This window comes from Ambystoma mexicanum, chromosome 1q, assembly GCF_040938575.1.
Source record: "Ambystoma mexicanum isolate Mex_15411 chromosome 1q, UKY_AmexF1_1, whole genome shotgun sequence".
Lineage (NCBI taxonomy): Eukaryota > Metazoa > Chordata > Amphibia > Caudata > Ambystomatidae > Ambystoma > Ambystoma mexicanum.
This window is the reverse complement of record NC_090922.1, coordinates 762,727,776-762,799,864: the sequence shown is the minus strand read 5'-3', so window position 1 is coordinate 762,799,864 and position 72,089 is coordinate 762,727,776.

The window sequence follows — 72,089 nt, the reverse complement described above, 5'->3', positions numbered from 1 at the left end:
ACTTTGCCAAGTTCCTGAGTCAGTTTTGATTATTGATGTTTGAGTAATATTCTGCATCTCCATCTGTCTCTAAGTATTGCTACCTCGTCTTAAAGGGCTGGGTCGGATGCTGCAGTTCACCTGTGTGGTGCATCCGGTCGCGTTCAGTGTCTCTCAGTGAAGTCTGCCTCTACCACACTGAGAGTCAATAATGTTTGTAGGTAATGTTTGTTTAAAATATAAGATGATAATGATTTGTACAACCAAGCATTTTGCAGATCACTTTACTAAGCATTGTCTGTGCAATTATCGTATCATTACAAAGAATATGTATTTTGTCACCGATCTTATACTGAAAATTGTTTGGTGAACATGTTATTATATATTTTATTAGAGAACCTTTGGGAGCATAGGATGACATGAATAAGTGAATCTCTTTTCAAAACCTGGTTGATATACTTTCCTCTTTTACAAAATACTAATTTGATGTTTTGGCTAATGTAGACAACCGCTGAAGAAGGGAGTACCCCTTGAAAAGCGCTGGGTTCTTGACTATGGAAACACTGAAATGAAAAGAAGATGAATTTTACAAAAATGTGGACCATGAGTCATCTATGAATATGTGCTTACAAATAATTGTGTAATTGAATTGAGAGAACAGTTTTGGATACATTTGAGCTATAGGAATAACATTTATTTTTGAAACATTTCCTGTCTTTACAAGCCAAAGGTGTGCAGGGGACAGGAGTCTCATTTTCTCTGGAGACCATTCTGTTTGTTGAGTACTAGCCTGAACCGTTTTGATTTTTAATACAAAATGTTGGAAGTCATTCTATCTCAGAAAGTGAGATCTGCTAATCAGACCTCACTTTTCTAATGCTCCATGCTGAAACATATAGTGCAAACATGTATCCCAGATGTGACTGTCCACTGACACCATCAGCAGCTACATTGTAATTTGTCGACATGGCAGTTACAGAGTAACACGTGCATTCTTGCAAACAGTCTTCTAAAGCCCACAGCTCCAACAGCTAGAGGCTGCCTTTAATAGTTGGCAATCTGAACCAAATTGTTTTTAAATGTGTAGCCCAAGGCCTGGACGCAGATTAATGAAGATATATATAACCCAATATCTCATTGATATGGTTGTCTAAGTGAATACATAATTATACTGGCCTAAACCCCTTTGTTGTCATTTGATTGCCAGCATAGTTTCGAGTTATTCATTTAGTCGTCAGGGACGTTTATGTATCAGCTGCCTGGGACTGGGCGTCACCAAAACAAACTAATTGTGTTCAGCCCCAGAATCTCCCATTTGTCCTATCTGGGAAGGCTTGCTATGTTCTCAGGAGGACAGGATATACCCCTACAGGGTTATCTGGGAACCAGTCCAAACAAGAGCCCTGTCAGGACAATGGAGAGATCACAACAGGGTGGAAATTGCTAAATTCCCTTTGATGAGGTGCAGACACGGGGAGAGAGAGAAGTTAGAGTACACCAGGATAGTAGTTGCAGCAAAGAGATGGGCCCCACAATCTTGGTATGTCTTACGTCACTCACATTTTGTGTGCTCCCTCCACAATTTTTGCAGCCAAAGCACTCTGGGTTTGACATCATCAGGTAAAGAGTCTTGCCACAGCAGCACAGATTGGACCCTTAAAGAGGGCTTGAAATGGACCGATCAGCTGTGGAAAACTGAGTATATAAGAGTGTGAGTTCTCCCGCCCCTTGAATCATCTTTGGATGGCAAAGAAGAAGAAGGTTTCACCCGACCCATATTGGGTTACAGTCTGCCCAAGATCCTCTGCATAGAAGTGAATATAAAGAATCTAAGGAAAAAGAAAGACCCTCCCCTCACATAACCCAGAGGACCATTTGGTCTGTACTGTTGTTAGGACAAGGTCTATTGTTGTTTGAACACTGGTAACCTGCCTCCTGCTCACAGGAGATGGCATCCCCAGAAAGCCTTCTTTGGTTAATTATTATTAATGTGTCAGAGTCACTAACTTGACTTTTCACATAGTAGAAAATACATAAAAAAATCGTTCAAATTTGTACATAATAAACATATCACAATCACAGCAAATACATTTAAATCACCCAATCCAAATAGTCCTCAGGGGTATTCGTTATAGAGTTCAAGCAGTTTCAACACATTATACATTCAATTGATAGAATGTTTTTGTGCCCTGAGGACAGACGGTGCCAAACATCTGTCGTCTGTCGCCACCTCTGTTCACTTACAAATAGGCTAAATGAAGATATCTTTAATTATCTTGTCCCTTGGCACTCAATCATAATATGGAACAGAGACTGAGGAGTTTCAATTTTGCACACAGGACACAGGTCCTTTAGCGGCCTTACCCTACTCCTACTGGACAGAATTTCTCCAGTTGGCAATAGGTTTAACCAGAACCTTAGTAGTACACTTCTTCCTCTACTATCTGAAAACCTAGTCAAATTATTAGGCAGGACCCACATAGGTTTATCCAGAATAGAGAGGCCACCATGAAGTCTTAAAAGATGCATTGCGTCAATCGTTCTTATCCAATCCCTCTCATTTAATATCCTCTTAGTACTAATTTGGTGTCCCAATAGATCCTCCTCTGCTCTTGATATAGTCTCAAAAATAGTGGTTACATTTTTGGTCAGACTCTTCACAAAGGCGTTTGACTGTCTTATTTCTTCTTGATACATATCCATGTACAAAGAATGTTTCTGAGGAATCTTGATTAGCCTATATAGTTGCAACAGTCTCCACGCCATCGTTGCCCTGAGTGAGTTTAAACCTAACTCATAGTGGAGAGAGACTATTGGTAGGGACAAAGGCAGACCCAAAACCTTCTTCCCGAGCCTTTCCTCCAAATGTTCCAAATCTAGATTCCATGCCTGTGATTTAATGTCTATACCATGGCCCTCATTAGGACCCCGGCGGTAAGTGAAAAACGATGCCGGTAAATGATTACCGGCATCGTTTACCGCTAGGTCCAATCATGACCCGTGAAAGTGCTATTAGCGGCATCATAGTTAAGGGTGCTGCTAACAGCACCAAGCTCGCGCGCACGTGACCTTACACGCCGTAAGTTCCGGCATCACGCAAAGGTAGGCAAATCACGAACGAAGCGGACATGCTCTTAACGCCATTGCGAAAGCCGTAAAGTACCTTACCGCCATGGTGCTAATTCCGCCATCGCGAACCAACCGTAAACCCGTATTCACTCATCACCCGCAACAATTGCTGGATTCCTTGAGGAGCAGTCCTCAGTTTAAGCCACCCAACTGATCATATGCGTGTCCAATTTATGACTCGCAAATGCGTGTTTGCTTAGTGCACCATTTAAGTCAGCCAGGTATATATTAAAGAGGCAGGGTGCAAGTATGTATCCCTGCCTCACTCCCTTCTCTGTACGTATTGGTCTTGTCAAATGTCCCAATGCATCCAATCTAACTTGGATGGTGGTATTTTGATGCAAATGTATCTACATTGCCATTAATCCCAGGGGGATGTCCCAGGCTCTCAGTTTTACACACATCCAATTTCTGTTCACGGTATGAAAGACTTTGCTCTTTCAAAACCAAAAACATACCTCTCCTTAAACCAAGATGAGCTTTATCCAAGATGCCGTTACTCTCAGCCCAACTTTCCAGTTCCAGCAAAACTGCACCAGCAAAGATCTTGCTTTCCACATCAAGAAGGGCAATTGGGCGGTAGTTGCTAGGATCCGCTCGGTCACCCTTCGCTTGAATGGGTATTATTACAGCAGATTTCCAGCTCTCCAGGCATTGCCTCATCCCAATTAGGTTCTTAAAGAGAAGATATAGAGTTGTAGTCCAGGCCTCCAACTCAGCCTTTAGACTAGAGTTGGACAGCCTGTTTGGTCTGGCTGCCCTCGAGCTGGATGATTTTTTTATTAGCTTTCTCACGACAACCAAGGAAACAGACTGGGACCATGGAATGTCTAGAGATACAACGACTACAACTCAAGTAGTTTCACAAAATAATAATACATCTTTCAAGTTGTGCGTCCAGAGGACATGCGTACCTGAGATTCCTGAAGACTTGCGCACCGGAGTCGGCAGGTCGTTTGAGTTGCAAACTGGAAGACGAATAGGCAACGCAAAGAACCAGCCCCAGTTCGGTCCTCATAACACAGGAATAGAAAGGGGACCAGTTCCTGACGCCACGGATGCACTCTTCACTGTTTTTTACGTAACACCAGAACAGTGCAAGCACTGCCAGGGAAGGTCTGTAGGTGTTGAGCTGAAGACTTGAGTGCGTAGTACTCCAAGACTGCTGGAGCGACTGATAGAGATGAGTGGAGTAGCTGCAATGCTGCTGGATAGTTGAGCAGAAGGAAGAGTTCCAAGTAGCAGCCAGGGTCTCACCTTCCAGGGCACTGGTACCCAAGAAGGGGAAAAGGCAGGTAGGCAACCAAGGAGGAGATGACTCAGGAAGGAAGGAGAAAACAGACAACGCGGGCAAAAAGGGAAATAACTAACCCAACCAGGACCGGACCAGGAACCAGAACCAAGGGTAGACAGTGGAACCAAGGACCAGGGACTCAGGGCCAAGGAACAATAGCACAGATGCAAAGAGGAACAAAGAACAAGTCAAGGCAAGGAACGAAGCGGAAAGGCAGGACCGAACCGCGCTGAGACGCAGCAAATAATCAGACCAGGAAGGTTATATCGGGACTCGGCATGGAAGTGAGGCTTGGCCCGCAATCTGGATCGGCGCATGCGTGAAATCGGAGCCGTCGCGAGAACGAGGCTTGAAACACAAGCTCGCTCCACCAACGCACCCGTGTTCCAAACACATGCGCACCAGTTTGCCCAATGTGAGATTGCACCCAAGCCACACCATCTCCCCAACCCGAAATGCTGGTTCTGGGTTTCATTTCCTGTCTGCCTGTGCCTTCATGCTCTCACATGCCTTTGAAAAGGTACCAGTTGCCCGAACATGTATTTTCTGGATTTCGTTGATCATCAGGTCAGCTGAGGGAACAGTGCTAGATTGGACAGGATGAAATGGCAATAGCTTGGGTGCAGTCCCCAGGAACAGAGGAAAGGGCTCAATCCGGTGGCGGTGTTTACAGAATTATTGTAAGCCACTTCAATGAGTCGCCCAGTTGGCATGTGATGCGTTGGTGAAGCAGCGTAGATACTGCTTCAACGTCTGGTTGGTTCTCTTTGTTTGTCCATTGGATTGTGGATGATAACCAGAACTGAGAGCCCGATGTATACCCAGATGACGACAAAGTTGTTTTCAAAAGGAAGAGATGAACTGAGAACCACGGTCAGAGATGATCTTTTCTGGAAGTCCATGCAGACGATAGATGTTATGTAGAAATGCTTGTGCCATACAACCAGCGGAGGGAATCTTAGCAAAGGGAATGAAATGAGCCAACTTGGAGAAACAATCAATGACTACCGTGATGCAGGTATAACCCTCAGAGGGTGGAAGTTCCACTATAAAATCTGTGGGAATGGTGTGCCATGGATAAGGTGATATCTTGATTTGGGCACAGACAGGACAGCATTCCACGTATTGTCTGGTCTGTTTAGCCCCTCCTGGCCACCAAAATTGTCTGGCAACCATTTCTTGAGTTGAACGTATGCCACGATGCCCCCCAATCTTAGAGTCATGGAGTCCATGCAAAACTGCAATCCGAAGAGCCCCGGTGGGTATGTACAGTCTGTTACGAAAGAAGAGCAATCCCTTGTTTTCTCTGATCTGGGGATGTTTCAACAACTCTACCAAGGTATCCTGTAGAATAGAATTCAAGTATTGAGAGAGTGTCAGCAGGAAATGTTTTGGAGCAATCAGTGGTTTGTTCTGACAGTCCTGCTTGATGTTGTTCTCCAAGGAGCGAGACAACGCATCCGCCTTCAGATTACGAGCGTTCGGTATGTAAGTGATCGAGAAGTCATAGTGAGAAAAGAAAAATGCCCAACGAGCCTGGCGAGAGGTACTACATTGAAGGGATCGTAAGTACTGTAGATTTTGATGGTCAGTGCGGACTTCCACAGGAAACCGGCCTCTCAGAAGGTGGTGACGCCATTCTTCAAATGCAACCTTAATTGCAGGAGCTCCTTTTCGATTACCGCATGATTCCGCTCACTAGACGTTAGTTTCCGGGAGTGATATGCTACAGGGAATTCTGTATTAGACTGAGGATCTTTTTGTAACAGGCCCGATCCAACAGCAAAATCCGATGCATCGGCCTCTACAATGAAAGGCCTATTCTCGTCGGGGTGATGTAAAATCGGAGAAGTACTGAAGGCTTCCATGAGTCGTTCAAAAACAGTTGTTGCCTCGTCATTTCACACAAAAGGTGTCTTACTGCTGGTCAGATTGGTTAGAGGAGCAGTGAAGTGCGAGAAGCAGGGTATAAAACGCCTGTAGAAGTTAGCGAATCCTAGGAATCGCTGAAGGGACTTCACATCATTAGGCTGTCTCCACTCCTGGATTGCGCGCAACTTGATAGGATCCATGTGTATGCTGGAACTGTTGATCACATATCCAAGGAATTCAATACTGTTCTGATGGAAAAGACATTTCTCGGCCTTAGTAAACAAATGGTTCTGGTGTAAACGACTGAGGACCTCTTTAACATGGAATATGTGTTCCTTCTTGTCCTTGTTGAATACCAGTATATCATCAAGATATACCCATACTGATACCCTAAGTAAATCTGCAAAGATGTCATCCATAAAATGCTGGAAAACGGCTCGTGTATTACATAGTCCGAAAGGCATGACTCGATATTCAAAATGCCCAAATGGCATCTTGAATGCCGTTTTCCATTCGTCCCCAGATTTAATTCGTACCAGATGATATGCTCCTTGTAAATCCAATTTAGAGAATACACAGGTGAAATGCAGAGATTCCATGATGTCACGTATCAAAGGCAGCGGATATCTGTATTTCCATGTGATATCATTCAACTGCCGATAGTCAACACAAGGACACAGAGTGCCCTCCTTTTTCTTGACAAAAAACAATGGGAATCCCGCTGGAGACTTGGAGGGGATGATATACCATTCGTGGAGACATTCGTCTAGGTATACCTGTAATTCTTCCTTTTCCTGTGGAGATAAGGAATACACCTTGCCCTGTGGAATCACTGTGTCAGGTAGCAGTTCAATAGCACAATCAAAAGCCCTATGGGGTGGCAAGGGTATGTCCCCAGGTTCAGGATAGACAGAATAGTAGTCTGCATATTCAGACGGTACATTAGACATAGAACATACACAGGAATTTCCGTTTTCCTCCATCTGAGTTGCTGTCGTAGATACATCAGTGGTTAATCTGGAAGGACAACACTCCTGAATGCAACGATCCGAAACAAATGTCAGTGTACGGGTTACCCAGTTAGTGTTGGGGTTGTGGCACAACAACCAGGGCAAACCCAACACAATAGGATAAGAAGGTGACTTAATGATATCCAGAGAAATCATCTCTTGGTGTTCCTCGATCTGCAACTGTAGAGCTCCAGTGTGTTGTCGAATAGGACCATATACCAAGGGAGTGCCATTGACGACCTCAACCAGTGTAGCATGGTTCTTGTCGAGCAGAGGTATACCATTCTTCTTGGCAAATTCGGCATCAATGTAATTGCCTGAAGCGCCACAATCCAGAAGACCCAATACAACAACTGACTTGTCTTGCCAATTAACTACAATCCTTAATACCAAGAGAACTACTGGTTGCATGGGCCACAAGGCCACATCAGGATCTGGAAGAGCTGGAAGAGACGAAGGGCCTGTCATTGTCTTACCCATACATGACAGGCCTATTAGTTTTCTGAATTCCTGAGCGGTCGCAAAGGACAAGTACCGAGATAATGTCCAGATGCACCACAATATAAACACAAATGCAGATTTCTTCTGCGTTTATTTTCCATCTTGGACAAAGGACCTCTCAGCGCTCCCAATTGCATAGGTTCTGGACCCGTCTATGGGGTACTTGAAGCTCCAGCTGGTACTGGAAAGGACCTAGGTTGTGCTGTGTCCATCCGGCGTCTTTCACCCCTTCGTTCAGCCAAACGATGATCGATCTGAAGGACCTGTTCCTGAAGGGACTGTAGGGTGCCTGGTTCAGGTATATGAAGCAGTTCATCCTTGTACTCCTCTCTCAAGCCACGCCAGAAAAGAGTCTTTTGAGTCACTTAAGGCCATTGGGAATCAGTCGCCAATTGACAGAACCGACTGATATATGCGATTATATCGCTTGATCCTTGTTTGAGGTCCATCAATTGATTCTGTGACGAGGCGGCCAAGTTGGGTGACTGAAATACTTTGAAGAACGCCTTCTCGAAGGCCACAAAGTCGCTAAGGATCAGACTATTAGCCAACACCAAAGGAGCTGCCCATGCTAGAGCATTCCCAGTAAGATTCCCCAATATATATCCTATCTTTGCTTTCTCCTGACTGAAATGGGATGGCCTAAACAAAAAATGGATCCTACAATGATTACCAAATTCAGCCACTCTTCTAGGATCCCCATCGAACTTCATAGGTGTCATCTGTCCCATGGATGTATCGGTTTGAGAGGTGGTGCTAGTTCCTTGTACCACCATCTGACGTAATGTTTCATTTTTTTTGCGTAAAGCAGACATCTCAGACCGTAATGCTCTGATCTCTTTTCCAAGATCCTGGGATTCCTCCATCTCTGTATCTGAACTGGAGGTAAGGCATCTCAATCTGTCAAGTTGTGCGTCCCGAGGACGCTCTGTACCTGAGATTCCAGAAGACTTGCGCACCGAAGTCGCCAGGTCATTAGAGTTGCAAACTGGAAGACGAATAGGCGATGCAAAGAACCAGCCCCAGTTCCGTCCTGATAACACAGGAATGGAAAGGGGACCAGTTCCTGACACCACGGATGGACTCTTCCCTGTTTTTTACGTGACGCCAGAATAGTGCAAGCACTGGCAGGGAAGGTCTTTAGGTGTTGAGCTGAAGACTTGAGTGCGTAGTACTCCAAAACTGCTGGAGAGACCAAGGACCAGGGACTCAGGACCAAGGAATACCAGCACAGAAGCGAAGAGGAACAAAGAACAAGTCAAGGCAAGGAACGAAGTGGAAAGGCAGGACCGAACCGCGTTGAGACGCAGCAAATAATCAGACCAGGAAGCTTATATCGGGACTCGGCATGGAAGTGAGGCTTGGCCTGCAATCCGGATCGGTCCATGCATGAAAGCGGAGCCGCCGCGAGAGCGAGGCTTTAAACAGAAGCTTGCTCCCCGACCCACCCGTGCACATTTGCATCAGTTTGCCCAATGCGAGATTGCACCCCATGAAATGGGAAACCCGAAAGGCACCTGTCCTCCCAATCCGAAACCGGGGATACAGCCGCCAGGCTCGCCCCTGCCCCAGAGGACCCCCCTGTCTTAGAACCCGGGTAGGTGTCCTAACAAAATCTAAAATATGAGCGCAATAGATCTTCCAGCACAAAATTACTTTGAAAAACAAATGGCAACACCATTTACTAGAGACCAAAAGTTATGGGTATTCTTTGTAACACGATTTACTAGCATTACCTCTCTTGGACGTTGGAATTTTAAGAACCTGTTAGCCATATAACAATTTTGGCACACTGCAAGCAATCTTTTCTTCTCCCTTAAAAATATTGCATTGTCGATGTTACTCTTCTTCAAATCTCTAAGATTTTTCTCAGTTCTTTTTTGCGTATCCAAGTGTCTTTATCAATTTGGTGTTTATGATTAGACACAGATTTAATTCCTCCCATTTGGGGTTGATCCAGATCCCACAAAAAGCGCCTAAACTGCTCTGGTAAACAGGCTAGTCTTAATTGCTTAGTTGATTTGGAACGTAAGGACTCTTTCAGATTTTTGTTCAGTGCTCTCCCATTTCTACTAAACTTAACCAGTCATTTTCCCCCTTGATTCACCATGAGATCTATCTGTTGACCCATGGATACCGAATATACTCAATCCAGCATCCTGGTGATCAACATATTATGATCGTTTTTCTGTGTAGATCTTACGCACTACCCAGTACAGCAATCAAATAAATCTCTGTACACGATTATGTAATCAATGAGTGATTTATGCTGGTTCCTTATCCAGGTGTAGCCGGGGACAGATCTCCCTTTACATTCCCATTTCATACACCCAACTCCCATTCATCAAAGAACTTACACCACTTCTTAGCATTCGGCCAATTCCATTCTGAGTGTGTTGAGATTCCAGACAGTGTGACTGTAGATTTCCCGCTATTAAGATGCTTGTGGCTTCTCCCAGACCCACAACATTTGGCAAAATTTCAGCATTTGACTCCAAAAACCAGTCCAGGTTGGGGCAGAAGTGGTTATAGTGAAGATTCAGTACAACCAAGAGCTTTGATAGATTGTTAAGATTATAACCCAGTTTGGTTGCTAGGATACCATAGTGTGAGTTTGTTACTTTCACCATTTTCATTATCTTAGAATTTCGCTAAGCAGTAATGAGTCCTCCAGACGGCCGACCACCATTACTGGTAATCACCAGTTGGTCTATTATGGTAAAACCATCAAGCTTAAATTCAATAAGCAACCATGTTTCTTGCAACAAGATTACATCAAAAAAGCCAAAGATGTGATCACTGGTGCTCTTGTTAATAAAACATCTATAACCCCTCATATTCCAACTCAGGATGTTAAGTTCACAATTCATTAAAGCAACGCATTGTTTTCATCAAGGTTTTGGAACACTTGGGTTAAAATCCCCAGCAATAGAGACCATACTTTACTCTTACAGTTCCCCACTTCACCATTCACATCAGACTGCGATGGCACAGTCTCATCTGGCTAAGATCCAACCCTCCATTTACCACATTTTTCCTCTCTTTCGGTTTGCTGGTAGAGATCTCAAAACCCTTTTTTCCCAAAATACTCCTCCTGCAGACAACAAAGCATTTACCCCTAAATAGGACTGAAAACCAATATCCACTATATCGGTTGCGTTATCGTACAGAAAATGTATATAATCTATATCATGAGTGGAAAATAGATATAGCCCAGGAATGTCTTTGAATGTCCTCAAGATGGATTGTCTATTTAAGATAGTTTTCTCTCCTGAGTTTGCCAGATACTCTAAACAAACATGTGGACGTAAAAAAAAGGAGTTTGAAAATTCCTCATTACTTGTTGAGACTATTTGTTTGTTCTCCACTTCCACTCTGGGATTGACATCATCAGGTAAAGAGTCTTGCCACAGCAGCACAGATTGGACCCTTAACGAGGGCTTGAAATTGACCAATCTGATATGGAAAACTGAGTATATGAGTGTGAGTTCTCCCACCCCTTAAATCATCTTTTAATGCCAAAGAAGAAGAAGATTTCACCTAGAACCTTATTGGGGTCCAGTCTGCCCATGATCCTCTGCATAGAAGTGAAGATAAAGAATCTAAAGAAAAAGATGCTCTAACCAAACATGCGGACGTACAAAAAAGGAATTAGAAAATTCCTCGTTACTTGTCGAGACCATTTGTTTGTTCTCCATTTCCATTTCACTTTCATTTGTCAAGCTCTTTGCAGAAGGACCTTGTTGTAAGATCGTTGGCTTAGAGGCATGTACATTTGGTGTCAGACTTGCCTGGACTTGTGTGTGTACCGCGGTAGATACTTGATCTAGAGATGGCTGAACTTCCACACCCATGGTCATTTTAGGATTATTTCTCCTTCCCCATTAGGAAAATGGTCCATGATCCTGGGGTAACTTAGATGTTTTTGTTGGTACATTTTTCAGTGGAACCAGCTGTAATTCCATGTGCCTCCAATCTACCAGGGGTTGCACATTTGAACTGGACTTCATCTTTTGCTGTCCACTATTATCATGTTTCCCTTTTGCTATCACTGCATTAGGCCGCCCATTCACCCTTCTAACTAAGTAAGCATTATTCAAATCGACACGGTTCTCACACGCTGAAGTTTGAATAGAGGTGACGCACTGAAAAAACCTAGCACAGTCTGTTTTCTCTGATCTATTCCTGGGAGCACTGTGGTCACTTATTAATTGTCTTTCATCATCTGTTTCTTTTGATATGATATGATGTGGCATTTATAGCGCGCCTATACACAATTGTTTCGAGGTGCGATGAGACAAGGGAGAGGGAGAAGAGGGGAGACAGAAAATGATCTTACTAAACCAGGTGTCATTCAGATCGTGCATGTGCATGGGAAGGGGGAAAGGGAAAAGGTTTTGGGGGAAGGGCGAGGGGAAAGTGCAATACATGGGATAGTAGAATAATAAGATAATCGAACAGCCAGATGGTGGTAAGTGTAAGGTAAGAGCAGGCATAAGTGCTGGTAGGGGGACTGTAGAGATACAGAACACCAGTCCACAGGTGCGGGGATTAGCACAGAGACAGTGCAGGTGTGCAATTGGCGGGCCTGGGCCCGAGATCAGAAAGGGTGGCCAGGTAACCTGTACAGTTTCAACCAGGAATTCAGCAGGGGAGAGGGGGAGAGAAAGCAGAAGCAAAGAGGAAGGTTTTGAGGTGCTTCCGGAAACAGAGATGGTTCTCCATCCGGGGCTTTGTTCTCATAAAGTCTCACATCTTCATATACATCCAGAAATCTCAAATACTTTCTCGACCATTTCAACTTTTTCCCCTGTTTATTATTATTTTTATTTTAATTTTTTCCCCACATTTTGTGTCAAGTTACCAGCCAGATTTTTACTTTCCACCAAAGCTGCATCTGTCACAATTGCTTTTTCCCGGTTCGCCAGAGCCAGTACGGAGTCAGGGCCACCACTTCGCTCTTGTTCCGCTTCGGACACTGAGACTCCACGTTCTTTTGCCCTCAAAAGCTCAATCAATGGTGATTTCCCTAGTGATTTCCCTTGAGAATCACCGTCACTCTTTTAACTGGATCATCAACCAACTCAGCCCTTATTTCATTTAGTATCAGACGATTCATGAGTAAACAATGGTGTGTTTCCATCGTGTTTGAGAGCCTTTCAACTTTTTGATTCAAAGCTTCCAGGGAAATTGATGTTTTTGTTTGGTAGAATGAACTCTTATTGCACTAATCAATAACACCAAAGACCACTCACAAATGCTGCTGCTCAGTGACTTTAATCTTGGATTTAACGATACTGATAACAAACATACCCAATCAGTAGCAGCATTACTCAATGATCATGGGCTCACACAAAAGGCCCTTATCGAAGGACCCTCGATTGGGTGGCTGACCTGAATTGTAACACTGCCATTACCAACATTGCCCCACAATCTTGGACCAACCACCATCTTATCACCTTCTCGTCCTCACTGGACCTCCTTAGCCCTAAAACTACTGTCATGGCACCTCCACTCCCAACTAGAAGTAAAAAGGATTTTACAGCGGAAAAACTACTCCCTCATCTCCTTCCTTCCATTAACAACCTTGCTAGCAATACAGACCCCAACCAACTAGTGGAGGTCTTCAACAATGCTATGTCTATGGCACTTGACATTATTGCACCCGTCAAACTTCATAAAGGCAGGCAGAAATCTCATCTTAATTCCTGGTTCACGCCACAACTCAAAGAATTAAGACTCCAAAAGAGAAAGCTCCAATCCACTTGGCGTCATTCTCCCACTGAAGAGAATAAAGTGAAGTTAACTGACCACTCTAAACTCTACAACAAAGAAATAATGAGCACAAAAAAGAATGCATTTAACGACAGAATCTCAAAGGCTAAGTCTGACACCAAGGAACTATTCACTATCCTTAGGGAAATGGAATCACCAATCTCTCCAGTTGACAATGTCGCTAAAGATAAGTCCTGGTGTACCGACATACAAAATGCCTTGTCAAACAAAATTGCATCCCTCCAACTTAAAATAGCCAACAAGGAGGCCTCACTCTCCCATCTGAGCAGCAACCCTTCCAACCTACACCAGACAGAACTATCTTACCCTTCAGCTTCAAAAAAATGTCCATCCGCGAGACAGAGAAAACCATACTCTCCCTAAAACCCTCTAAAGGAGACAGTTGCCCAGCCCAAATTATAAAGGATGCAGGTAGAGACCTAGCCCCTTTTATCTCTAAGCTTATTTATGCCTCCTTCAAGACTAACACAGTGCCCAATAACATTAAAGAATTCTGGGTCCTCACACTGCTTAAAAAACAAACACTAGACTCCACCATCCCGACCAACTATAGACCCATCACCACAGTCCCCTTCTTACTTAAAATCATCGACAGAGTAGCTTACCTTAAAATTCAGGACTACCTGGAGGTCAATCACCTACTAGGATCACGGCAATCTAGCTTCCGCCCCCTCTTCATGGCACAGAAACAGCCTTAATAGATCTCAAGACCCTAACCTCAATGTAGACATAACATTCAAAACTGGCTACGATCATATGACTCTTGACTTGCTCCATCAAGACTGCACCTGCTACCTGATACTGGCTATCCCCACCTTTACCTAACATACTTGCTATCCACTACACTACTCTACCTCAATATGTAATGGGTAATATGTGACCCCAGTCCCCACCACTTTTTGGAACCTGGAAGTGGCTATAAATGTATATCCCGTGTATGTATGTATCTACCTTTGTTCTGTAACTAAGCTTTAAACCTACTTGTCCTGTTTGCACCCAGCTACCTAAGTATTTGGTGCACATTACCAAATAAATAAACAAACAAACAAACAAACAAACAAACAAACTGCCTCCCCATCGTGTCTTCTAACATATTGATTGCCAACTTTGTTTCACTTAACTGTAAAACATTTGGAGAGAGCGTGTCTTTAATGTTCTTATATAGATTGACAAAAGAACTCAAAACTAAGTTCACAGCTGATATCGATGGTTGCGTCAAATTCACTATTTTGCCCGTGTCTTTTAATGTTTCATGTAGTTCGCCCTGTACTTGACTGTCAGGCATGTTGATTGAGTTGAAGGTTAAATATTCAGTTAGGATTGACTCTGGATCACACACCAGGTCAATCCCAGCCTCTGCCATAGACTTAATCTCACTAATGTCAATCACATTGGAGTTCCAACCTTCTAGGATATCCAAATGCTCTCTACACACTTGGCAATACATGCAGGAAACATATATCAGAAACTCCCAGAGCGAGTACCAACTTATCCTTTTTCTCAAGTTTCTTCTCAATTACAGACATTGTTCTCAGTTTTAAAAATAAATCTTTCATTTTCTGTGATTTGGTTCCTGGAGCATGAGGTTCAGAGAATACGCATGGGAGTTGGTGATTTGGCTCAAGATGCACTTGAGCTTTAATTTGGCCCATATTTTAGTATTTATTTCTGATGAAATCAGTAAAACCTCTGTCCCATCCTCTGTGTCTACTGAGGGATAAGCTATAACCTTCTGCTATATTTCAGGGTGTTGTGCTACTCCCTTTGGAGTATCTGATTCCTACCACTTAAGTTGTTTTCCATAGATAACCTTGTTCTAATACTTTGTTTGAAACACTATTTAGAGTTGTCAAAAAAGTGGAGAATCAGTTTTGCATCCCCAGCAAGCCATCATAGCTTGAAGGACAGAAAAAGAGCTCACCATATCCATGGAGTCCCAGGACAGTGTCTTTCAGCAACCAAAGGGCCAAGCCAGTGACATTGATCTGGGCATTTCTCACTCTGTCCAAGCAGCTGTAACATCCACCAAAAACCAGCCTCGAATTCAATGTTTAACCCGCTTCACACATCTCTGAGTTCACTCAATGCCGATACCAAAACTCTGTTGTCGCTTCATCCAAGGTCTGTCCAGTCATCTAGAAGCCATTGCCGCTTCTGAATCTCAACGTCATGTTCAACTGGTTGAGCCTGCTTGATGCCCAAGGTGAGTCTTTATTTCTCCACATCTAAGGCCTGCTGAGTGTTCCAGCGCCACTGGACCGACATCGCCTATCTGTATCCCAGCATCTTTGATATGGAATGTGTTGTTACTGCTGAAGCGCAAAGCATTGTTGCATCCCAACAACGATGTACCTGACTTGACTCTGGATCAGCGCCGAAAGTGCCCAGATGGCTAGTTCAACCCTGAAAAGCCTACAGAAGAAGAACATAGTAGAAAGCAGTGGTTTGTTCCCTGTGGCCTAGTTTTAAGGGCCTAAGTGACAATTTAAGGCCTGACTCCAAGTGTCCTTCTGTACAGGGGTGGATCATTGGTGTTTTTAATAGTGTGTTCATATTTTTAGTTCATTTGAAGTCTCATAGATTTATAAAGCTGTGATTGGGCATTTCTTTTCTATGGTAGCAGAGTGCTCTTGTTGTCTAGATGCTTCTTTGCTAGGTCACATCTCTACTGAAGAGTATAACCTTCCCTCAGCCCACACTACCCAAGAAGCGAACAATGTATACCTGTCAATTGTGAATGTTTCCCCTTTATGATTGGGAGCACTGCTTTGTTTGTACTAGTTGGGACTGAGCAGGAGATGTATTCACTATTCATTCCTGTACTCATGCAGAGAAGTAGTTATTTTGTCGCAGGACAACATTAAAAAGGATTGCTGGCCAGTTGAGGGAGTCAAGGATCTTTTTTGAGAAGTATTTATTTTTCACCTCAAAGATGCGTTTGTGGTAGGTTGTGTGGGCAGATTTGAGTTAGGCCATGATGGTCTGATTTTTTTTATTTACACCAGGAAGATTCTAGTCTGTGTCATGATTATTTCAAGGATAGCAATTATTTGTTAAGCCAAACATGTTTTGGTTTTGACCTGCCCTTTGTTTAGAGGGGCACATGATTCAACCACTTTAGAAATAGTGGAAATGAAGGTGTTGAGAATGGCATCTTTTGAAAGGTGGTCTGGCATGGGTTCTGGAAGCACTGGGCAAGTTGATCCTTGAATAGGGTTGACAAGAATTTCTTCATGGAATGGAAGAAGGACATTTTCAAGGAAGGACATGGCTTAGGAGAAGGGCAAGGGGAATAGAAAGAGAAAGCATCACAGAATGAACCAGCTGACTGGTAGGATAGATGTAAGGATTGAGGGGATACCAATGAATTTTTCAGAAGACAGGATTGATGGATCTTGAGCCAGCGGTTGAGGTCTCTGGCAATCATCATATTGTATGATGTAATGAAGAGTTTAGTAAGGAGAAATTACACGTCTGTAAGAAATAGTGAAGCACGTCCTGAGGTATAATACCCTTTAAAGAGTTTGTAGCAGATGAAAGGGGTGGTCATAAATCGGAATGCCAAGAAATTAAAAGCTGTCGATGCGTATTGAGGGCCGAGGACTGAGAACTGTCTCTCACCTTGGTTTTTGTAGTTTGCATGTGGGACGCACAGGTGGGTGGAGACCTTGGATTTCAGTGTACATGCAGGGAGTATTGCACGAGTTTAGATTACAAGCATTTGGGAGAGGATCCAGGGAGATCCATGGAGATATTTGAAGACTAGACAAAGAAGTTCAAAATGGGTCTTGGACCCAGTTGAGGTGTCTGTGGTTGGAAGATACATGTTCATGTTTTTTTTTAAGCCAGTTATAAGGCAAACTGTGGCATTTTGTACTTTGTGTAATATATTTAGTTGAAATTTCGTTAGTCAGCAAAGAGGGCATTGCAGGAGTTTAGTCAAGAATTGAGAATGCTGCCTCCTACTACAGAATGGTTTTCTAGCGGGAGGAATGGGAGGATTTTATAAAGTAGATTGGCTTGAATTAAGGCATTTTTGACAACAGAATTCATCTGGGTATCAAGGCTCAATTCATGGTTCCAGGTAACCCCAAGGTTCTTAACTTTCTTCTTTATTTGGACCCTTTTCCCACAGAGTGTCGATATTCTTTAGGAGGTGCTTTGTGTCAGGAACTAGAATTTCTGTCTTACAACTGTTCACTTTGAGCGAATCAGTGCATCAAGGTTCAGTTGTGGTTAGGCCTTTCGAAACAGTTGTACATTTATTGATGGTCTCAGGGATTTGTGAATACATCCATGTGTCATCGGCGTATGAGTGAAACAGTAGATTGTGGGCTCTAAGAAGATTGATGCAGGGGTTTAAGTAAATGTTGGAGAAAAGTGAAGAAAGGAACGAGTTCCGAGAATTCCACAAATTACACATCTAGAGGAGGAGTTTAGGCTACCTCACCTAATGCTTTGAAGGCTTCCAGACAAAAAGCAGAAGATCCATTTGACAGTATGGCCAGAGACACCTGCCACAAATTGAAAACAATAGATCAGGATGTTTTGGCCCACCGTGTCAAATACCACAAAAAGGTCCAGGAGGATAAGTATTTTTGGGGCCCCTGTAATCTGCTATATTGAGGATGCCATTCCAAAAATGTTGATTCAGTTCCATGCAGTGGGTGAAATCTTGACTGCAATTAGTCTAGGATATCATTTCGTTTAATGCAGAGTTGAAGGTGGGTGGTAAATTAATTTTACAAGATTTTGGAGTTCCAAGGTGTGATGTCATCACATTGACTCTCTGGTCACGTGGAGAGGAACACGGGGCCGCGGGAAGGGGAGGGACAGGAGATGACGTGGGTTGGGCAGTTCTCTAGTATGATGTGAGGAATAAAGATGTGTTTCTGAAGACTCCGCATCCGCTCCTCATTTCAGAGAGAAAGAGATGCGTATTGAAGTCCAGGCATATCTCGACACTGGCGACGAGTAAATCCACGCAGCAGGATCACTTTCTGGCATCTCTGACGCGACGGCAGAATACGGCGGGTGGGAGTGAGTATACTCCCCGCCAGCTGAACCTCCATCTAGAGCCCGAGCGGGGTTGTTTGCAAATACCCGCCAACGGTGACAGGAAGACTCGCAGGTGAAGAGCGTCGGCTCCCTGCAATTCTACACCTCTGTGTCGTAGGTGGAGCGCATTGGCTCCCTGCGACTGATTCGCAGATTCACAGAGGCACATTCGCGTGTGAGTGGAGCGCGTCGGCTCCTCACAGCGTTTTCCCACCGACGGCGGGCAGGATATTCGCGGGTGGAGCGCGTCGGCTCCCCGCGACGGCTCACTACAGCAAAAGGGATTTGCTCGTGAGTGGAGCGCATCGGCTCCTCACGCAGAAGCGCGTGAGTGGAGCGCGTCGGCTCCTCACGGCATTTTCCCGCCAGAGGAAGTGGCACCAGTGGGTGGAGCGCATTCGGCTCCCCACACACATAAAAGGTACGCGAACTACAAAGTAACACACGCAAGTGGAGCACATCTGCTCCACACAGAGACTTTTCTTTCTTTTTTTTTCCCCTTGTTTCATCGCTCATCTTCGTGTGAAGACTGGGAAGTTTCTCCTTCTCTCTAATTGTGAGGAAGCCACGTGGGTGGAGCGCGTCGGCTCCCCACACACATACATTTTCGTGTCACACACGGACTATCCACCATTTCAAGTCAAGTCTTGACAGGAAACACGTAACTGTTGTCATCCAAGTTTCCAAGCCCAATCAGTGCACAGTTGCATATCATCTGTCATGCTTGATGATTCATCTGAGGAATCACTAACTGTACAAGTAACCCCTGCCAAATCAACACGCAGAAGCATGACGGACGGCCTAATTACGCAGCTACCCCCCAATTTTGACTTGAGTGACACCAGCACACTAGGACCAAGGTGGAAGAAGTGGTTGAGGGACTTTGAAGTGTGTCTCAAGGCGGTAGGCCCTTTGGAGGATGAAAGAAAACACAGCCTACTCACCCATGCCATAGGATCAAATGTGAGAGACATTCTGGATGAAATTCCTGAAGATGACATAGACACCTACACCAAACTGAAGACAACGTTAACCAACTATTTCACGCCACACACAAACGTGGACTATGAGCGTCATATCTTCCACACCACTAAACAACTAAAAGGTGAAACAATGGATGCGTTTGTGATGAGATTAAGAATAAAAATGAAACACTGTGATTTTAACAACTACTCAAATGAGGAAGCACTTCACTCACAGATAATAGTATGGTGTGAAAGCAGTGACTTCAGAAAACGACTTCTGCAAAAACCTCGAAACCTGGAAGAAATTCTACGCCTGGCTCGATCCGATGCGGCGCTGGCAGCACAGGTCGAAGGTCTTGATGGCATCACCATCATTCATGGGAAGCATGAGAATCTACATAGGCTTGAGAGCACCACCAAAGGAAACGCAGATCCATTTTGCTATCGTTGCGGACATGAATATCCTCATGAAGGCACATGCCCTGCCATGGGTCAAGTGTGTTCTGCCTGCGGGGGAGAGAATCATTACAAGGCCGTATGCCTCATATATCGTAGCAAAATGCAAGGAGGTGGAAAGAATAGACGCTCCACACCAGAAAGAGAGCCAAGACGTTTGAGCCCTGGTCGTGACTCGCACTATCAGAATGACGCAACACGCCGCAGACAACGGGAAGAGCTCTCGGATCGAAGACAATCAAGGAGCTCACAGGAATGGCGAGACAACAAACCTGCGTCCTCAGGACGAAGAAGGCGTCCTCGGAGATATGTCAGGTGTTTGGTAGAACAATCACACTCTGACAGCATCTCCAGCACCTCCTCAGAGGACAAACCCAAAAAGGAATCAAATGTACGGAGAGGAGAACCACGAATAAAAGGCTACCTGTACGCACTTGGAAACACCACCGCAAAAGAAAACAGCCCCACTCTCATCATCAACGTCAACCAGGTGGCTGCCGAATTTCTAGTGGACACTGGAGCCACAGTAAATGTGGTGAGTGAGGAAGTGTACAACAACATGCCAAATGCGCCACGCTTACAACCAGCCAGAGCACTCATTTTTCCATATGGTTCCAAAACGCCATTACCGTGTAAAGGCTTTTTCACGGCATCATGTCGATACAAAGATCACATAAAAGAAATACCCATGCATGTTCTTGAAGCTGCCACCGACAGCGGATGCATTCTCAGTTACAAATCGGCAGTTGACATGGGGCTGATTCATGTTCTGTATAGACTCATGATGCATAAACATCTGGACCCCACCGCCAACATTGACAAAATCTTCCCCGCATTGTTCAAAGGACTAGGAAAATTGAAGAACAGACAAATTGAACTGCATATAGACAACAGCATTCCTCCGGTAGCGCAGCATTACCGTGGAATTCCCGTTAACATACAAAAGCAAGTGGAAACCGAACTAATGAAACTTTTAGAGGCAGACATAATTGAACCGGCTGAAGGCCCCACCCCCTGGGTGTCTCCCATAGTACCAGTCCCCAAAAGGGACTCCGCTGACATTCGCATTTGTGTGGACATGCGAAGACCAAATGAAGCAATCTTGAGAGAACGTCATCAATCTCCTAGGATAACAGACATGGTGCATCTGCTCAATGGAGCCACTGTATTTTCAAAACTGGACCTCAATAAGGGGTACCATCAATTAGAACTCCACACAAGGTCAAGATACATCACCACTTTTGCTACGCACCTAGGTCTCTATAGATACAAGCGGCTCAGTTTTGGAGTTTCTTCAGCAGCAGAAATCTTCCAATCGGAAATTCACAACATAATTAAACATGTGCCAAATTGTTTGAACTACAGTGACGACATCTTAATATTTGGACAAAATCAAGAACAACACGATGACACTCTTATGCGTGTGTGCATGGCACTGGAGGAAGCACACCTCACCCTAAACAAGGACAAATGCGAATTTAGAAAGTCAACCCTACGATTCTTCGGCCACATTTTCTCCAAAAATGGAATGACACCGGATCCCGAGAAGGTCAGTGCACTCACGAGCATGACTCCACCAACCTCCGTCACTGATCTGCGATCGTTTCTAGGCCTGGCAAGCTACTGCACAAGATACATAAAGGACTTTGCATCGGTCAGCGCACCCTTGAGAGCCCTCACTAAGCTCAACGCCGAGTTCCGATGGACAGATGAATGCCAACAAGCGTTCCAAATCATCAAAGATCGCATAGCGGATGCCAAAAATATGGCATATTTTGATCCACGGAAGCACACGGAATTAATAGTAGATGCTAGCCCGGTCGGTCTAGGGGCCATTCTAACTCAACTTGATCACAAAGACGGCAAGGCCATACATGTAGTGTCCTATGCCAGCCGCAGCCTCTCAAAAACTGAACAAGCATACTCACAAGCCGAGAAGGAAGGTCTGGCTGTTGTGTGGGCATGCAAGCATTTTCATCTCTTCCTTTATGGGAAACCCTTCACAATAGTGACAGACCATCAGGCATTACTATTCATCTATGGAAATGCTCAAGCTAAGATGCCTCCCAGAATAGCTCGGTGGGCCCTAAGGCTACAAGACTACCAATTCAACATCATTCATCGACCGGGAAAAGAACAAAATCCAGCGGATTTCCTTTCGCGTCATCCCAATCAAGATTGCAACACCGATTCGTCCATTGCAGACCAATACATCATGTACGTGGTCCAAGAAAGTACCCCACAAGGTTTGGACATGGAACAAATAGCCAGAGAAACCAACTCAGACCCTGCAATGCAGATCATCATGAGGTGCCTTGAGACAGGTCACTGGAAACAGGCAAGGCAACTGAAAGAAGACGTTGGAGAGGAAACTAAACAAGACATCTCATGTCTACTTACAGTAGAGGAAGAGCTCGCTGAAACAGAAGGACTCCTGCTAAAAGGAACAAAACTTGTGATTCCTCGTTCACTGAGAAAAAGGGTCCTTGAACTTGCACATGAAGGACACCGAGGAATTATGTCCACCAAGAGGATGTTGCGACAAAGAGTATGGTTCCCTCAATTGGATACACAGGTGGAAGAGGTGCTCAAAAGCTGTCCCACATGTGTGGTTCTTAACCCTCAAACCAGACCGGAACCGCTCAGAATGACTGAATTGCCCAACGGAACCTGGGAAGAGATTGCGGTAGACCACTATGGTCCTCTGGAAGGGGGAGAATATGTCCTTGTAGCAATCGATGAATACTCAAGATTCCCAGACGTACAAATTGTACCGTCAACAGCGGCATATCACACCATCCCAGCATTGGATAGGATGTTTGCCACATACGGAATTCCAAAAGTAGTGAAATCAGATAATGGACCTCCATTTACCGGACAAGACTTCAAAACCTTCGCGGAATATATGGGTTTCCATCACAGAAAAGTAACACCGCTATGGCCTCAAGCGAATGGTACAGTTGAGCGCTTCATGGGGAGTGTCAAACGCACCACACAGATAGCTCGCCTAACGGGAGAACCAGTGGAGAAATTACTGTGTAAGCTAATGAGAGACTATCGAAATACCCCACACAGCACCACTGGCAAATCACCATCAGAAGTCATGTTTGGAAGAAATGTGCGAACCAGAATACCCCATGTAGAATTAGAAGAGACAAGACGCATCTCAGAAAGCAAACATGAAAGAGACAGCAGATAAGAAGAGAAGGGCTGAAGAGAATACCTTGGAAACAGGAGACATTGTCGTTGCGAGACAGCCACAAAACCGCAAAAACATGGCAGCGTTCAATGAAGAACCCCTCACCATCACGCATAGGAAAGGCTCTCTCATCACAGCTGAAGGGACTGCGCGTGTATTAACAAGAAACAGTTCCCACTTCAGGAGAATGCCAGGGATTATACCCCTAGTCGAACATCACATGCCAAGCGACGTGTTGGTGCGGGATGCACCTTATGAAGGAGATCAGGAGGATTCCGACACTGATGAAACCTGTTTGCTACCTCAGGAATCAAATGAAAGAAACAATTGGAGACCTCAGAGAACTCGAAGAAGACCACCTCGTCTCATTGAAGAGATGCCCTAATAACGAACTTAATGTTTAGTATCGGGGGGGTGTGATGTCATCACATTGACTCTCTGGTCACGTGGAGAGGAACACGGGGCCGCGGGAAGGGTGAGGGACAGGAGATGACGTGGGTTGGGCAGTTCTCTAGTATGATGTGAGGAATAAAGATGTGTTTCTGAAGACTCCGCGTCCGCTCCTCATTTCAGAGAGAAAGAGATGCGTATTGAAGTCCAGGCATATCTCGACACAAGGGAGGCTATTGGCCAAACATGTTTACGTTTTTGTGGATTAAGTCTGGGGTTCTTTATAAGAGTGATGACTAAAGAGTGACTATACAACACAGGAGCATATCTGGATTGAAGCACGCTGTTTACAAAGGTAGTTAGAGGGCTGACAATAGTGTCACCATGCGCAACTGAAAATGGACAGGGCTCGCTGAAGTCTTTAGACAGTCTTTGGCAATGCAATAGGAGGGTGATTTTAGAGGCATCAATTTGAGCAAAGTTAAATCGGGCGGAGGAGGCAAAGGAGGGAAATTGGGTGTTGGGATGTATCGGTCAGGAGCGGAGAAGAGTAATGAGAACGGAAGATGGGTAGTTTGATGTTAGCGATTGTATCAATAAATGTTGCATCTGGGGAATGGAGATCATAGAGCGGATAGGAGAAATGAAGCAAGGGAGATATGAAGGGATGCCACCTGTGAGTGAGTACTAACCTGAAAATGAATATATATGCAGTGCACACCTAGTTCAACTCTCTTTATAGCAACTGCTTATCATATGTAAAGATACTTGGGTGCAAGGGGGTAACACCAGTCCTGACACATGAGCCGGAATAGAAAGACAACAAACAGAATGTTCTCCAAAGAAATGGAGACCCCCGTCCCCTGCTGACCATTGGCCTGTATAGACAGGCAATGCAATAAAAAATGACAGTGAATGTCCAGTTTTTCCTGGTATCAGTTTTGATAATGATCACATTGTTACCTGTGATCCTGATGTTTGTTCTTCATTTTTCTCTTTCATAATGTGTATGCATTGTAAGCCCTGAGGAAGCAAAGGACGAGATTTTAGAACACATTTCTTGGCCTACTTTATGCTCTTAAAATCAGTCCTGTCCCCTCAAGAAGACATGCAAAACACGTGAGCCCTAACAGTAATGTCCTTATTTCACGTGTAGTGTCCTTACTTGACTTGATACCCATAGACTCCCTTTGTACTATTTACAAAGCGCCTTTCATTTTTAATTTTCATTACAATTGGCAGCATGTTATTAGTGGAAAGCTAAGATAGGCTCTAAAGCCAGGGCCCAGCTCATAAAAATGCATCACAAATGTGTTATTAAATAAATGAAACTATCCCCAAATAATTCTGTGGTTGACAGTGGCTACAGCCTGTGATTTTCTAAATGTTGGGGCCATGGGATAAGGACCCAAGTGAGGAAGATAAATCAAGTGTTTGATAGCCTAGTTGAGGAACACAAGCAATAAGTGTTCAACTCGAATGGGGAATTGTATATGACTCCTAAATTGCATCGAACGGGACCATGCACGTTCCATGCACCTTTTGTGATTTCTAATATGAGCGGAAATGTGAAGCACAAAACAGCCTTTACCCTTTACTTTTGTGATCTGTTCAAGCAAAAATGTAAATGCTGCTTGAAAATAATTACTTGTGGAATCGGCCTGCTTTTAATAGATGCAAAATTCAGGCGATTCCATGGGAATCCTTAGGTCGCCCGCCAGCATCAAACACTCATCTGACATCTGCAACCTCCTCAAACTCATGGATCTTGATCTGCTCGCCATCACTGAGACTTGGTTCAAGGATAGCTCCGTCACGAGCTCTGACACACTCCTCCCTGAAGTCTACAAAATCCTCTCTGTGCCCAGGCCCAAGAAGACAGGTGGGGGAGTGGTGCTTATCTTCCCAGAATGGATACCTGTGTCCATCATCCATACTCAGGCCTACTCTTGCTTTGAGTGCCTAGTTTGCAGACTCTCACTATCCCCTAAATCTTCTCTCATTATGTCCACCTTCTATCGGCCACCAAGTCAGTCCACTCTCTTTCTCTTGGAATGGGCTGACCTGGCCTCGTCCCTACGCTCCTCCTCTTCTCACCTCCTCCTGATGGGTGATCTGAACATCCATCTGGACTCTCCTGACTCCTCAGGTCCTTTCCGAAACCTCTGCAACTCTCTCACTCTTTCTATCCTACCCTCTGACCCCATGCACACTTCAGGCCACACCTTGGATGCTCTCATCTCTACTGACAACCCTCTTCTCTTCATCCGGCACAAGCACTTGGCTTCAAAGTCACCAGACCCATGAAAAAAGTGACAGTGGCTGCTTTTGCCTCCTCCTACATTCCTCCTCCTCCCATGCCTTTGGCTGACTACCACCATGTAACATCCCTCTCTAACCTCAATCTCCCTATCTCCAACACTCTTGCCCCTGTCATGAGGGTCCGACTGAAGCCTTCTAAAAAGTGGAACTCTTGGTACACCTCTAACCTGACTGTCCTTAAATGCAAGTGTAGGGCAGCTGAGTGGAAATGGAATGAGTCGGGCGCACCATCTGACAAACTGGCCTGCCGCCTCCTTCAAAGGCATTATCGACTCTGCATCTGCACCAAGAAAAGAGTCTTTATTCAAGCCTGCTTCTCAGCGGCATCAAACAACACGGCTGAACTTTTCAAAGTCTGCAAGGAACTGGCCAATCCTGCAGCAGCCTCTTCTTCTGTCACACCCACCCAGGACCTTTGCTCAGCCCTGACTGCATACTTCTCCACAAAAACCCAAGACATCCTTTCCACCCTCTCTTCCACACCACATCATACACTAAAACCGGAGCCTCCCTTGGCCCCCCCCCCTCTACTTACCCTCTCTTCTCTCTCACCCATCATACCGGACGAGGTGACCAGACAAGTCCGATCTATGGAGGCTTAATCCAGACAGGTGGACCCTGACCCTCCAAAACCATTAAAGACAATATTTGACTTCCTCGCCCCAGCCTTGGCTGATCTCTGCAATCTCTCCTTTAACACTGGAGCTTTCCCAACTGCCCTAAAGCACTCCCTTGAGCACCCTCTGCTGACCCCTCCATTCTGGCAAACTACTGCCCTATCTCCATCACTCCTTTTCTGGGCAAACTCCTGGGGAAACTGGCTATCACTCAGCTGACCCTCCACACTGAATCTATTAGTAGCTTCCATGACCATCAATTTGGCTTTAGAGCAACCAGAGGCACAGAAACTGCTCTTCTCTACATCCGTGAAGACCTGCTCTCAAATCTTGACAATAACACCCCATCTATCCACATTCTCCTTGACCTCTCTTCTGCCTTCGGCGCGGTTAACAACAACATCCTGATCGCACGTCTCCGTGACAGCCTGAGAATCACAGGTCAGGCTCTGGCGTGGTTAATCTTCTTCCTCTCCGACCGCCCTTCCCAGGTGGAACTCAGAGTTTTTTACTCGACTATCACTCTCTCAATCTGTGGCTGTTCCCCAGGGATCTAACCTATCCCCTTGGTTCTTCAACATCTATATGGCTTCCCTGGCATGGGTGATTGCCACTTTCACCTCTAACTTCAAGTGGTACGTGGATGACACGCAACTATCTTTCAACCTACCCTCAGCTGCCTCCTCCTCCTTGCTCATATCTGTCTGCCTGTCAGCTATTCAGTCATGGTGTGCTGCAAACGACCACTGCCTCAACGCCACAAAGACTGAAATAGTTTGCATTGAGACCCCTGCTCCCGCTTTCCCACTTTCACACTGGCTGTCTGCACGCACCTGCGAAGCAAGAAACCTTGGGGTCATCTTTGACTCCACTCTCTCCTTTTCCACTCACATTTCAGAAATCTGTAAGAAGTCTAACTATCAGCTACACCTCCTCAGAGGTACTCTACCTTTTCTCACTTTCCCCCAGAGGCTCACTGTCTCCAGAGCCCTGGCTCTCTCCAGGCTGGACTATTGCAACAGCCTCTTACTCAACCTCCCATCTTCTGCCCTGCGCCCTCTGCAACTCACCCAGAATAGAACCACAAGACTTATCCTTGGCCTCAAGCCCAGAGGCCGCATCTCTCCAGTGCTGAAATCCCTTCACTGGCTCTCCGTGGCTGCAAGGATCAAATTCAAGACCCCTTGCATTGTTCACACGGCTTTCTGGGGCCTGGGACCCACCTATCTGCAACGCTGTCTACCTAAATACTGTCCCTCACGAGCCCTCCCCTCATCTACCTCCAGCCTTTTACAAGTGAGCCGGTTCTCCAAGCGGGGATTTGCAGGGAGATCCTTATCCTCAGCAGGTGCCTCCCTCTGGAATAGCCTCCCTGTTGCCCTCTGTCTTGAGCCGGATCTCCTTAAATTCTCAAAACTCCTCAAGACTTTCCTCTTCTCCTCTTCCTCATTTCTCCATCTACCCAGCTAACCTAATTCTCTGTTCTTTCCCTCTCTCCCTCCTCTTCCTACAGCATGCTGACTGGTTGTCTGGTCTCACTAGTCCCTGGCGCCCCCGCCAGTCCTCTCTCACACTTGCCTCCGGCCCCTACACCCCGCCCACACTCAATGCACTGAGAAATTAACCCAAGAGAGTAGCTCTCTCTGCACTTACCCCAGTCTCAACCGAACGGGTGCACTTAATCAACCCCCTCTCTGTGACACTCTGTGCACTTGCTGGATCCGTACGCACCACGCCTGAAGATCGTCTGTCTGTTCTCCCTTGTCTTCACCCCTTAATTGACTGTTAAAACTGCTGAATCGCCGTCCGGCCTATTTGCTATATCCCATACTGTTAAATGAATCTTTTACGCACTTACTGTGCCTGTGCAGACTATTATCGTCTCCGAATTTCAAGGGCTCTGAGCGACTGTTGTTTTTTCCCCATGTTCCCACCCTTCTAGAGTGCTTTGAAACATTTGCCTGTGTCTAGGCACTATATAAATAAACAATACCATACCATTACAATATCTTCCCAACCATGTGTGTCTGTTTAATAACGACAAACATGACATTTTATTAGGGTCTGACTCTTGACAATGGGAAATATTTTGGTATATGCCTGCCTAGTTAATTGCTGGATTCACGGTAGCAAACAGCTTTGGCAACTTTGGCTGTGATGCAACGCTCACATATCAGCATGAATTGACTTTATTTCAGTCCTCCCATAAAAAGCCCTTCAAGAGAGCAGAGTGATTGTAATTAGCTCAATTGCTGGAGCAGTTGCTTCACACGCCTCAGGGGGCAGGATCGCTGCCTGCATTCTCCCATTGTACTATTTACAGAGCACCTTTTATAGAAATTTTGATTGCACTTGGCATGGAAAGTCTGGCCACAGATGTTTAAACCATGGTTTAAGGTCAGGAGAAATATGGCATACACTGCATAAGTAAGATGCATTAAATGGGGTTACCCTGCTCAGTCAGTAGACCCTTAAGTGGGACTCTTAACTTTAAGACTCTGGGTTGAAGGCACACATTTTTGCGTGCAAATGCAAGCAGTGTTATATTTAAAAGGCTGGCAGAATATCTGCATAATATGAATACGCTCATTAATATATAAATGTATGGCTGACTTCTATTTGAAGACACAGCACCATTTCAGAATTACTTTTCTTCCCCTGTGATAATTATTCAGGCCAAACATTTGGATAAAACACACACAAAGTAACATTGAACAGATTTAGAAGGTGCAAACCAATGCCATAACTCCCGAGAAGCATGACACAGGCCTGAAGTAGTGTGCTCCTATGTCTTGTGAGATAGGACATGTGACACATAGTTTCACCCAACTGTGGATGCTTATATATTATGCTTTTCTGCACCACATTTGACGACACTTTGACCCTCATTGGAAGGGTTTACAAGTCTCCTCTTTATTTTGTAGATCATTGAGGTTTTTTGTTGTTGTTTTTTACTTAAATTACGCTTCAGTGATGGGCTACGTATTTTTTCTTTCGTATTTTCGAAGTTTGTCAAGGGTCATTTCAAGGAACACTTGAAAGCACCGTTTTGATCATGTTTTCCATGAGGGAACAGCCACGATCTGCTCTCTTTCTGCACTTTTGCAGGTACTAACATTTCAAATTCTGGCTCTCTACAAATTCATCCATGTGTGTTGTTTCTGAGCAATTCTCCGAAACGAGAGAGCACATGCTCTATGTTGGATGTCCTGATCTCTTGGCTGCACGGTGTATTTCTGAGGCCTACTCCCTTTATCATTGGGCTCCTTTTTTCTTTATGTTTTAACATGATATCCATCATGGAGCACCTCCATTTCCTGCAGCAATTGTTCAAATAACAGTGGCCTGATATTGGTTCTTCCCCTGTTGACATGGAGTCACCATTGTCCTTATTTCTCGGAATATGGTGTTTTGTTTGTTGTTTCTGGTATGCTGTCCTTTTTCAGAAATAAAGGGTACCTGGCAGAAATCTATTGTCCTCCAGGTGAATATACCAATACAACAAAAACTGGACCTATAGACAAAAGATGACAATGTACTCTGACTTCTTTTTCATGAATTCACAGAAAATGATTTTAACTCATCTCATATCATTACATAACAAAATCAATATCCATAAAAAGCTCATAACTTTTGTCCCATCATTCATACACTTTCATGCTTTCATAAACAAAGTCTCTCTACTTTGTTCAAAAACGGTGTCATTAACAATACCACCATATCCAAAAATGCAAAAATAAATAAATATCATACAATTCAACTAATATGCTGTGCTTTCACCATTTCTAGTTTACAGGTGTGTCCCTCTGTATTTATTACAGGAGATCTAGCAGTCTGCTAATTGAATTGTATGATATGGTGGCCTTGTTAATGACACCGTTATTGAACTAAGTAGAGAGACTGTATGTATGAAAGCATGAAAGTATATGAATGATGGGACAAAGGTTATGAGCTTTTTATGGATATGGTATGCTGTCCTTAAAATAACAAAGCGGCATGCCATGTGTTGGTCTTCCCATTTGCATAATCCTGTGTGCCTCGTACATAGTTACCATTCCCCGAAACGGCACGGTCTTTGCCAGTTTGGAATATATTGGCGTGCTGTCCTTGTACAGTTTCTTGAAAACTTCAATTAATTGATTTTCTGTAAATGGTATTTGCACATTTTCTGAAATTCTTTTGCACATATTCATTGATTACATTTAACATATGCAATGGAACTGTCACAGGTGAATTCCCCTTTTCTGCAATAAGGGAGTTCCACGTTGTCATTTGAAGGTATTGCATACATGAAGAGTCCACACAGGATTCTAGGAACTTTTATGTGGTAGTCAAATGATACAGACTTTATGGCCTTCACCAGGGGTTCTGCTTTCTTTTGGAATGATCCAATGAATTTGTAATTTCCAACAATGGCTCCATCTTAGATAATTGCCACCTGTTTTGACAGTTGCTTCAGATAGGTCTGGAAACAATTCTTCCTCTGTTCCTAGCGTAGGCAGGCACCATCCTTAATGGCCATTAAACAGTACTGCAGGAAAAAGAAGAAAGGAGACTCTGCTATTAAAAGGGAAATCACTTTTTATAGGTATGGAATGTACCTCAACTACTATGTCTTGTGTTCTTTTGCCGTGATATCATATATGAATGACGGTACGTCACTGAGATGCTCGTGTTGAAAGTTGCGCCGTGACAGTAAACTGATCTCTTTGGATGGAATAACAGTCTGCAGTGAAACTGCTTCATCACATTTCTGCCATTTCCTAAGGTGCCCGAGGTTCAGACAGTGCGGTTCCAGGGCCTGGGAAACTCTCTTCAGTTGATAGTGAATTCTAATGCAAGAGCCACAATTTGGGGTCAGAAAAAATGCCCACACTGTAAACATTTTCTAACATTTTAAAACAATAAATTGCTAGGGATTGAGGAAGACTCCTGTTAGGCCTACAACACTCTTCAATCTCACTTGCCAGTGCTGATAATGGGGTGAATCTTTGATTTTTAACCCACCAAAATTTCGTATTTTAAATGAATATATAAGTAATCGATAATGTGATTCTCTTCGAAAATAGCCCCACATTTAATATGTAAAATGATAGTATAAACCTACTCATTTTTGATAATTTAAACATGTGCACGATACATCCATTATTCATATACTCCAATCCAGGTATGGGATGTCTTTATAGTATTTTCTTCTGTACATTGATATTTTGAATTAGTTTAAAATAAACTTTCTTACACTTAAATGAAAAACATAAAGCACAATCATCATTTACATTCCGTTGCCATAGTTTACCAAAGTGTTTATGATATAATGAAGCCAAATTGCTTACCTCCTATATGACAACCGACACATTCTTGAGCTATTATGAAAGAATAATTTCAATGCCTTTAAGATCCAGTTCTGCTAAATAGGATTCTAATTAAAAATAGACAACTTCTTCCTCAGACCTGAGGCCATTGGTTTGTGGATCATGGTGGGAATGCCTTTTATGTCTCTGTTTCCCATTGTATCAGCCGCATACACTCAACACATAGCCAACTCTTGGGCACTGAGACCCTTCTGCCGATTGTACTGCCCTCTATTAGCCTGCAGGAACTCTTAAAAGGGGAGAGCTTTGACATTACCCTTCAGTATAAGTAGCCACAAAACTATCTAGAACTCTTGAGCACATCTCAAGGCCGTCAAATATCCATGACTGGTCTTAATAAATCTCTTCCACAAACGTACTATATCATGAATCCACATAAAGAGGAGGTTGCCCTTCAGGTTGTTTCTGTCTCTTCCTCCCTATTTTTGCCCTGTCTTTCCTTATGTACAGCCACATGTTATCCCCTACATAGGTTCCTGCTTACATGTGCATTCCACCTTTTATCTACCCTGTTTCTTTTACACAGGTCTGTTCTATTTTGCTCACCTATTACTCCTACAACTTGCTCTCACCCTCTTTGACTTTCACTTTTTTCCTCTCCTTCCCAAACACTACGGTCTGGATTAATACCCTGGGTGGGGGTCACAATAAACTCTCCCACAGACAAGGAATCAGCGCATTAACACCACCACAGTGGTCACTCACTCAGTATAAAAGACAAATAATTTAAAATGACATAACATTGAAACAACATATACAAAATGAATCCACCATTAGCATATCAATATTATATAAAAAAATCGTAATCTCTGATCCATGATTTTTTTTTATACATTGCTGAGCAGTTGTACCTCCGGGAAAAAGGAAGAATTTGCTTTTTAAACGATTTTCATTTTCTTTTTGATCCCATCTTTTGGCTGTGGTCTTTAATTGGTTTAATAACATTTCTACACTCAAAAACCCATCAATCTTCCCCTGCATCCTTTTAAAGAAATCTGCATTAGTTACCACAAGCACACAGTGATATTTTGAATGCAGGTGACCAAAGTAAGCCCTAAAACTTGCTCAACCATTCATAATTAGCACCCTGGGTTGGGCGGGGAGCCAATCAGGTTCTGTGGATCGTGGGCTGAAACCTCTAATCTCAGCCCGCATTCCACGGAAACTGTTGGCTGCCTTCCCTGCCCCAGAGCGCCATCTTCCCCTCCCGCCCGCTTCTTTTATTTATTATTATTTTATTGTTGTACTATTCCCAACCCCCTCCCCTGCCTCACTTACCTGAGTGTTGCAGCGGCGGCACCCGCTGCCACATCACTGCCTCTTGCTTTTTCAGGTCGTCATAGTAACCATGGCGGCCATTTAAACAAAGGATTTTCAGTCATTGAACAGGACGTACACAGCGTCCCATTCAATGAAGGAAAATCCTTTTGTTTAACACCCCGGGTTACTGCTTTGGTAACCTGGGGTGCAAATGGCGTTATCACCCTGTTCCTAGGGCTGGAATGGGGGTAACGTCCAGGTGCTCTCGTTATAGGCTGTTCTCTATAACTTGGGCTGCAGCACCGTTTCCCCCCGTTGCAGCTCCATATTATAATACAAGTATGTCTCTACATCATATAAAATGGAAGGGATAACTTTCTGCTTATGTGCTAGGGTCAACCCTAATACAGTGATTTTATGATAGACTTTATTACAGCCACGTAGGGCATCCATCAATGCTCTTGCTTTATTTACAGTGCTCTTTAGCTATTTTTCATATTGTTTTAGCTAACAGACATCATTCTAAATCCATTATTTAGTTAACCTTTTTAAGCTTTTCACTATTATGTTTACATTTGAAGCCATCCATCTCCTATTTTCTTTTAAGCTAACACATAATTGTAACGACAGATTTGGATTGATTAAAATCTAAAGAATGATTGATAGCATGTTTTTCAACAGCATTGTGGACAATCTAATTTTGGTGTGGTCCTCAGGAATTATATTGTCTGCATAGATCAATTACCCCAAATTTACAGAGTACATTCCTGCTTCACATATGTCATTTCATTTCAATAACTTTATACGGCATAGTACCTTACATGTTTACAACACAAACAGTCACACAGTAAATACAAACAAGATGATAACTCATTTCTCTGATCGCAGCACAGGCTGCAAATATTAATATCAGAGTATAGTGACAACATTTGTTACAATTGAGGTGTTAATGATAAAACCACATCTTCTTTCTTCCTCGAGGCATAGCAGCAATAACCAGAATAAGGTGCAGATACAAACCAACAAACGTTCTCAATCCGAAAATACAACTTCTCCAAAGAACACGATACCAGAATAAAATACAGTCTACGAACTAAGAAACATAAACATGGCAGATCAAATTTTTCCTCAGTCGATTAGCCGTTACCATGTTCAAAAGCATAGGGCCTTTAGTCAACACAAGCTGACGATATAAAAACAGCACAAACAGGGGAAACAGTAAACATAACATCATTATTTGTTAAAATCAATAACATACTAAGAATAAAAGCTTATTGTAAGCACCACATTATATCAACAATGCTTAACATCACTGCAAAGATAAAACAATGCAAAATAAAAGTAGGTCACTCAACAATAATATTGGCCATACTAAGACTAAACTTTAGGGGAAGAACCCATCTGTTTTTGCACCCAGGAGTGACGTAACCAAGCTTGATGAATAAACTTCCACACCCAATAAACAATGTCCAAATTGTCAGTGGATTTACAGGGGGCCATTGCATTAGTAGTCACTGAACTGGCTGTAAATTAAATATTGGCCTGAAATATAATCTTCTCATTGCCATGTATTGTTCACAAAAAAAGAACGTGATGAACAGTCTCTTCAGCTGAGCCACACGTTGGACATACACCTGTATTAGTAGCACCCCAAGACTTTGTAAAAGCTGCCACTTTTAGTGTGCCCAATCTGAACTGCAAATAAAGAGTACGAGCGTAGGGCGGAGTGACCAAATCTAAATAAATGTCATTCCCTGGCTGTGATTTGGCTGCTAAATAGTTCGAACCCAGACTTAATTTCACACATGAAGCTTTGTTAAATAGAAAGGGACAGAGCAGCCAGTTTAACAAGACAACTACCTTTAACAATGGGGCCCGGGTGACATATATGTAGATTAAGAAAACAATCAGAAAGGTCTGCCATATATATGTTGAAAAGTAGGGGGGCAGGGCCATAATCAATCCTGTGCCTACGAATAACTGCCTCAGTTCTTGAAAAGAACCTCTACCGTCCAACTCAATTCTTGCTAATGTACTTTCATGGTATAGATTTAGGAGCCCCATTGTTTCAGTTTCCTCTGAAGCCTACTCTGAACTACTCCATCGAAGGCCGCTGAGTAGTCCAGGAAGGCAAAATAATGATACGTGGGGTCCCAGTCTTATAGAGAACTTTGTTAGTAATCTCAATGCAAACCCATTATGAGGTGGGATCCAGGACTCAGAGTGCTCTTTGTTCGTAATCTAAATGAAAATCAATTTAGTATTGTAGATGTAACTTTCCAAACACCTGTTTGCATAAGAGACATAAATTGCCTTTCTTCTACCCATTTGAGTAAATATTCTAGCATTACTCTAGCACATTTTTCCTAAATACACCCGTTAGTGCCAATAAGTGAACATTGCTTGGATCATCAAATGAGCCTTTTTTGTATTCAGGAAATAACATATACTCACACCACGAGTTTGGAAGACCAGAGGAGTAAAGTATTTGATTAAAAAAGCAAGCTAGCATATTAGCCCATATCGGTCAGTGACTAATTACATCACACTTGCAATTCCTTTGGGACCAGAGGCTCTAATTGTTTTAATATATCTAAATATTATCCATATTTCCTCAGTCAGGCTCGTTTTATCTCACATCGGAATTAAAAGGAGTAAACTCATGCAGATTTTTATGCTTCCCATAAACCGAGATTATGTGTTAACGCCAAAATGTTTCATCAATTGGATTTATTTGGACCTTGTGCTTATCATCTCTCGATTTCTTAAAAAATAGCCAAAACATGTGTGTATCTTTTTATATTTCAACCTGTACCATTGTCCTCCAATGTCCATTTATTTTAGTAAATATATAAGTCTTCAGACAATTATTGTCATACTGGTTTCTTTTCGAAATGTCTCTAAATCTGTCTACTGGGTCCTTATATAGTTCTCATAAACAGTTTTAAAGGCAAACACACATTATTTTTTGTCGTGCAATTTCTCAAGTTTAAGAATTTCATATATGTTTGCCCATTTTGTCTACGTAATAACCAGACACAATGTCACTTTTTCGAGATAGTCAATGCATCCATTCAGACAAATATTTTGGTAGTGTGGATTCATTCAGTAAATTAAGTGGCAATTCCTCTTTCATGCCTATCCCTTACATATAATTATCTGAAGCTGCTATATCACAATTAGACCATCTTGTAACATTTTCTGTCAAGGAGATTTCCGTTTCATGTACCCTATTCTTTCTATGATGAATATGTAAATTTAAGAAAAGAATAAGTGAGAGTACAGCATGATCACTTTTGGCAACATGCATAATTCAAAATCGTTGACAGGTATGTTTTTGCAAATAATTAGGAAATATATAATCAAGGGTGTACTGAGATGTCCATGTACCTGCTCCTGGGAGGTCCCCTTCAACTCTCCCATTCGGAAACCTCAAGCAGCAAAGTCAGTTGTCCAAACAATGCCTGCTTTCTTTGCAGATTTCTGTAACATTAGTAATGGACTAAGATCTCAAATAGATTTGTCATTTTTCGCATTACTATTAACTAAATCAGGACTTCATGCATTGAAATCGCCTGAACTAGACACTGAAATCTAAGAATTAAAAAGAATCCACTTTTCTAAAATACCAGTTATACATCTGCAGGCGTTATGTGTGTCTGGAATAACAGGTGGATCCTGCATTTACAGCAATCAGCCAAATAATAATAATCTAATTGCCCAAATTGCCCAAAGCAATAGTCACCACAAAATAATTAGAAGAGGAAAAAGCAGGAGAAATACGAGTCCTTTTCAGCATTGTCTTTGCAAGAGTTAATGAGCCACCCCACATCGACCCACTTTACCCTTTGTGCAGGCCTACGAATGATTGAATATCCATCAAATAAATATACAGTTTGATCAAGATTCTTGTTAAAAATGTAACTAAATGATTAAATGGTTCTACGTTCTTTGATTGTGGTCAATTTGATTGCCGGCTGATTGACCAAATGTTTTAGACCCCTAAACACCTTTCCCCACGTATACTAGGACTGGTATTTGTTAATAAACCAACGCTAGTCCTAGCATATTTGGGGAAAGGGCTGGATAGTGGGTCAGGTCACCTAAAGTGACCTAAGTCGAACAGCCCGCAATCAAATTGACCGCCATCAATAGATGGTATAAGTGATTAAATCCCCTGGTATTCCAGCATGAAACAGAAAGTACAGTAGGTGAGGGACTAGGGACAGGATACCAATTGGGGCATTAACAGCCTCAGGAGCCATTCCAAGGAAATGGTCAGACAATTTCTCTCAGGTTTATCTCTAGTATTTCATTTGACCATCTTGTCATTCCAGCTGCAACTTGTAAGTAATCTCTCATGTTCCCAGGGGGATATTTTACTACTGCTGTCACATATATTCGAAGATGAGAATTTAAGTAAACTGTCTCTGCCACAAGTATTATTTGCCCAAATGTCAAATCCCATCTCCCTCAATACGTTTCTTATATATTTACAAATATTCCATATAGTACAGTATGCCTGTCTTCCTCTCATATTGTCAAATATTGAACATATTTGTTTTTCAATTGAAGAATTTCAGAAACAGCTGCACAAATGTCTAATGTTATAATGCTGGTAGAAACTTGTGCAATCATCTAAGTGTGTGAAATGAGGACACTCAGATTCTATATCCAAGAACACATCAGAGTAACTGGACAGGTCAGTGGTCATTATTCTATGGCAGAATACCACCGGGACAAAATATCAAATTACCAAGAACTGGTGGAAGCAGTGAAAAAAATAAAATCCAGAGAAAAGCTGGGGTCAAAATTATAATTAGAGTACATGATTAATTTCCAAATTATCATTTTTACAACTGTTGCGGTTCTTCTTTTCATGAATTTTAAACACTCACAGATGTAACCCTGACTTTAAGAAGAAGCACTACCTTCTCCATAGTGAAACAAGATAACAGATAACCACAACACAATCGCCATAAGTAGAAGCGAAGGCAACAGACATCCACCAAGGCACACCATTGACATTCTATGACATATTTCAGGATCCCAGTATGACACCTTCCCTACATGCTCATTGCTCCAGACGTTTTGTGATTTGAACATCTCCGTTCCTTCCTCTGACAACACAACATGTTCCTCACCACTCATACATGCAGCCCATGGTAATCAGAATAGGCAGCACTCATATACCACCTCACAAATCAGGGCTTTGCAGAAATGATGTAAACCTGCGTTGGTCTGATCCTCCTGGACTTCCTTATATGCCTCCCCTACTTGGTTGCTAATCACATGAATCACCCCCACCCCACACCTTGCAACAGCCCCAAAATGACTCCCTTTGTGAATGTATTCTTCAATGCTAATTCTAACACCAAGCACACCACAAACAGCTAAGATATATCTTATCAACAACAGTTCCCAGGTGCCTTTGGATTCCCCACAATCTATGTAATTGATAACACCCACAGTTCCAGTTGTACTGCCGTCTAAAAACAGCATCCTTTGTATACATTGGAGAAATAAGGAGAGCCTGCAGAGTTACCCAGAAGACATCACTTGTATACATGTAGCAGGCACACTGACACATCCTTGTATCAATGTGCTCATGATATGTATCATAGACCCTGAACCCACTTAATGTGTGATTTGGTAAACCAACCTCAGAAGGAATAGGTTTGTCACTGTTATTTGGGACCCCTGGATCTGGCTCAGTACCTGGAGATTAAATTTCATTGACCCATCTTCATCGGTGGCAAGAATGTTTGAGCTCAGAGTTGGTACTTCCCCACAACCATGCAACATCTCACAACTGTTGGGACATGTTCTGGCTTACGGTCACAATGCCTGTCTCTTGACTTACTCCATGAACTCAGGCATGTTTAATTACCCGCACAGGATGGGTAATTGTTTGAGATTATGTAGGATGCAGGAGGATGAGGTAGGCTAAAATCAATGATAACTGGTATTGAACTGCTGGTATTGGAGTGGAATTTCTGAAGTATGTAACATTCTAAGAACAGCACTTGTAGGTATTTGTAACCAATATGGAGGTATTAGAACCCTCTTGAAGATCCATGCCTTAAGAGGTTTCTCCTTCCTAGTGTCATGTTGCTCCCATTTATATTCATGTACCAGTGGAGCCTGCAGTGGAGGAGGAACTGGGAGGTTCCTATACACGGGCACAGGGTTTCAAAGACATGTCCAGGGCATCACAGTGCTTGTCAGCACTTTCAGATCTTACAGCTCTTATGGTAGAAACACCAGAATGGGGTGATCCTTTGAATGCAGTCCCATAGCTCAGAGGCTCCATGGGTAACTTCATATCAGTTTGTGAAGGCCAATGGAATTTCTGCAAGATAATCACAGCCTGCTCCATCCTCATAAGGGGCAAAAGGAATGCTGGGGTATTGAATTCTACAGCCTCACATAAGGGTATATCACCGAAATCAAGATTGACCTCTCAAGCCTGGTGGCTCCCAACGGTATAGTTCTAGCATAACATCTCAGACTTAAGGCAGGTGATTGCTAACAACGTGTAAGAGGATTCAATTCAGCACTACAGCTAAGTTAACGCCTAGTCTAGAATACTGAATGAAAACCCTTATTGATATATCTTTATGTCCAGTTCATGCGTTCTGGATGACTACCCCTATATAACACCCCTCTCTTGGAATCCCCCTGACCCCACTGAGCCAAGAAGTAGTTCTGTTTTGCAAGTTTAAAAGGTTTATTTGATAATTTAAAATATATATATCACACTTTCTAATAAATTAATAATTGAATAGCACACTTAATCTGATATGATAAAGATCAACAACGGAGAATCTGGCACTAGCACACTTCTTATAATCACTAATGAGTTGACATGAAATGGATAAGGTAGCACACTGGTAAATAGGAACAAAAGTATAATGTGGTAGAGGATCTTTATGTAAGCTCAGGTGGATGCAATATTCAATGAATGCAGTACAGAAAATACTCAATATGATTTCAACCAAACAATGTAATCACTTTTCTCTGGCAATCCCCTCCCCCCCTTGATGCAAGGCAAGGAAATGGAAGGAAAACACACAGTTCTCAGAAATGCAATCAATGTAAATCAGTTCACCCCAGCAAGCTTACACTACAGAAAACAGATAGGAGTTTTGAAAACACAGGCAAAATGCTTTGATATGTGCTAGCAATGGATGAGAAATATGCTGGAAATGCTTTTAATTCCCTTTCAGAGGTTCAGGGTGATTGGTATCTAGTTAATATTAGTCCAGGCTCACACTAGCAATGATGCAGGGATAGTTAGCAGGTTAAACGAATTTCTGGCAAATGGAAGGCAAGAAGAAGCAGTTTTTACATGTGAAGAAATTTGCAAATCGCGGTAAAATTCGCGGATGCGTGTTCCGCGATTGCGGTAAAACTATAGGGGGTAGGAATGCGGTTCGTAGGAAAGCCACGATTCTAAGCTTTCTAAGGAAAGTTACTGCAAGTCTCTAACCCAAACGGTTACAGAGTTATGACCGATTTAATAGAGGTTGTTTTTGGTTTTGCAAATTTTAAAAGCTCAAAATGACAAGTGGCAGATTTTGCAGCTAAAATGACAAGTGACAGCTTTACAAATGACAGGTGACAGTTAGGAGGCAGTTCTACTTAGATTAAATAGATTGAATTAGATGAATTTAACTAAGAGAGGTGTTCTGAGTTTTGCTGAGTACTCACAAGAGATTTTGAACCGGAAAGCGACTTGGTCACGGACTTCAGTCTGGTCAGGTCTTCCCGGGTTCTGCTCACAGCGCCTGGCCTCTGGAACTGCTCACAGCATCGGGGTCAGCACTCTGGATACAATGGCCTGGTCTCTGCTAGGCACCGGTTCTCTGGGTCGGGTCCTGCCTTCTCTTTGGATATTTCTGTCACCGGGTTCTTGCAAAAGTTCTTGGCAAAATTCAGACGGCTCGCCCGGCTGTCTGAAGAGTTCAGTTGCAAAAATATTTTGAGGCCTGCTGACAAATACTCTTGCTGGCAGTGGCCTTTTTGGTTAAGGTTCTGAAGTCTCTGTTTATCTTGGAGTCTAAGTGTTGGCTCTTTGAAGATTGATGGAGGTAAGTATGGATTTTTCCGGCAGAGCGTCCCACTGCAGATGGAATTGAAGGTCCCTATCTGTCCTGTCTGTCTGCTTTTATGTGTTTAGAATGTGGGTGTGTTCTAGCATCACTGACCCTACCTCTCTCACAGCTTCTAATTGGTCAAACTTCCATTTATCATTTGATTGGGGGAGCTAGGTTGGGTCAGAGTGATGTCATTTTACAGCCTGCAGAAAGTCCACTCCTCCTGTCAACTTACACACAAATCTAGATTTGAAACAAATACATATTTGCAGAGGTACATATTGTTTAAAATCATATGCACCCATCATGCATTACAGGAGGTATCCCCTGTTCAAACTCTGCTCTTCCTGGGAGCTTGCATTCAGAAATGGCACATATTTCACTTTTTAATTGATTTTTCAATTTCTGACATTGACCCAACTTTACATACATGTGCGCAGGGAGTATGGACATTAACTGATGAAGTTTCAGATTTTTAACATGCATACATTTAGAGTTATATCCACTTTTCCGCTGACACCCCCCTGAACATACCACCGGTTCTAAAAACCTCTTAAACTGTGGGCAGAAAAATCACAAGAATTATGGTATCATTTATAAAATTTTCACATGTCCGCTCTATGAATGATCCATCTTTTTAAAGTTATGTTCTGGCTCCAAAGGGGTGTGGTTTCCTCTCAGCACAAGGTAGAAATACTGGTTTATCCAGTTCTGCCAAGCCAGCTTGCTCTCACAGGCAGTGCTCCTCCCCTTTCCTCAGGAGGAAGCCACTTTTTACGACCATTTACGACTCCTGCCAATAAAACCTTTGCCTGAGCCAGGACAGGGCTTTGTTCACTTTCCTGCAGAGCACAGGTAATTCAATTATCAGATAGATGGCATATCCTTAGTGTGAGCAGCAAAAGGGCAGCTAGGCCTGGGAACACAGCTGTGACTCAAGTTTCACTCCTGATGGGGGTAGTTGCCAGGCAGAATTCAGTTCCTTAAGCCAGACTTTCAGCTAACTGTCATGTTTTTTTGTTGCTTTTTAAATTAACTTGCAATTTTACACATGCAGCTAGAATGCTGATTCTAAGTTTAAACTATAACATTTAAACAACTGCAAAGGCATGTGACACCAAACATAGGTCACTCATTTAATCTAAACATTTTCGATTTTAGTGTCTTTAAATCCAGTGCAACTTAAACTGCTGACTCCATAGCAGTTTTGTTATAAGCATTGTTTTGGGCTCTTCATTTCCCAGATTTTGTAAGCACACAAAACCTCATTCTGCCAAATGTCTGCTGGTGTTCAGTGAATATTTTGCACATGTTGCAATGTTTAAAATAGACACTTTGGCTTGCCTTCAGAGGAACACAGGGTGGTTTTAAAACGCCGGCTTTTGGATAGTGGTGAGTACTGGTACTGCACCCATTTTTGGGATTTAAGAATGAATTCCCCACAATTCTAGGTTGCATTTGGCAATCAGCATTGCCATTCCCAATGGTTTCAGACTACTGTGCGGGTAGTCCAATGGTGGTTTTAGGCAGTGTCCTTCTGTGCCCATAACATCGGCAAAAATGGGTGGCAGCCTATCCTTCCTGCATTTCCCTGTGCATTTTCTGGGAAGCTCTGGCCATCATGATGTTTTCATGTCAGTACTGCACAGTTTTGAGGTAGGGCTCGGATGCATGGGTAAATACATCCCACAAGCCCCCCTCTTGCGATGGCCATTCGGTTTCACTGATGGGACTCGCAAGATCTGGGATGTTTCCTCATCTTCTTCCAATAGATGGCACAGTTCAGCATCTTTTCCTCCATCCGGTCGGATCGATCGGTTCTCCTCGCCGGTCCTGATGGGAATATTGGGCGGTACCCCGAGCCCGTTGCGTCTCAGCTCCCGGTCTCCGGATCGTCCTTCTTGGCCCGTCTCAAGGTTTTCTTTCTCCTAGGACGACAAAGGAAGAGCGGCAATACCTATTCATAGACGTTTTTCCACCACCGTTGAGATAGTGGGGCAGCATATGCATTTCATCATCACGAAACATTACATTCTTATTTTGAAAAAAACAAGTAAAACAGTATAACTAAGAGACAGTTTCATGCAAATCACAATATTTTAGAGACTAGATGTGGTATGTTTTATGGTTGGAACTGAATTAGTCTGAGACAGTACCCGCTAGGATTCCAGAGGATTCCTCCAGTTGTTGCAGAGTGTGCCTGGGATGGCAACATTTCAACTGGTTTATGTGGACCCACTTGTCTTCCCCCGCTGCCAAAGGACCTTTGGGGATGTGGATTTTGTAGGCCACAGGGGAGATCTTGTCTATGATCTCGAATGGTCCCTTCCATGTAGGCAAAAATTTGCGCTGCTTGGCCTGGTTCCTTTGGAAGTTGTATAGATAGACCCGGTCCCCCACCTGATATTCCTTCCTGGAAGTTTTCAGGTCATAGTGGGTCTTCATGCTATCAGCTGATCTTTCTAGATTCCGCTGAGCATAAGCAAAAGCATGTTGGAGGTGTTTCCTTAAATTCTCCACATACTCATGAGTAGTGGAGGCATTTATCAGTGTCTGCTCTTGGGTCCTGTAGAGCAAATGCTGAGGAAGCACCATCTTGCGCCCAGTCATCAACTCAAATGGTGACATTTTGGTTGCAGATGAAGGGGTAGATCTGATAGCCATTAGGACCAGAGGTAATCGGATATCCCAACTTGGCCCAGAATCTGCCACAAACTTCTTTAAGATGCTCACAATTGTCCGGTTATATCTCTCTACTGCCCCAGAAGAAGCTGGTCTATAAGCAATGTGTAGCTTTCTCTTGACCCCCAGTATCTCCCACATCTTTGTCATTACTTCACTGGTGAAGTGGCTACCCCTGTCTGACTCAATCCTTTGAGGTAGACCAAAACGGGAAAAGATGTGGTTAATCATCAAGGCAGCTGCAGTTTCTGCCTTGCAATTTGGGGCTGGGAGACATTCCACCCACTTGGTAAACAAGCAGGTCACAGTCAACATGTACTTATTCCCCCTAGCCGAGCGAATCACAGGGCCTACAAAGTCGATTTGTAAATCTGACCATGGCAGTGTCATCCCCCTCTTTTGTAAAGGCGCCCGGTGTGTGAGGGATGTCGGCTGAAATTGTGCACACACAAGACAACCCTTCAAATATTGGTCGAGGTCCTGTCCCATGTGTGGCCAGTATGCAACCTCTCTTAAGATTTCCAGTGTTGTGTGAAACCCCCGATGACCGGCAGTGGCCGCATCATGGGCGTGACTTAACATCAGGCTTCGGAATGAGGTAGGAACCACCCACTGATCGTGGCCAGCTTTGGATTTCCTTACCAACAAACCGTCTTGGATCCGGAACATTTTTGGACGTTTCATCAACACTCTTAGGTCCTCTTTCCCATTGTAATCGGTATCCGTCAGGGGAAAGTTCTCAGGGTCCTCAAGGTGCTGGTAGAATTTACCAATAATTGGATCCCCCTTCTGAGCAGTAATCAAATCATCATCAGGGGTCTCCTTACTCCATTGTGCAATTGAAAGGTCGTTGTGAGCATTTGTCTGGGACCTAGTGATAGCAGTGACCTGGATTTCCCCCAACAGGGACTCAATCTCAATTAGATCCCCTTGGATGGCCCCGGTTTTGGCCAGCTGATCAGCTAAGTCATTTCCAGTTTTGTCTGGTCCCTCTACTTTGGAATGACCCTTGATCTTTTTCCAATAGATGGTCATCCCATTCGAGGTGACCAGATCATCAATGTTTTGGATCAACTTCCCATGTTTCAAGGGTTTGTTGTTAGCACATAACATGCCTCTGGTTTTCCAATTAACCAGGTGCTCCACGAACCCGTTCCGTACATAATCCGAATCTGTGATTATGACCAGTTTGTGGAGTTGATGCTGGACAGCAGTGAGGATGGCATGATGCACAGCCATCAATTCTGCCACCTGACTACTTCGGGGACCGATTTTGTATCCAGCGGAGGGTTCTGGGGACTCATTCACCCATGCATTCCCTACGCCGGCCACTAGTTCTTTCTCCCCGTCGTTGTCAACATGGTAAGAGCATCCATCCACATACACAGTGGGCATTCCCTCACACTTGTCTTCTTCAAAGACTTTGTGGGGGGAATTAAGGAATTAAGGTATGCCTCCGTGTTGTCCTTTATTTTTAGACTTTCGTCCTCGAGACAGTTTTCTCTGGCACAATCATGCAAGTCAGCCAGACCTTGCGCGAGGGGACTCTTCTTGTTTTGGCCATATCGGACCTCCACAGGAAAGCCTTGCATTGACAGAATCCAGGAAGTAATTCGGGAATTACTCACATTTCCGGCCCGGATTCTGTCACTTTGGAGATATTGCAGAGGCTGGTGTGGAGTCTCCACTATGATGTGTTCCCCCTGGATAAACGGGCGGTAATTCTTCAATGCCCACACCGTTGCCAGGAGTGCCTTCTCACAATCGTTGAATTTTTCCTCCACAGAGGATAAAGTTTTGCTCGCATAGGAGATTACTTTATTGACCTTGTCATGCTTTTGGTATAATACGGCCGTCAAGCACGTATTAGAGAACCCTGTCTCCAGGAAGAACTCCTTGTTTCTGACAGGGTAAGCTAGGCAAGGCGCTTGTGAGAGGCTTCTTTTGAGTTGTTTTACTGCCTCGGCTTGTTCTGGACCCCATTCCCACTTGACCCCCCCCTTCAGGAGATGAATCAGGGGTCTGGTGATCTCTGCGTAGCCCTCAATGAACTTTCTGCTGTAATTAGTCAGTCCAAGGAGGCTCCTTAGTTCCCGCAGAGTTGTGGGGTCTTTCAGTTTCTGAAGTGCTTCCACTTTCTTTTCCTGGGGACAGAGACCCTGAGGAGTAATCTCATGCCCCAAGAAATTAACACGGGTACTACACCACTGTGCTTTCTGAAAGGAAAGTTTTGCTCCGGCGGCCCTCAACTGTGTCAGAACATAACGGATCTCCGCTATGTGTTCCTCCACAGATGAACTTTTGATGAGGACATCATCTACATAAGCCAGGTTACCCCTTGCACCCAGGTCGGGCATGGCCTTATGTAGGAAAATGTTGAATTCATTGCCGGAGTTGAGGTATCCGAAGGGAGTCCGGGTCCATGTGTACTGCTGGCCCCCAAAGGTAAAAGCCAGTTTGTATTGGTCCTCCCTACTGACAGGCACAGTCCAGTATCCATTAGTCAGGTCTATTGCGGTGAATACCTGTGACCCCTGAATCTGGGCCAGCCCTTGGTCAATGTAGGGAAGAGGCCATCGGGAAGTATGGACCCGTTTGTTGAGCTCCCTAAGGTCAGCACAGAGTCTCCACTGGCCGTTTGGCTTCAATATTCCCAGCACCGGATTATTGAAGGTGCTGTGGACTGGACGGATTATTCCCCGGGACTCAAGGTTCTTAATTATTTCAGTAAGGGACTCCATGGATGCGAGAGGCAAGCGATATTGCTTCACAAACACAGGAGTCATGCCAGGGTCCGTGGGGATTGTTGTTGTGTGGATGTCGGTGCGACCACAGTCATATGAGTCTACCGCAAAGAGATCTTGGAAATCCAAGAAAACTTGTTTCAACTTTTGCTTTTGTTCCAGAGTCACACAGGCATCAGCTAGGTTGACTCTCTCTTCCACCATCTGCCTGAAGCCTGGAAAGACTTCTGGTTTGGCTATTTCAGCGGCCTCCTCCAGCTGGGTGGAGAAGTCCCTGGTCAGAGTGCTGATTTGGACTGGAGGCTTCAGGTGGGAAAGGCATCCCTCATGGACCTGGAAAATCACCTCATCCCTCCTGAAGTCACAAGTCACATCTTCCTTACCATAAGGGCAGGAAGTGTACACCAGGAAGTTCCCCCCATGCCGGGTAAAAATCCTGTCTGGTGTTGTATTGTCCTCACTGTCACTGTCAAAACAGTCCTTGGGGATTGGTCCTAACAGTTCATTTAATAAGTCGATGGAAAAATGTCGGTCATCAACCGCCATTCCAATAATGGTGCCTGCGGCTAGAGTAATACTCTTTAAGTCGCTGTTATCCACCTCTATTAGAATGGTGTCATGTTCTATGTTGACTAATGGAGTTGGGTTTACCCCCAACCCTTGCTGTTGGAGAGAAGCGTTTAGATGTATGTAAGCATCAGGGTTTTTCAACTCTTGTCCCCTTTTAACTTTCACTTCCAGGGAGAATTGTCGGGTCCTTTCTGGGATGGTGACTTCCTCTTTAACCTGAATTTCAACTGCATAAGGTAGCAATTGAGCTGACCTAAATGCTTTTTCTGGATCATCAAAGCCCATGGGATTATCCGCTAATCGGGACCAAGCTTTGAAGTTTATTAGGTCCAAACTAATGGCAAAGCGATTGAGAATGTCACTGCCTAAGTAAAAGGCGGCAGGGACGTCTCGCACGACCCAACAATTGTGGACTATGCTCTTGTTGCCAATGGAGATTTTGAGCATACACCTGCTTGGCAGGAGATGTTTGGAATTAGGTGCTTCCAGGTCCATTTCCCATTTGTCTATCAGTTTGAAGGTGGGAATGGCTGGATCTTTTGGGAGTTGGCGAAACATGGCTTCGCTGATGAAGCTCTTACCGTTGTTCACACACACTCGAGCGAGAACAGAGTCCTTCCCATCATTTAACTGAACAGGGATGAACAACTGCTCTCCAATTTGCTGAATATCAGCCAGGCTTTGAGCTGATTTCACATCTTTCTGGACTATAGGAGTGGGAGTTTCAGATTGTGGATTGGTATAGAATTTCAGAGTGTTTCCTTCCAGCGTGGAATACCACCTTAAACTGGAAGGAAGGTTGATTTTCAGAAATAGAGAGGACCCCCCATCACTAGTCTGTTGTCCTACTGCTATTACTGTCACGTCTGGAATCTGGTTGTTCTGGAAGTGAAATTTTTGTTCAACCATGTGGCAGGTGCCGTTTAAACTAACATGGTTGACACTCTGTTTTAATTTTATTGGTCGGCTAGTCTGGGTCCAGAGGACCTTGTTTACACAATCTATTAGGGGTGACAACCTTCTCAGGAGGTCATTCCCTAGTAAACAAGGGGTGCCCTCCGGGGTCACAACTATGACCGGGTGTTTCAACTTGTGTCGCCCAATTTTAATGTCCAAGTCTGCCGTCCCCTCGACGGGAATTTCCTTCCCGTCAAAGTTCTGCAGTTGTCCAGGAAGAGAGGTGAGAGGAATTTGGTAATCCTCTCCCCTTCCTGCATTCAGTTCATCAAAGGCCCTTCTGGACAGAAGGGTAGCTTGAGATCCAGTGTCCACCAGTGCCGAGATTGTACCCTGCCCCTGTACTTGTACCGGGGCATAATATCTTCCCTCCTTCTCCTCAAGGGGGCACAGATAGTGTACATTTTTGGACAACTGGTGGGCTAATTTTCCGGTTTTGGACATCGCTAGCGAAGAGATTTGGGCAGAATCTTGTGGAGAGCCTTGGGAATCTGAAAGAAAAATTTGGCAACTGGAGATCAGAGCCATTGTGGGTTCCCCTGGCTCCGGTTCTGGGCCGCCCCCCCCTTTTTGGAGGCAGTCACCAGGATGGGTTTGAACCAGGGGATTTTCTTGATGTTGGTTCTGGGATGAGATGGTGGGCGGCGGTAGCTCAGTCTCCACATCTCCCCAGTCTGGATTTGCATCCCTAGGGACCCATTTTTCTTTGGGAGGAGTTCCCCCCTCTCTGAAGGAGAAGATCCTTTTCCCAGGATCCTCTGGGGATCCCTCTCCCTCAAATTGGAAGATCTGTACCTCCTCCTCAAACTGAGTCTGTTTGGGTCTTTGGTTTCTCCTACCCCCCCTCTGCTCCTTAGGAGGCAGACTTTCAGGGGCAAGAGATTTTGTTTCCGGTTCCTGGGTTTCTAGGGGCTGTTTACAAGTGAGGAAGGAAGCTTCCTCCAGGGCTTTACACCCCCCTTCCCTTTGTGCCTCCTCCCTGGGAACCGGTGTGTTATCGGGGTGCTGCCCCCGTCATTGTTCTGGGGCACCAGGTCCAGAGTTGGGTGCGTTCTGTGCCGGCATGCCGATCTGAGGGTTCTGCTGAGCCCTCAGTATGTGACCCATATCCCGCGCCATGTTTTGAACCTGGCGCTCTAACTGGGAAACCCGCTCAGGCTGATACGGGGCCCTGTTTTCTCCCCTGGGCTGATCCCGGGAAGGGTAGCTGTCCCTCCTCTGGTAATACCCCGGGTTGGGAAGATTTGGGTACCCCTCCACCCTTGGCCTCCCCTCTCCCGGATTCAGTGGTCTGGGCTCAGGGAATTGGGGAAAGAAGGATGGATGGTTTTGGGGCTGAAAGTCGGGTGGATATCTGGGGAAAAAGTTCTGCCCAGGGTTTGGTAAATTTCTGCCCTCCTGTGGGAAGTTTGGAGGGAAGTTCCCTGGGTTAGGTGCTTGGCTGGATCCCCCCCCCTGAACTGGAGGAGTCCACACATAACCCAGGATGGGTCGATTTCCCTTGTAACGGGGACTTACATAATCAGGAGAGCGAGGGACCCCATTTGTGGTGCTGCCTCCTTGGCTCCCTGTCTGTGACTGACCCGAGGACCTCCTGGGCCTAGCATTATTAGGTGCAGGTAGGTTTTTAGGCCCCCCCATCTCCAAATCCAAAACAGGGGTAACCTTTACCTCTGCCACCTTGGCAGCAGCAGGGGTGCTGTTGGCTTTGGGGTTTTTCTGGGCATTGCTTTTGCTATCTATCGGTTTCTGCACCTCATAGATCCGGGTAGCCTGTTCAATGACCCAGTCTAAAGATCTTTTCTCGTGAAAATCCCTCACGAGCTGGGTCATGATATATTTGGGCAAGGCATGGAAAAACGTATTAATAAATTCTCGACTGTCTGTGCGCACCCTTCTGGTGGTCTGCGCAAAAGCACGCTTTAACTCCTGCACAAATTCTTGTGGGGCCTGATCCTCCCCACATTGCAAATTGTAGGCCGCCTTGCGAGCCTCTTGAGGATTTCTGTGAACAGAAAAATGTTTCAAGATGGCCGCCTTATAGGTGGACCATCTTAAATGATTTTGGTCCTCCAGCCCCGCAAAGAAACTGGAGTATTCCGGGGAGAAGGTCCACTTTACATATTGAATACAGCTTTGGCTGTCCTTCAAATGGAAAGTCTCCATCATTTGTTCAAACAACTCTAAGTGCTCCCAAACAGAATACTTAGCGTTCTTATGGTAAGGCGTGATGACGCTCCTGATCGCCTTAATCTGCTTTAAGGGGTCCTTAAGCAAGGCCCTTTTTGCCTTATTGGCCTTTTTGGTTCGGGTAACCCTTGTCCATTCGTCCTCGGACTCAGAGGCACTGCTCCCAGAGGTTCCCGTCTGTTCTTCCAGGTTTTCCCGGATTCTGCGAGCCTGGGAATGGCTGGCAGAATGTGGGGACCTGGTCTCCTGTGTCCTGCGCAGTTCAGAGGAGTCTTCAGATTCCTCCTTGCTGCCAGGATTTGATGGGTACCCCCTCCACTGACCTAACTGGGCAGAGGTTTTCAGGATGCCCTTAATGGGCCTACTCTCCTGGGGTTCCCCATTGAACTGTACTGTACTTGGGTGCCCATACCCGGATGCCCACCCCTCCATTCCTGAGTGGTACTGGCCTATGAGCCCCATACTCTTAGCTGGATAGTAATCTGCCATCCCTGTGGCCCTGTGCTCATGTGCGCCAGGGGACATGGGGGTGGTAGAGTCCAGGGACTGGGGGAGATGAAGGCCCCTGATGTTAGGGCTCCTGCGGTTATGGTCAGGAGTCTCTCTTTCCCAGCGGACCTCATCTCTATCCGCCCCTGCTCCCTGTTGCAATGCAAGAGCCTGCATTTGTGCTTTCAGTTCCTCAGTCAAGGCCTTACTCGACTCTATCAGTTTCTCCTGCATCGCTACCTGTTGCTGGAGCCTCTCATTGTGCTGGCAGAGAGCCTCATTTTCCCTCTGTGCTTCCTGATTGGTCCTGGAGCACTGGGCCAGTCTTTGCTGCAGGAGGGTTACCTCCTGATTCCCATCCCTACTGGCCTGCTCCTTTCTTGCCAGAGCATCTTCCACCCTTCTGGTGTGCTCTACCAAGTTCTGGTTTTCTTTTTGGAGGTCACCCAGCCCCTGGTGGGCCAGGTGATTTTCTTCCATTTTTCTTTTTAAATGGCAGACTTCCTGGCCTAAGGTATCCCTTTCCTGACTAAGAGCCTGCATCTGTGCCGCCAGGTCGTCCCTTTGCCTTTGGAAGGCACCAGCATTCTGGCGCTCCTGATGAAACTCTGCCTGGGTATCCAGGTCTTTCAGAATTAGTTTGTTGCTCTCTGCCTTCACTCTATCTAGGTGGCCTCGCAGGGTGACTACCTGCTCAGCACATACCCTGTTGAAGTCCAGTTGTTGCTCCAGCTTTTTCTGGTTTTGCAGTAGGGAGTCCAAACCTTCTTGGTATTCCTTCTGCAAGGCCAGAAATCTGGTATCCTGTTCTACCTTTTCCTGTTGCAGCACATCCATATCCTTCTTTATTTTAATGATGTGCTGCCTACTATCATCTTCTGACTCCTGGCTCCTCTGCAGCCTCTGCTCAGAAGAGACCAGGTCAGATTGGACCTTCTCTAATACCATCTGTTGCCTATTTGCCAGATTTTGGCTTTCAGCACATCTATCCTGCATGTCTCCCATATATAGGTACACGTATGCCGCTATCCTAACAATCTTGTCGTGTTCATCTTTGGCCTTAGGGGCCATGTATAGTTCACTCAGGGCCACATGTAATGGACCCTGATCTCTATATATATCTGACCCTGTTTCAGTGACCTCTTGCGTGATGGCCTGCAACCAGACTGTTTGGTCCTGGTGAGTCCACTCACCTCTCACAAATAACTTATGTAAGAAGTGCTCTCTGGCTATTTTCATGTCTACTAAGGTCGTCATTCTAGAGATTGGTCTCTGTCCTGACTTACAGAAGTTAGTATTTTATTTTTGCAGAACAGAACTTTTCTTGGAGTGTCCCTTTTGAGGAATGCTTCACAGCGTAAGGCAGCGTGGTGATCCGACTGGATGTATGTATCCCGTCAGTTAGCACACTGTATTAAGCTGCACAAGTGGTATTCTAACCCAAACGTCCGGCCCGAGCCCCCAATTTGTAAGAGGATTCAATTCAGCACTACAGCTAAGTTAACGCCTAGTCTAGAATACTGAATGAAAACCCTTATTGATATATCTTTATGTCCAGTTCATGCGTTCTGGATGACTACCCCTATATAACACCCCTCTCTGGGAATCCCCCTGACCCCACTGAGCCAAGAAGTAGTTCTGTTTTGCAAGTTTAAAAGGTTTATTTGATAATTTAAAATATATATATCACACTTTCTAATAAATTAATAATTGAATAGCACACTTAATCTGATATGATAAAGATCAACAACGGAGAATCTGGCACTAGCACACTTCTTATAATCACTAATGAGTTGACATGAAATGGATAAGGTAGCACACTGGTAAATAGGAACAAAAGTATAATGTGGTAGAGGATGCTTTATGTAAGCTCAGGTGGATGCAATATTCAATGAATGCAGTACAGAAAATACTCAATATGATTTCAACCAAACAATGTAATCACTTTTCTCTGGCAATCCCCTCCCCCCCTTGATGCAAGGCAAGGAAATGGAAGGAAAACACACAGTTTTCAGAAATGCAATCAATGTAAATCAGTTCACCCCAGCAAGCTTACACTACAGAAAACAGATAGGAGTTTTGAAAACACAGGCAAAATGCTTTGATATGTGCTAGCAATGGATGAGAAATATGCTGGAAATGCTTTTAATTCCCTTTCAGAGGTTCAGGGTGATTGGTATCTAGTTAATATTAGTCCAGGCTCACACTAGCAATGATGCAGGGATAGTTAGCAGGTTAAACGAATTTCTGGCAAATGGAAGGCAAGCAGCAGCAGTTTTTACATGTGAAGAAATTTGCAAATCGCGGTAAAATTCGCGGATGCGTGTTCCGCGATTGCGGTAAAACTATAGGGGGTTTCTAAGGAAAGTTACTGCAAGTCTCTAACCCAAACGGTTACAGAGTTATGACCGATTTAATAGAGGTCGTTTTTGGTTTTGCAAATTTTAAAAAGCTTTAAAAATTTTAAAAGCTCAAAATGACAAGTGGCAGATTTTGCAGCTAAAATGACAAGTGACAGCTTTACAAATGACAGGTGACAGTTAGGAGGCAGTTCTACTTAGATTAAATAGATTGAATTAGATGAATTTAACTAAGAGAGGTGTTCTGAGTTTTGCTGAGTACTCACAAGAGATTTTGAACCGGAAAGCGACTTGGTCACGGACTTCAGTCTGGTCAGGTCTTCCCGGGTTCTGCTCACAGCGCCTGGCCTCTGGAACTGCTCACAGCATCGGGGTCAGCACTCTGGATACAATGGCCTGGTCTCTGCTAGGCACCGGTTCTCTGGGTCGGGTCCTGCCTTCTCTTTGGATATTTCTGTCACCGGGTTCTTGCAAAAGTTCTTGGCAAAATTCAGACGGCTCGCCCGGCTGTCTGAAGAGTTCAGTTGCAAAAATATTTTGAGGCCTGCTGACAAATACTCTTGCTGGCAGTGGCCTTTTTGGTTAAGGTTCTGAAGTCTCTGTTTATCTTGGAGTCTAAGTGTTGGCTCTTTGAAGATTGATGGAGGTAAGTATGGATTTTTCCGGCAGAGCGTCCCGCTGCAGATGGAATTGAAGGTCCCTATCTGTCCTGTCTGTCTGCTTTTATGTGTTTAGAATGTGGGTGTGTTCTAGCATCACTGACCCTACCTCTCTCTCAGCTTCTAATTGGTCAAACTTCCATTTATCATTTGATTGGGGGAGCTAGGTTGGGTCAGAGTGATGTCATTTTACAGCCTGCAGAAAGTCCACTCCTCCTGTCAACTTACACACAAATCTAGATTTGCAACAAATACATATTTGCAGAGGTACATATTGTTTAAAATCATATGCACCCATCATGCATTACATGAGGTATCCCCTGTTCAAGCTCTGCTCTTCCTGGGAGCTTGCATTCAGAAATGGCACATATTTCACTTTTTAATTGATTTTTCAATTTCTGACATTGACCCAACTTTACATACATGTGCGCAGGGAGTATGGACATTAACTGATGAAGTTTCAGATTTTTAACATGCATACATTTAGAGTTATATCCACTTTTCCGCTGACACCCCCCTGAACATACCACCGGTTCTAAAAACCTCTTAAACTGTGGGCAGAAAAATCACAAGAATTATGGTATCATTTATAAAATTTTCACATGTCCGCTCTATGAATGATCCATCTTTTTAAAGTTATGTTCTGGCTCCAAAGGGGTGTGGTTTCCTCTCAGCACAAGGTAGAAATACTGGTTTATCCAGTTCTGCCAAGCCAGCTTGCTCTCACAGGCAGTGCTCCTCCCCTTTCCTCAGGAGGAAGCCACTTTTTACGACCATTTACGACTCCTGCCAATAAAACCTTTGCCTGAGCCAGGACAGGGCTTTGTTCACTTTCCTGCAGAGCACAGGTAATTCAATTATCAGATAGATGGCATATCCTTAGTGTGAGCAGCAAAAGGGCAGCTAGGCCTGGGAACACAGCTGTGACTCAAGTTTCACTCCTGATGGGGGTAGTTGCCAGGCAGAATTCAGTTCCTTAAGCCAGACTTTCAGCTAACTGTCATGTTTTTTTGTTGCTTTTTAAATTAACTTGCAATTTTACACATGCAGCTAGAATGCTGATTCTAAGTTTAAACTATAACATTTAAACAATTGCAAAGGCATGTGACACCAAACATAGGTCACTCATTTAATCTAAACATTTTCGATTTTAGTGTCTTTAAATCCAGTGCAACTTAAACTGCTGACTCCATAGCAGTTTTGTTATAAGCATTGTTTTGGGCTCTTCATTTCCCAGATTTTGTAAGCACACAAAACCTCATTCTGCCAAATGTCTGCTGGTGTTCAATGAATATTTTGCACATGTTGCAATGTTTAAAATAGACACTTTGGCTTGCCTTCAGAGGAACACAGGGTGGTTTTAAAACGCCGGCTTTTGGATAGTGGTGAGTACTGGTACTGCACCCATTTTTGGGATTTAAGAATGAATTCCCCACAATTCTAGGTTGCATTTGGCAATCAGCATTGCCATTCCCAATGGTTTCAGACTACTGTGCGGGTAGTCCAATGGTGGTTTTAGGCAGTGTCCTTCTGTGCCCATAACATCGGCAAAAATGGGTGGCAGCCTATCCTTCCTGCATTTCCCTGTGCATTTTCTGGGAAGCTCTGGCCATCATGATGTTTTCATGTCAGTACTGCACAGTTTTGAGGTAGGGCTCGGATGCATGGGTAAATACATCCCACAAACGCAAGTCAGGCAGATTAGCCCGGTCAGTAGTTGTCCTACTCATCCTGGCCCAGAACAATATCTTGTTAGTTTGACTGCAACCTCCAAAACACGACTTGAAAGCAGTCAACAAAAGTGAAACAGACTGCAGCACAATTGGGGGCACAATTAGGTTTCCTAGGTTGCCTGTACATTATGAACAAAGGGACATACAAAGACAATCTCCCTGCCAGATTAAACAATACACAGGCAAATGCATGTAAAGCATGAACTTGGTCTGTAAAAGAAGGAAAAAGTGAAATGCCATTATCCATAGGCTATTCTAGAATCTGTCAAGAACTGAGGTGAAGGGTGAAGATATCAGTTGACTTGAATTGTTGAAAAGTGGCGACACATCTCCATCCCATCTCAGGGTGCTTATTTTCAATGGATCGGTTAATGATGGTAGAGGCTGTGCAAAACATACCACTTGTGTTATAACAAGTAAACACAACGGTCAAGAGCAACATCCAACATCTTGGAACAGGGAGTTTGAAAAGTGCAGATATCTTTAATACAGAACAAGTTGAGCCCTCTTTCCACAGCTAGGCAGAGGTCACACATACCATCTACTAATATTGACAAAAGAACAGCCCAACAAACTGCAACTGCCACCTCTCACTTCCAAAAAAGATCACCGCTTTCCTGTCCATCCATCACAACACCTCTCTAATCACAGCCATTGTCCTCTCCAGGGTTGACCATGCCAATGCTCTCTACATTGGCACCCCTCAATATCTCTTGGACAAATTACAAATGATCCAAAATAAGGCAGGCATGCTCATATTTTGTTGACATGACCCAACCACCTCTGCCCTGAAACAACTGTATTGGCTTCTGATCTCCTCCCATACAGACACACTGCAAGAAATATAGGCGAACTAGGTCCCTTCAGTTGACTGATTCCTTATTCCTCCATGTCCCCTCTGTAAAAATAAAGCATACCTTGAGGTCAAAGTCTCACTGTCCAAGCCCACGAATTATGGACCAGTCCACCTATCCACTGTAGGAACAAGTTAAATCCACTCCTGTTCTGGAAACACCTATAGACACATCTCTCCTCCGTCTGATTTCTCTCTTCCCTCCTCTTGCCTGAAAATTGCCCCTTTCCTTGCGGTCTGAAGCAATATTGTGTTTGCATGAGTTCATTACAAATGCTAACAAATAAATGTATACATACAGGATTCCAATTATGAGACCCTCATGCCTGAGTGACACACTTGCCCCAAAACCCCATGGCATCAATCTCATCCAGACATCACATACGTCAGCCTGTCCTAAACCCCGCTAGAAACCCTGCTGATTTCAATGACCAGATATTATAGTTTGACACCTCTACCTCCTTTTCCCCCTCTGCCCGTGCTCACTATTTAATAATAAACTGTATTAACTGCAGAGAATGAACAAAAGATGAATCAACATGCTGGATAGCTTTCCAATAAAACAACATTTTTTAAATGACTCAGACAAACGTAGGTATTACAAAGTTCATAAATATATTTTTTTATTTTTTTTATTTTATTGGTTTAAATTCAAACCTTTAAAATATTACACCACAAAACAAAACAACATTTAACATCTTAATATTGTCATTATTCTTATTATGCCCCTGATATCTTCTTCCCTTCTGCACCTCCAAGTGTTGACTGAGGGCCTCTCCCCAATGTGTTTATCCCATTGTTTAGTCAGCCCTTATTTTACTTTCAGATCAATGACTAGGGATCAGTCACTTGAGATTTTGTTTAACTTCTCCTCAATTACCGCCAAAAATGAGGTCAGGGTCATAATTAATTTCCAATCCAACCCATTCCACAGATTCTGCCACCACTCTTCCGCACTCAATGATTGATGGTTTGCATGCCACTGGCCCAAATGAATGAATCTTTCATTTTTTAGTGAAGGGCAGAATAGCACAAGGTGTTTAAGGGATTCCAGCTCGTTGCAGCAAATGCGACAGCTAAGATTTGGGTCAGTGTCTCCTGCTCGAAGCCTGATGCGGTCCTTCGTTCTAAATGCATTCAGCCTGAATAACATGAATAGTCTACGTGCTTTCGAGTTTGGAAAGCGATTCATGTATGATTGCAACACGTTGTAGCTTCTCGCTTCGGCGGGATCATCTTTCATCGCGCTGGCAGACTGGGGCTCGCTACCTGTGTTAATCAAATCAGCACACCAGATCTTCACTTTTGCTGCTGTTGGGTTTAAGTGAAGGGTTTGTGAGCTGATGTTGTTAATTGTTAATAAATCTTCAGCTCGTTTCACCCATTGAGACAAAATATCTGAGCCTCTGCTACACGCATTATGAAGGATCTTGAATTGGAGGATTCCCTCTTCAGCTTTGGTTTTCCGGAACAACGCTAATTGGTTCCAGCAGATCCTAGCATGCAGCGATACCAGCGCGAGTTCATACCTTATCCATGCAGTGGGGATTCCTATTGGTAGGCTTAGAGCCTTTGACCAAAACATATGTTCCAATGTAGCCCAATGTGTCGGTGGGCAACCAAAGGCATTTTCACCGCCATATGTCAAAATCGGGACCACTTTCTGCTCATAAAAATTTCTTAGCGGACGCATTGAAAAACGGCTGTATTTTTTATGAATTACAAGAGCCTGGCATGCCAACTGACCGCATTTTCTCTTAGACTCAGTCACCCAAGGGTTATCACAAATGCTGGAGTTCAAAATCATGCCTAGATATTTTATGGAATTTGACGTGCAGAGATCAACTTGATTTAGTAACCACACGTGTTTTGAGCGCCCTTGTTTTTGGCACGTTCTTAGGTTCTCAAACACCAAAATTTCCGTCTTTGCTGGATTTAACTTCAAGCTGTTCATGTTCACGTACTTTTGGACCGCATCTAGTTTGCGTTGGAGGCCGATCGAGGTTTGATCTAGAATTACCAGATCATCGGCGTACAACAACCAGCTTATCGGCGATGAATTAAGCTTCGGAGGGAAGGCCCTCACAGATTAAATTGCTTCTCCGATATCAAAGATGAAAAGACTAAAAATTGCGGCCGCCAGCGGGCTTCCCTGTTTCACTCCCTTGAGAGTCTTGATTTTAGCCGACAGGGCGCCTGAGTGATCAAGACAAATTGAAATTGAGGTGTCTTTGTGTAGCTCTTTAATTGCTGCAAGTAGGTCTTCCGGGCACCCCCAAGCTTCCAGTTTGTACCACAGCGCTTCACGATCAATCATGTCGAATGCCATGGAAAAGTCAACAAAAGCTGCATAGACTTTCATGTTTGTACGCAGGGCTTCCATTTTCAGCAGATTTAAGATTAGCAGGTTCAGTGAGCAACCCACCATTTTCACACGACCTGCCTGTCTTTCGTCCACTTTTTTTGCTGTTTGGGGCCAATTAGTCAGTTTGACTTGCAGCAATGATGCATAGAGCTTGCCTAGGACGTCAAGCAGTGCCACTGGTCGATAGTTTTTCGGTGACGCTCTGTTTCCTTTCTTAAATATTGGCACTATTATCCCTGACTTCCATGATGTTGGCACTTGTTTTTGCGAGTTTATTCTTGTGAAAAGATCGAAACACAAGTCAGCCCACAGGTCAGGAAACTGTTTGATCAGACCGTCAGGACCCGGGGCCCTTGAGTTTTTTGCTCTCATTATTGCATCTCGAATTTCAACTCTTGAGAAATTTAAGTTCCAATCTGCTTCGGTAGTTGTGTGCACATACAGAGCAAGGGTTTTATGATATAGCGCCGTGAAGTGCTGGACCCACTCAGATTCCGTGCCCTGGCATATAAGTAAAGCCTCCTGCAGGGTTTCCATCCCATTGATTGTTCGCCAAAACTCGCTGCTATTCTTATTTGATAAAATCTTCATCATAGCCTCTGCGTCATTCTGGTGTAATACAAATTGATGGCTTTTAATCCAGTTTTTGTATCGCTGTTTAATTGCTTTGTTTCTTTGCGTTATTTCGTCTTTTGGACCTTGATTATTTTTCCGGATTTCAGCTCGCATAGATCTTTTGCGTTGCATCACCATTAGATCAAAACAATGATTTTTCCGGAATGACCAGTTTTTCATTCTGTTGTTTTTGCTTTTAATTGCGCCAATATGGGTGCATATTCGATCTCTGACGGCATCAACTTGAATTGGGAACATATGTTGGCCACTTCATGTTCTTCCATTCTTATTCGTAGGCGATTTGTCTTCAGCTGAAATTTTCGAGCCCCATTCTTTGCTTAGGATACCTTTTGTATCATAAAATTTTGCTACCAGCATTTCGTGGTCACTATTTGTCATTGCACGAATATTCAGGGATTTTATTCTTGCATGCAATGTGTCAGAAGCAAAGATGTAGTCGATGGTCGAACTGTAGCTTTCACGCTGTCATGTTGTCTTTGGTGGAATATCTCCTTGGGTACAGCCATTTAGCATGGACAGGCCTCTTACATTCATTTCATCTGACCAAGGTTGAGCAAGGCGGCCTTTGGCGACACTCTGGGGTTTAAAAAAGTCAATATTTAAATCACCACACAGTCTCAAGCCAGTTCCACTTGATGATTCGAGCAGGTTGTCAATTATAGAGGAAACTTGATCGACAAAGGGGTAAGACCCAGTTGATTGATGATTCCAATACACATTAATTATGGGGTTTATATCATATAACGACGGTTTCTCTATGAGCTTTCTTATTTCGCAAACTTGGATGTAGGGCGTATAATGTTTGGAGTTTATCAACCGGTAACCTGAAGACCTTTTGATCAATGTTAACAGCCCTGCTACCAGCCGCCCCTTATCAGCTTTGATAGCTGGATTCAAAGCACATTCAAATTCAGAGATCACAGGCAGTTCGCGGAGCCAGGTTTCTTGCAAGCATATCAGGTGTAAATCTTGGATCCAAGCGTTGTTTAACAGATGGAGAAAACCACGCGTGTTCCATGAAGCAAGCGAGCACTCTTGAGTCGTGCTTGACTTTGAACATTAGCTATGTTTTTTGATGTTTAAAGCTGAAGCCATCCAATTCCATTCCTGCATTACTTCGTTGCCTTTTGTGTTAATAAGTGACTTTTCCACAGGGCTGATCACTGGCGCTCCATGGATTGTAGTTATTTTAATTTTCGCCATCAGGCTTGTTCTGACTGCCTCGACCTGCTCCATGGCCACAGTGTTCTGGCAAGTAGGAGCAGAGTGTTGCCTGTTGTGGTTTAAACCGCCTGGACCCTGCTGCGCCTGCTGAAATAGGTTGAGTGCTTTAGTACTTTGAGAGGACTCCAGAAACGGAGGCGTTTCCTTTTGCATGTGCCGAGATCCACATATTCCCTCGGTCTTCGATGATTTATTGCATCTTTCTGGTTCCGGTAATTTGTAGGTGTCAAAGCCCAGCGATAACAGGTCTTCATCAGCTTCTAGAATTACATTCTCAATTATGTTAGATTTTATATGCAGGATCACCTTGTCAGTACACCGCTCATCCGGGAATTCCACCGTTTGCAGATCTTTCTAATCAAGTGATCGAAGCCGAGGTATGTGGTGAAGCAGTCTTAACATATTAGATCTGTTCAAGATTAATTTGTCGCCACCTGCCAACCTCTCCAGCATTATTTTAGTCAAGATAGACGTTTCGTCCGAACCGTTTTTTTCCTGTCGGTTCTCATTCTTCTGATTGTTTCTTTTAGATGTTGCGACTTGATAGTGGTCGACTTTCTGTTGTGAGGCTAGTGAGGCGATAGGGGCAGACGTCACAGTCCCTTCGTTTCTTTTTGTGCAGTTTACTCCGTTCACTGCTTGTTGGCCGACTTCACAGAAATCCAAATTCTTCTTCTGATTGCTCAGACTCTGCCTTTCCCATTTTGCTTGAAGCGTAATGAACTCCGGACTCTTAGGTTCAAAATCCCTCCCCCCTACTTCTCTAACCAGAGGTACCAGCTCGCATATCCTCTGGTTATTGTCTTGTGTTGAGGAGGAGGGGGAGCTCTGACTTGCTTGAGTCGTAGATCTTTTGGGAGGAACTGGTTCTTTTTCCAAATTCTTAGGGTCTCTGCTCGATGTTGAGACAGGCGTCACTTGAGGACTTTTTTGTGTGCATTGATCACCGACCGGCGCTTTCATATTAGCAACACACTCTAGCTCTGGATCCTCATACGTTGATAAGTCCATTAACTCTTTTTTTAACTTGTATTTATTAGTTTTACATCGATATTACATAAAGAAGATAACATTGAAACTTATAACTTTCCCTTCCCCCTCCCCCCTCCCTCCCCTCGGGTCGGATGGAGTCATTTTGTCCCGGGTTCCTGTTATGCGTTGAATATGTCTGAGATTTTTATGTTATGGGGGCACCATTGCTCCATAAAGTCTGACTGGAGGTATTGCAGGGTCCCTTCCCATTCTCTTACAAATTGGTCTCCTGTTCCTTGAAGTTTGTGAGTAATTTTCTCCATTGTTATATGGGCCCATACTTTCTGAAGCCAGGTGTAGGTCAGTGGGGTATTTTTGTTTTTCCAGTTCTGTGCAATGGTGGTCCATGCTGCTATAAGTAGTCCCATGAAAGTTCTCCATTGCGTTTTGCTGTATTGCCTCGCTGTATCGTCTCTAATTCCACAGAGTCACACTTCATCCCCCATCAACCCCACATCCGGGAATATTTTGTCCATCTCATTTTTCACTTCTTCCCAAAAGAGTCTAATGTTTTTACAGTCCCACCATATGTGTCTCCATGTTCCCGCTTCTTCACATCCTCTCCAGCAGTGATTGGGTGTGTTTGGGTACATTGAATGGAGCCTCTCTGGAGTGTAGTGCCACTGTGTCATAACTTTGACCCACATCTCTCTAGTTTGTGCCGATCGGGTCATTCTGGGGATCTGCTTCCATAGGTCTTCCCATTGTTTATCCGTTGGCTCCTCCCTCAATGTTCTGCCCCATTTTATTCTGTATGCCATTTAATGCTTTCCCCTTGAGAGTTTATGTATTTGTATAAAGTTGATACCCACTTTTTTTTCCCCGTGTTGGATGTGATGTATGTTTCGAACCCTGTAAGGTCCCTGGTTGCTGCCTCGGTGATTATCGGAGAGTTTAGCCAGTGCTTTAGCTGTTCATATCTATATCTATCGCTTTTGGGGATTCTCATACCTGCCAAGCACGACTCTAGGGAGATGATTTCCTTGTCCTCAAACATCTCGCCTATTTTAGTAATGCCCACCTTCTCCCAGCTGTCATATGCCCCTTGTTCCATCCCCGGTGGAAACAGTGGATTTCTACAGATGGGTGTAAAGGGTCCAATCGCCGTGGTCATTGTGCCTTTTCTTGTTTGGCTATCCCATGCTTCCAGCGTGGTTTTCATGATTTCGCTTAATCTTAAATTTTCGTGCCTGTGCTGCCTCTGTTTCCAGAGGAGTTCTACCAGTGGGGTCCTGGCTACTGCTCTGTCTTGTTTGGCCCATATCTGTTGGGGATTCTCCCCCACCCACTCCCTCAAGACTTTAAGCTGTGCTGCCTGGTAGTATTTTCTAAAATGGGGGAGCGCCATTCCTCCTTCTCTGGTTGGGGCCGTGAGGACCATCCTGGCTATTCTCGGCGTTTTTCCTTTCCATATAAAGGACGATACCAATTTTTTTAAGGTTTTGAAGAACGTGTCTGGGACACCCACCGGGAGAGCCTGAAAATAATATAGTACCTTTGGGAGGATGGTCATCTTGACTGATTGTATTCTGCCCCACCAGGATATCTGTAGTGGATTCCATCTATTTAATTCCCTTCGGATTTTTGTAATTAGCGACGGGTAGTTTTCCCCATAGAATTGTTCTATTTTTGGAGGTACATTTATTCCCAGGTATTTTATACCTTCCTGTACTATCTTGAGGTCCAGTATTTTTGCTTCCCTTTCTATGTTCGTTCTATCCCCTGCCAGGATGAGGATCTCTGATTTCTTTCTATTTATTTTTAGACCTGAGATGGTCCCATAGTTTTCTAATTCTCTAACTGTAGCTGATAATGTGGATTCAGGGTCCTCTAAGGTTATTAGCATATCGTCCGCATACGCAATTACTTTGTGTTGCTGACCTGCCATTTCTATCCCTTTGATGTGAATTGACTCCCGTATTTTAATTAGGAGGGGTTCTAGAAAAAGAGCGTACAATAGTGGTGATAGGGGGCAACCCTGTTTCGTTCCTCTCGTTATCGTCACCTTGCCAGTAAGCTCGCCATTAATGACTATTCTGCTAGATGGGGAGTTGTAGTTTGCTCTAATGCTCGCGATAAATTGTTCCCCAAACCCCATGGATTCCAGGACCCTAAACAGTATTGACCACTCCACTCTATCAAAAGCCTTCTCGGCGTCTACTGACAGTAGTATCGCTGGGGTGTGGGTTATCCCTATTTTTTCGACCAGGTGGGCTAGCCTCCTAGTATTATCGTGGGTTTGCCTGCCGGGAATGAAGCCTGATTGATCCCCGCTTATCAGTTTAGGGAGGAGCGGGGATAACCTTGTTGCCAGGATTTTCGTATATATTTTTGCATCTAGATTGATCAGGGAGATTGGTCTGTATGATGCGGGGTTTATTGGATCTTTGCCTGGTTTGTGAAACACCAGCACCTTCGCTTCATTCATTGTGGGGGTCACGTTACCGGTGTCCTTGAATGAGTTCAGGAGTTTTGTTAGGATTGGAGTCAATATGTCTGCATATTTTTTATAAAATGGGGCCGTAAACCCATCTGGGCCTGGATGTCACGACTCGCTCCCTTCGCTCCCGTTCCCGCCACTTGGGGGCATGTTTTGGGGCTTATTCCTTGCTGGACATTTCCTCCGAACCTAATGCCACAGTGCTGTAATGAATTGGGAGCGCTAAATCCCTATTTTCCAAACTACTTCCCTTCCGGATCCATTCCAGGTTTTTGCCAGCCAGCATGCTTCTTTAACCAAATGACTGTGCTTCCCAGAATGCCTGGCCCACTGCTCCACCTCCACCCTTGCAGGACAAGGTTGGGTGGAGGATAGGCAACACCTGTGGCTGCAGGTGCAGCAGTCAGCACACCTGAGGCGTGTGCTCGTTAAACAGCTTTAAAAGCCTCAGTCTCACTTCAGTCCAGCGCTGGTCATCGTTTGCAGTGTTCCTGTTTTTGACTAGTCCCTGGTCCCTGGTTCCTTGCCTTTGTACCTACTTCCTTGTTCCTGTTTTCTTGTTTCCTCCGCCCTGAATTTCGGATTCATGCGCTAATTGATTTCTGCTCCCTTGATTTCCCTTTTTGTCTTCCCCTGTTTGCAGGCAGCAATTCTCAGTGCTTTCCCCTTTTAGATGCAGCCCAGTTTGTCTGTGTTCTATATTTCTTTGACTCTGTCCTTTGCTGCTGTTACCCATTTGCCTTAGCCTTCCTCTTAGTTTAGTTTCCTGTCTTTTCCTTGGAGGGGTAGGGAGAAGTTTGCATAGGTTATTTCGTTTTTCCCTGCTCCTGATCCTTACTTTCTAGAGGATCCATTCCATGTTTTCCATTTCACTTCTGCATCCATTTCCCATTTGATCATTAGGTGTGGTGTGCGGTGGTAGCTAGCTCCTGTGTGAATGCTTATGTTTTCCCCACTAATTTGCAATCCCTATTCCAACTTAGGTATTTAGTTTACTGCAGCGGATCACGCTCTGCTGCCTTCCAGTCTCCGCCCTTGCCCTGCCGGGCTCTCCACATTGCAGCGGATCTCACTCTGCTGCCTTCCAGCCTCCCCCCTTGCCCTGCGGGCTCTCCACATAGCAGCGGATCACGCTCTGCTGCCTTCCAGTCTCCGCCCTTGCCCTGCCGGGCTCTCTACATTGCAGCGGATCTCGCTCTGCTGATTCCCAGCCTCAGCCCTTGTCCTCTGGGCTCCCTGCCCGGCAGCCTGCCTCATTCCGGCTGCCTTCAGCCCTTGTCCTCTGGACCTCCCTACTTCTCCCATTGCTGTTATAGCCTTTTCTGGGTCCCAGATTCATCAACAGGATTCGTGGGCTAGCTGACATTCAAGAGGTGTATCTCGTCCTCGTGAGTACAGTTCTTAAGTTCCCTTATGTAATACCATCAAGAGTGTTAGTACACAGATCCTGTCATTGCTGGCCCTCCACGTGGGTTTAGCGCTGTCAGTACCTGTAACAGCAATTGGGGGTAAGGTGCTTGCCGACTTTCCTCGCGGTCAGGTGCTTACCCCACATCCCTTTTCTTATATTGGTTTTGATGTCACACTCTATTTGCACTCCTGGGTTCTAGCATACCTGAGTCGTTGTTCCTGGGTGCACATATCCCTTGCCATATTTGCTGCCTTTGTACTCGCCTGACTAATCCTGACAGTATGACCAGCCCAAAATTCCCATTGAATATGGCAAGTTTAAGAAAGAAAGGCAGCAAGGCCTCTAACAAGTTTGTACAGAAAGCTTCCCCTACATTTACCTGTGACAATCAAATCACTAGTCCTGACTCCAATGAACTCCTTGTCACGAATGGGCATTTACGTGCAAAGTATTTTTCCCATAGGATGGCACATCCTACATGGCCTGCTCCTAGTTCTATCTTTGGTTTTGATCCCGATTCTATGTCAGCACAAGCCTTAGCCGCAGAAAACAACACACTGTTAGACTTATTATACGAGAGTACCTCTGTTGTTGAACCCCATGGTTCCAGTTGTGCTTCACCTCAGATAGAACAGTTTCATGATACCAACATAAAGAATGGAGGGATTTCTTGCATAACTTCTGTTTTCTACCCTCAGTCTAACGCATACTCTGTTGCACAGGTACAGACTGTAGTCCCTAATGCCAAGAGGTCTAAAGTCAATAGTTTGTTTAAGGGAAACACAGACCAAGTTGGAAAGACAAACTATAAATCACACAACCTGCAAGCAGTAGAGGACAATGTACAATCGATGCATATTCAGATTGCTAGTGCAGGATCCAGTCCTGATGCCACTATGCTTCCCCCTGTGCCTACTGATAGTGATGTACAGTTAATGCAGGGCATGCTAAGAGCTAAACTTGAGGAGTTAAGACAAAAACTCATTTCTGCACAAGAGGAAAATAAAACCTTACACTCTTTACTGAATACACCTCAGACTTTATCTGTTGATGTGGAGGAAGTGAACACTGTTCAGCCCCTGAGTGTAGAGACTTTGGTAAACCATGATATTTGTCGATATGTTAGATCTATTGGGAATGAAGGTCTTTCGTCTAGCACAGCGCTTAATCTAGGCACGGGTTCTAACAATTGTTCTGCTGTTTATCAGGGATTGCAGTTAGCCGAAGAGTTACAAGCCACTCCTTTACCAAAAATACCCTGTGTAGCAGTTTTTCATAATTCTGAGCTAGCACACATACAAGCCTCTGATTCCCAAACACAATCCACAATGGTGGCATACACAGATTCAGTCACTACCCTAGGCTTAGGCCCTGCTCTTGATACAGCTGCTGAGACTGAAGTAGATGTTAAAGCTGATGTGGAAAACAACGTTACCTCTGGGTTCACTCTTCCTTCTGCCAATTCTGATCAATACGAACAGTCAGAGACAGTACAGATTTCATGTTCTGATGAACTCATTCCACAGGATACAGAACCAAAAGACCAGCAGGCGATTCCTGAACTGTTGATTGTTAATCTGCCTCTTTCAGAAGCTAAGACAGAGGAATGGACAATTGACGAAATCCTGATTAACAGAGACTTTACTATGGTGATTCCACTGGTTGATTTTGACTTCCACAAAGAAAGAGACTCTGTGTCACCCACTAAAGAAAAGGACTGCAAGGGTACGGTTCAGTCCTTGGTTACTGGAGCCAAGGAGTCTAATGCCCTAAAGGTGCCCTCCATTCCTGAGCCACTAATGAGTCTATCAACTTCTGAGACTTCTGTGTGTCCTCCTACAACCATTGACTCTTCTATAATTCAATCCACAGCCCTGCCGTCATCTTTGGCACACCTGTCTTCAACCAATGAACCGCAGCCATGTCTGCCATTTACTCAAGAGCCAGTCCCAAAGACCTGGACATGTTTGTATCCAGCAACCGAGATTGCTCCAGCTTGCATGCCTTCAGCCTCAAGGTTTCCCCTGACCTGCCTGTCTTCAGCTACAGTGACTCATCCTGCAGATCATCCTTCAGCTTTAGAGCCTCCGGTAATCCATCAAAAGAGCATGTCTTCAGTCCCGGAGTATACTGAGTATTTGCCTTCAGTTCATGGGACACCTGTATCCTGCATAGCCTCGCTGCCAATATCAGAGGCATACCTGTCTACATCAAAAGATTCGGCTGTGTTTTCTTCTGCGCCAGCGATTCCTCCTGAATCCCTACCATTTACAGTCGATGAACGTCTAGCCTGCCTTTCTTTTGCTTCAGGAGGAGCACCAGAATGCCTGCCTTTTCCACAAGACGATTCTTCCAACTGCTTCATTTTAGCATCAGTGCCTCCTAAAGATGCAGCATCAGAGTTTGAGACTTTTGCCAGCTCCCGCTTCAGAGTCATCAAGCTGGACCAAGTGGTGAGTCAGAACCACTCACTTGGGTGTGCACAAGGGGTGGTGCAGACCGGCGTATTACCTACAGGACTTGTGCAACAGAATTCCGCCAAGAAGCACCAGTCGGGTGCTAGTAGCCAAAGGAAGGGAATGACTGCTGCAGTTCAAGATGCGTCTGTTATTGCTCCTTCTGCGAGTCTGCCTGAAATACCAAGTACTGCGTCTATCACTCCTATCAGGATGCCAAACATCCCTGCTGTGGTATCCCACGTGAAACAAGGTGGCTACACGACTGTCACCAGGAGTACCAGCCTCGTACAACCCATGGGACTTCCAGGCATCCAAGGCGTAGAATATGTGCAGTCAAACCTTAATCATTTTCAACCACAAGCCTTTTCCCAGATGGATGACAGAAAAAGATCTGAACCTCTACCTCAGCCGCCACCTTCTCTAATGGCTGAACATGAACATTTCCTGAAGCCAGCAACTTCCTCACCTCCCGCATGTCCGCTCTCGGCGGAAAGGCTAACAGAACTTCTACCATCGTCTAAGGCAAGTTGCACCAGCCTGCCTCCCTCCTCAAAGACTTACAAGGGTCCAATCCCAGTGACTGAGCTTCCTGGACCTTCCAACTCTGCTCCAGGTCCTGCAAGTTCTTCATGCCTTTCTTCGAACCATGAGTCTCTTCCTCACCAGAAGTCACCGTTTCCATCAGTATCACCTCCAAAGACAACACACTCCTATCATGGAAGCCCATCTGCCTTTGCCCACATGCCACCATTTCCATCAGTGCCACCTCCAAAGAAAAAGCACTCCCATCATGGAAAGAAGAAGTCTCGTACGGGTGGCGGGCACCCGAAGAGGGCCGTAGGAGGGGGTATACTGTCACGACTCGCTCCCTTCGCTCCCGTTCCCGCCACTTGGGGGCATGTTTTGGGGCTTATTCCTTGCTGGACATTTCCTCCGAACCTAATGCCACAGTGCTGTAATGAATTGGGAGCGCTAAATCCCTATTTTCCAAACTACTTCCCTTCCGGATCCATTCCAGGTTTTTGCCAGCCAGCATGCTTCTTTAACCAAATGACTGTGCTTCCCAGAATGCCTGGCCCACTGCTCCACCTCCACCCTTGCAGGACAAGGTTGGGTGGAGGATAGGCAACACCTGTGGCTGCAGGTGCAGCAGTCAGCACACCTGAGGCGTGTGCTCGTTAAACAGCTTTAAAAGCCTCAGTCTCACTTCAGTCCAGCGCTGGTCATCGTTTGCAGTGTTCCTGTTTTTGACTAGTCCCTGGTCCCTGGTTCCTTGCCTTTGTACCTACTTCCTTGTTCCTGTTTTCTTGTTTCCTCCGCCCTGAATTTCGGATTCATGCGCTAATTGATTTCTGCTCCCTTGATTTCCCTTTTTGTCTTCCCCTGTTTGCAGGCAGCAATTCTCAGTGCTTTCCCCTTTTAGATGCAGCCCAGTTTGTCTGTGTTCTATATTTCTTTGACTCTGTCCTTTGCTGCTGTTACCCATTTGCCTTAGCCTTCCTCTTAGTTTAGTTTCCTGTCTTTTCCTTGGAGGGGTAGGGAGAAGTTTGCATAGGTTATTTCGTTTTTCCCTGCTCCTGATCCTTACTTTCTAGAGGATCCATTCCATGTTTTCCATTTCACTTCTGCATCCATTTCCCATTTGATCATTAGGTGTGGTGTGCGGTGGTAGCTAGCTCCTGTGTGAATGCTTATGTTTTCCCCACTAATTTGCAATCCCTATTCCAACTTAGGTATTTAGTTTACTGCAGCGGATCACGCTCTGCTGCCTTCCAGTCTCCGCCCTTGCCCTGCCGGGCTCTCCACATTGCAGCGGATCTCACTCTGCTGCCTTCCAGCCTCCGCCCTTGCCCTGCGGGCTCTCCACATAGCAGCGGATCACGCTCTGCTGCCTTCCAGTCTCCGCCCTTGCCCTGCCGGGCTCTCTACATTGCAGCGGATCTCGCTCTGCTGATTCCCAGCCTCAGCCCTTGTCCTCTGGGCTCCCTGCCCGGCAGCCTGCCTCATTCCGGCTGCCTTCAGCCCTTGTCCTCTGGACCTCCCTACTTCTCCCATTGCTGTTATAGCCTTTTCTGGGTCCCAGATTCATCAACAGGATTCGTGGGCTAGCTGACATTCAAGAGGTGTATCTCGTCCTCGTGAGTACAGTTCTTAAGTTCCCTTATGTAATACCATCAAGAGTGTTAGTACACAGATCCTGTCATTGCTGGCCCTCCACGTGGGTTTAGCGCTGTCAGTACCTGTAACAGCAATTGGGGGTAAGGTGCTTGCCGACTTTCCTCGCGGTCAGGTGCTTACCCCACATCCCTTTTCTTATATTGGTTTTGATGTCACACTCTATTTGCACTCCTGGGTTCTAGCATACCTGAGTCGTTGTTCCTGGGTGCACATATCCCTTGCCATATTTGCTGCCTTTGTACTCGCCTGACTAATCCTGACACTGGAGCTTTGTCCCTTGGGAGTCCTTTTATGGCTTTATTGACTTCCTCTTCACTGATAGGAGTCTCTAGTGGCTGTTTGTCTTCTTCGGAGATTTTCGGGATCTTTAGGGCCTCTAAGTATGAAGCTTGGGCGTTTATATTGGGGTGTTCTGTGGAGTAGAGCGTTTGATAATATTGCCTCAGTGTTTCCCCCATGTCATGCGTGGAAGTTTGAATGACCCCTTTCGCATCGCATATGGCCTTAATCGTTGTTTCTTTTTGTTTCGCTCTTAATTGTCGCGCTAGGAGTCTGTCCGCTTTGTTCGCTCTTATATAGTATCTCTGTTTCAGATAGAGTAGGTTCCTTTCTGCGCCCTTCGTGCGTAACATCTCTAGTTGGCCTTGTGTATGTTTTAATGATTTTTTTAATGTCTTTGTGGGTTTTATCGTCAATTTCTCTTGGATCTCCTCGATTGTTTTTTCCAGCTCTTTTTCCCACATATGCCTTTGTTTATCTCTCGTGATTTTCATCGCTATCATTTTTCCCCTCAAAACTGCTTTGAACGCATCCCAAACTGCGCTCATTGCAACCTCCCCTGTATCATTTTGTATGAAGTATTCCTCTATCATTTCCCTTATGGCCTCCCCTGCAACTGGGTCTTGGATCAACTCCTGCGGTAGCCTCCATCTCCATAGCCCGCTCTTCCTCCCTGGGAGAGTCACGTCCAACCATAGAGGGGCATGGTCCGAGAGGGCTATTGTGCCCTTATCTATCCCTTGTATCTTTCCCAGTAGCCCCACCGACACCCAGAGATAGTCGATCCTGGACATAGAATTGTGAACATGTGAGAAATATGTGTATCCCCTCTGTTCACCCTTCAGTTCCCTCCAAACATCATTCAGAGCCATTTGGTCCATTTGTTGTTTCAGACGTTTTGATGGCGCCCCCTGTCCATGTATGTTTCCTGTGCTCCTATCTAGATGTGGGTTCCACGCCAAATTAAAATCCCCCCCCAATATCACTTCCCCTCTAGCGAAGTCTTCCAGTTTCGATAATGCGTTTCTGAGAAAGCCATCCTGTCCCTGATTGGGTGCATATATTGAGGCGAGTGTTATGCGATATCCTTCGATTTCCACGTTGGCGAAGGCATATCTCCCTTCCTTATCTATTATAGTGTCTAGTGGTTTTATGTGTTTTCCTTCTTTTATCGCTATCAGGACTCCTGCTTTTTTCTCCGTTGTCGTTGCCTGTGCCCATATTTTGTATCCTTTTATCCGCATTTTTTGCTTATCCTTAGTTTTAATATGGGTTTCTTGGAGGAGTAGTATATCCGCCTTCCCCTTTTTGAACTGTTTCTCCAGTTTCGCTCTTTTTGTTGGGTGATTCATGCCCCTAATATTGTAGGTCAAACAGCATATCATCCCCATTCTATTTTGTCTGTATGCCGTTGCATTCGGTCCCCTTCTGTTCTCGATTCAACTCTTTGATTCTTCCGATCCCTTCCCTTCCCTTGAACTTCCCTTCCCCCCCAACTTTGAACATTAA